The sequence below is a fragment of the Coregonus clupeaformis genome, unplaced genomic scaffold, assembly GCF_020615455.1.
Source record: "Coregonus clupeaformis isolate EN_2021a unplaced genomic scaffold, ASM2061545v1 scaf0006, whole genome shotgun sequence".
Lineage (NCBI taxonomy): Eukaryota > Metazoa > Chordata > Actinopteri > Salmoniformes > Salmonidae > Coregonus > Coregonus clupeaformis.
Genome location: NW_025533461.1, coordinates 470,408 through 542,496, shown reverse-complemented (window position 1 = coordinate 542,496; position 72,089 = coordinate 470,408). Strand labels below are relative to the sequence as shown.

Below are 72,089 nucleotides of genomic sequence, written 5' to 3'. Positions count from 1 at the left end.
TAACCCAGACCTGTAACAGCTCTCCATATGTGGCGTTAACCCAGACCTGTAACAGCTCTCCATATGTGGCGTTAACCCAGACCTGTAACAGCTCTCCATATGTGGCGTTAACCCAGACCTGTAACAGCTCCCAGACACCATATGTGGCGTTAACCCAGACCTGTAACAGCTCCCAGACACCATATGTGGTGTTAACCCAGACCTGTAACAGCTCTCCATATGTGGCGTTAACCCAGACCTGTAACAGCTCCCAGACACCATATGTGGCGTTAACCCAGACCTGTAACAGCTCCCAGACACCATATGTTGCGTTAACCCAGACCTGTAACAGCTCCCATACACCATATGTGGCGTTAACCCAGACCTGTAACAGCTCTCCATATGTGGCGTTAACCCAGACCTGTAACAGCTCCCAGACACCATATGTGGCGTTAACCCAGACCTGTAACAGCTCTCCATATGTGGCGTTAACCCAGACCTGTAACAGCTCTCCTTATGTGGCGTTAACCCAGACCTGTAACAGCTCCCAGACACCATATGTGGCGTTAACCCAGACCTGTAACAGCTCTCCATATGTGGCGTCAACCCAGACCTGTAACAGCTCCCAGCTCTCCATATGTGGCGTTAACCCAGACCTGTAACAGCTCTCCATATGTGGCGTTAACCCAGACCTGTAACAGCTCCCAGACACCATATGTGGCGTTAACCCAGACCTGTAACAGCTCTCCATATGTGGCGTTAACCCAGACCTGTAACAGCTCTCCTTATGTGGCGTTAACCCAGACCTGTAACAGCTCCCAGACACCATATGTGGCGTTAACCCAGACCTGTAACAGCTCTCCATATGTGGCGTTAACCCAGACCTGTAACAGCTCCCAGCTCTCCATATGTGGCGTTAACCCAGACCTGTAACAGCTCTCCATATGTGGCGTTAACCCAGACCTGTAACAGCTCTCCATATGTGCCGTTAACCAAGACCTGTAACAGCTCTCTATATGTGGCGTTAACCCAGACCTGTAACAGCTCTCCATATGTGCCGTTAACAAAGACCTGTAACAGCTCAACATATGTGCCGTTAACCAAGACCTGTAACAGCTCTCCATATGTGCCGTTAACCAAGACCTGTAACAGCTCTCCATATGTGGCGTTAACCCAGACCTGTAACAGCTCTCCTTATGTGGCGTTAACCCAGACCTGTAACAGCTCCCAGCTCTCCATATGTGGCGTTAACCCAGACCTGTAACAGCTCTCCATATGTGGCGTTAACCCAGACCTGTAACAGCTCTCCATATGTGGCGTTAACCCAGACCTGTAACAGCTCTCCATATGTGGCGTTAACCCAGACCTGTAACAGCTCTCCATATGTGGCGTTAACCAAGGCCTGTAACAGCTCCCAGACACCATATGTGGCGTTAACCCAGACCTGTAACAGCTCCCAGACACCATATGTGGCGTTAACCCAGACCTGTAACAGCTCTCCATATGTGGCGTTAACCCAGACCTGTAACAGCTCCCAGACACCATATGTGGCGTTAACCCAGACCTGTAACAGCTCCCAGACACCATATGTGGCGTTAACCCAGACCTGTAACAGTTCCCATACACCATATGTGGCGTTAACCCAGACCTGTAACAGCTCTCCATATGTGGCGTTAACCCAGACCTGTAACAGCTCCCAGACACCATATGTGGCGTTAACCCAGACCTGTAACAGCTCTCCATATGTGGCGTTAACCCAGACCTGTAACAGCTCTCCTTATGTGGCGTTAACCCAGACCTGTAACAGCTCCCAGACACCATATGTGGCGTTAACCCAGACCTGTAACAGCTCTCCATATGTGGTGTCAACCCAGACCTGTAACAGCTCCCAGCTCTCCATATGTGGCGTTAACCCAGACCTGTAACAGCTCTCCATATGTGGCGTTAACCCAGACCTGTAACAGCTCTCCATATGTGCCGTTAACCAAGACCTGTAACAGTTCTCTATATGTGGCGTTAACCCAGACCTGTAACAGCTCTCCATATGTGCCGTTAACAAAGACCTGTAACAGCTCTCCATATGTGCCGTTAACCAAGACCTGTAACAGCTCTCCATATGTGGCGTTAACCCAGACCTGTAACAGCTCTCCTTATGTGGCGTTAACCCAGACCTGTAACAGCTCCCAGCTCTCCATATGTGGCGTTAACCCAGACCTGTAACAGCTCTCCATATGTGGCGTTAACCCAGACCTGTAACAGCTCTCCATATGTGGCGTTAACCCAGACCTGTAACAGCTCTCCATATGTGGCGTTAACCCAGACCTGTAACAGCTCTCCATATGTGGCGTTAACCCAGACCTGTAATAGCTCCCAGACACCATATGTGGCGTTAACCCAGACCTGTAACAGCTCCCAGACACCATATGTGGCGTTAACCCAGACCTGTAACAGCTCTCCATATGTGGCGTTAACCCAGACCTGTAACAGCTCCCAGACACCATATGTGGCGTTAACCCAGACCTGTAACAGCTCCCAGACACCATATGTGGCGTTAACCCAGACCTGTAACAGCTCCCATACACCATATGTGGCGTTAACCCAGACCTGTAACAGCTCTCCATATGTGGTGTTAACCCAGACCTGTAACAGCTCCCAGACACCATATGTGGCGTTAACCCAGACCTGTAACAGCTCTCCATATGTGGCGTTAACCCAGACCTGTAACAGCTCTCCATATGTGGCGTTAACCCAGACCTGTAACAGCTCTCCATATGTGGCGTTAACCAAGACCTGTAACAGCTCTCCATATGTGGCGTTAACCCAGACCTGTAACAGCTCTCCATATGTGGCGTTAACCCAGACCTGTAACAGCTCTCCATATGTGGCGTTAACCAAGACCTGTAACAGCTCTCCATATGTGGCGTTAACCCAGACCTGTAACAGCTTTCCATATGTGGCGTTAACCCAGACCTGTAACAGCTCCCAGACACCATATGTGGCGTTAACCCAGACCTGTAACAGCTCTCCATATGTGGCGTTAACCCAGACCTGTAACAGCTCTCCATATGTGGCGTTAACCCAGACCTGTAACAGCTCCCAGACACCATATGTGGCGTTAACCAAGACCTGTAACAGCTCTCAGACACCATATGTGGCGTTAACCAAGACCTGTAACAGCTCTCAGACACCATATGTGGCGTTAACCAAGACCTGTAACAGCTCTCCATATGTGGCATTAACCAAGACCTTTAACAGCTCTCAGACACCATATGTGGCGTTAACCAAGACCTGTAACAGCTCTCAGACACCATATGTGACGTTAACCAAGACCTGTAACAGCTCTCCATATGTGGCGTTAACCCAGACCTCTAACAGCTCTCCATATGTGGCGTTAACCCAGACCTGTAACAGCTCCCAGACACCATATGTGGCGTTAACCCAGACCTGTAACAGCTCTCCATATGTGGCGTTAACCCAGACCTGTAACAGCTCTCCATATGTGGCATTAACCCAGACCTGTAACAGCTCTCCATACGTGGCGTTAACCCAGACCTGTAACAGCTCTCCATATGTGGCGTTAACCAAGACCTGTAACAGCTCTCAGACACCATATGTGGCGTTAACCCAGACCTGTAACAGCTCTCAGACACCATATGTGGCATTAACCCAGACCTGTAACAGCTCTCCATATGTGGCGTTAACCCAGACCTGTAACAGCTCTCCATATGTGGCGTTAACCCAGACCTGTAACAGCTCTCCATATGTGGCGTTAACCAAGACCTGTAACAGCTCTCCATATGTGGCGTTAACCCAGACCTGTAACAGCTCCCAGACACCATATGTGGCGTTAACCCAGACCTGTAACAGCTCTCCATATGTGGCGTTAACCCAGACCTGTAACAGCTCTCCATATGTGGCGTTAACCCAGACCTGTAACAGCTCTCCATATGTGGCGTTAACCCAGACCTGTAACAGCTCCCAGACACCATATGTGGCGTTAACCCAGACCTGTAACAGCTCCCAGACACCATATGTGGCGTTAACCCAGACCTGTAACAGCTCTCCATATGTGGCGTTAACCAAGACCTGTAACAGCTCTCCATATGTGGCGTTAACCCAGACCTGTAACAGCTCCCAGACACCATATGTGGCGTTAACCAAGACCTGTAACAGCTCCCAGACACCATATATGGCGTTAACCAAGACCTGTAACAGCTCTCCATATGTGGCGTTAACCAAGACCTGTAACAGCTCTCCATATGTGGCGTTAACCCAGACCTGTAACAGCTCTCCATATGTGGCGTTAACCCAGACCTGTAACAGCTCTCCATATGTGGCGTTAACTCAGACCTGTAACAGCTCTCCATATGTGGCGTTAACCTAGACCTGTAACAGCTCTCCATATGTGGCGTTAACCTAGACCTGTAACAGCTCCCAGACACCATATGTGGCATTAACCAAGACCTGTAACAGCTCCCAGACACCATATGTGGCGTTAACCCAAACCTGTAACAGCTCCCAGACACCATATGTGGCGTTAACCAAGACCTGTAACAGCTCCCAGACACCATATGTGGCGTTAACCCAGACCTGTAACAGCTCCCAGACACCATATATGGCGTTAACCAAGACCTGTAACAGCTCTCCATATGTGGCGTTAACCCAGACCTGTAACAGCTCTCCATATGTGGCGTTAACCCAGACCTGTAACAGCTCTCCATATGTGGCGTTAACCCAGACCTGTAACAGCTCTCCATATGTGGCGTTAACCAAGACCTGTAACAGCTCTCCATATGTGGCGTTAACCCAGACCTGTAACAGCTCTCCATATGTGGCGTTAACCCAGACCTGTAACAGCTCTCCATATGTGGCGTTAACCCAGACCTGTAACAGCTCCCCTTATGTGGCGTTAACCCAGACCTGTAACAGCTCACCATATGTGGCGTTAACCCAGACCTGTAACAGCTCTCCATATGTGGCATTAACCAAGACCTGTAACAGCTCTCCATATGTGGCGTTAACCCAGACCTGTAACAGCTCTTCATATGTGGCGTTAACCCCGACCTGTAACAGCTCTCCATATGTGGCGTTAACCAAGACCTGTAACAGCTCTCCATATGTGGCGTTAACCCAGACCTGTAACAGCTCTCCATATGTGGCGTTAACCCAGACCTGTAACAGCTCCCAGACACCATATGTGGCGTTAACCCAGACCTGTAACAGCTCTCCATATGTGGCGTTAACCCAGACCTGTAACAGCTCTCCATATGTGGCGTTAACCTAGACCTGTAACAGCTCCCAGACACCATATGTGGCGTTAACCAAGACCTGTAACAGCTCCCAGACACCATATGTGGCGTTAACCCAAACCTGTAACAGCTCCCAGACACCATATGTGGCGTTAACCAAGACCTGTAACAGCTCCCAGACACCATATGTGGCGTTAACCCAGACCTGTAACAGCTCCCAGACACCATATATGGCGTTAACCAAGACCTGTAACAGCTCTCCATATGTGGCGTTAACCCAGACCTGTAACAGCTCTCCATATGTGGTGTTAACCCAGACCTGTAACAGCTCTCCATATGTGGCGTTAATCCAGACCTGTAACAGCTCTCCATATGTGGCGTTAACCAAGACCTGTAACAGCTCTCCATATGTGGCGTTAACCCAGACCTGTAACAGCTCTCCATATGTGGCGTTAACCCAGACCTGTAACAGCTCTCCATATGTGGCGTTAACCCAGACCTGTAACAGCTCCCCATATGTGGCGTTAACCCAGACCTGTAACAGCTCTCCATATGTGGCGTTAACCCAGACCTGTAACAGCTCTCCATATGTGGCGTTAACCCAGACCTGTAACAGCTCCCCATATGTGGCGTTAACCCAGACCTGTAACAGCTCTCCATATGTGGCGTTAACCAAGACCTGTAACAGCTCTCCATATGTGGCGTTAACCCAGACCTGTAACAGCTCTCCTTATGTGGCGTTAACCCAGACCTGTAACAGCTCCCAGACACCATATGTGGCGTTAACCCAGACCTGTAACAGCTCTCCATATGTGGCGTTAACCAAGACCTGTAACAGCTCTCCATATGTGGCGTTAACCCAGACCTGTAACAGCTCTCCATATGTGGCGTTAACACAGACCTGTAACAGCTCTTCATATGTGGCGTTAACCCAGACCTGTAACAGCTCTCCATATGTGGCGTTAACCCAGACCTGTAACAGCTCCCAGACACCATATGTGGCGTTAACCCAGACCTGTAACAGCTCTCCATATGTGGCGTTAACCCAGACCTGTAACAGCTCTCCATATGTGGCGTTAACCAAGACCTGTAACAGCTCTCCATATGTGGCGTTAACCAAGACCTGTAACAGCTCTCCATATGTGGCGTTAACCCAGACCTGTAACAGCTCTCCATATGTGGCGTTAACCCAGACCTGTAACAGCTCCCAGACACCATATGTGGCGTTAACCCAGACCTGTAACAGCTCTCCATATGTGGCGTTTTAATAACAGGCTCTCAGTTATCCCGTAATAGCCGGCTTTTGGCTGTAATAAATTTTTTTGAAAAGACGAGAAATAAAAATTGCACTTCCTGGAGAAGAAGAAAAAAATCCTGTTGTGAAATAAAGCTTTTTAGCCTATTCATTGATGGAAATATTAATTGATGGAAATACCAGTTGATGGAACTACATTTGACCGGTCGTGCTTATCATGCTTTTTATTTATCACAATTTTCTTTAACCAATTTTGGTCTTTAATGCAGGGGCAAAAGACAAGTTCTTTACTTTCTCTCTTTCCACTTGCCTCTTCCATTTTTGTGGTAATGCTGCAATTAGTTGGTTGTAATTTTGGATATAGAAGACGTTTCCGTATATTTCTGTTAGCTGCATGTGTGACATAACTCCACCAGTTGTATTTATGATATAATTTACAAATATTATACTGTTTGTAAAAATAAATAAAAATTCCCAAATAATGTATTTTTTAAAATCAATTAATATTTGCATGTATTTTTACATTTAAGTCATTTAGCAGATGCTCTTATCCAGAGCGACTTACAAATTGGTGCATTCAACTTAGGATAGCCAGTGGACAACCACCCTTTTTTTATGGGGGGTGGGGGAGGGGGGGGTAGAAGGATTACTGTTATACTATTCCAGGTATTCCTTAAAGAGGTGGGGTTTCAAGTGTCTCCGGAAGGTGGTCAGTGACTCCACTGTCCTGGCGTCGTAGGGGAGCTTGTTCCACCATTTCGGTGCCAGAGCAGCGAATAGCTTTGACTGGGCTGAGCGGGAACTGTACTTCCGTAGAGGTAGGGGGACTAGCAGGCCAGAGGTGGATGAACGTAGTGCCCTCGTTTGGGTGTAGGGTCTGATCAGAGCCTGAAGGTAAGGAGGTGCCGTTCCCCTCACAGCTCCGTAGGCAAGCACCATGGTTTTGTAGTAGATGCGAGCCTCAACTGGAAGCCAGTGGAGTGTGCGGAGGAGCAGGGTGACATGAGAGAACTTGGGAAGGTTGAACACCAGACGGGCTGCAGCGTTCTGGATAAGTTGAAGGGGTTTAATGGCACAGGCAGGGAGCCCAGCCAACAGCGAGTTGCAGTAATCCATCCGGTAAATAACCATACTATTTGCTATAATTTTTGTTTTGTCTTTTCTGGTGGATTAAACAAAAATTGCAACAAACTTTCTATGGCTTGTTTTACAAATAACGATATTTTAGAGATTATTTCATTTTCAAATAACCGAAAGTGAGAGGTTGTAATCTGAATAAAGGGGAAAAGGCCATTCTTGAACACGGGGTGACCATTCTTACTAATCTGCTAAAGAACCAGTCTTGGACTAAAAATTTACTTTCAATGGAGAATCTAGTGAACCATTGAACATCATTCTTAGTCCAGGTCAGGAATAGGGTTAATCTGTGTCCAGGAAACGGGCCCTTGCAGTTGAGAGTAAATCTGCAGGGTTCAGATCAACGTATTCCTCAGCTGTTACAGCAGGAGAACAGTGTAAAGTATTCCTCAGCTGTTACAGCAGGAGAACAGTGTAAAGTATTCCTCAGCTGTTACAGCAGGAGAACAGTGTAAAGTATTCCTCAGCTGTTACAGCAGGAGAACAGTGTAAAGTATTCCTTAGCTGTTACATCAGGAGAACAGTGTAAAGTATTCCTTAGCTGTTACATCAGGAGAACAGTGTAAAGTATTCCTTAGCTGTTACAGCAGGAGAACAGTGTAAAGTATTCTGGTCCTCTGTAGCTCAGCTGGTAGAGCACGGCGCTTGTAACGCCAAGGTAGTGGGATCGATCCCCGGGACCACCCATACACAAAAATGTATGCACGCATGACTGTAAGTCGCTTTGGATAAAAGCGTCTGCTAAATGGCATATTATTATTATTATTATTATCATTCCTTAGCTGTTACCTGGCTGGGACGGTATTCCTCCTGTTGTCCACTGTTACTTGACCGTGATGGTCCCACTTTAAATGACGTTCAGTTTATAAAGGCTTCATAAAGCCTTCATAATGCTTTCATAAGCACTACATACATTTGTTACAAAGCATCTATAACCGTATGTCATGCTCTATAAAGGGTTCATAAATGTGGAATAAAAATCCAATCAAATTTTATTTGTCACATACACGTGTTTAGCAGATGTTATAGCGGGTGTAGTGAAATGCTTGTGCTTCTAGCTCCGACAGTGCAGTAATATCTAACAAGTAATATCTAACAATTTCACAACATATACCCAATACACACAAATCTAAGTAAGGAATGAATTAACTATGTACATATATGTATATATTCTTATGTAACTATGTACATAACCAACAATGTCAAATGTAACATAACCCACTATGTCAAATATGACACAAACTGTCTTTATAAAGGGTGACATGTTGTGCTGCAGGATTACATTATACCAAGAAACACTTACCTTCATGCTCTTAAGGAAATCGTGAATGTCATGGATACATTAGAACTAGTAGATATATGGAGGCTTAAATATGCTGATCTAGTGAGATATACATGGCGGCGACTCAATCAAGCTAGTCGTCTTGACTTCATTCTTATGTCATTCTCGTTGGCACCAAAAGTTTAAAAAGTGTTGATAGGGGACAGAATGTGGTCGGACCATCATATAATTGGCATATACATTACTCTTACTGAATTTCCACGTGGGCGAGGATATTGGAAATGTAATCAAAGCCTATTGGATGATAACTTGTTTTTAACTAGGACAGATGAATTTATAACATAGATACAGCAAATCCCCTTATTGTATGGGATACCTTTAAATGTGCCTTTAGAGGCCATGCAATTCAGTACTCATCTCGAAAACAAAAGCAATTTAGGTCAAAAGAGTCCATACTAACAAAGGAAATAGAAGGTCTAACAGAACAGATAGATAGCAATAAAAACTGTAACATAGAGGCTGTCACGCCCTGGCCTTGAGAGCCCTGTTTTCTCTAGTTGGTTTGGTCAGGGTGTGAATTCTAGATGTTGTATTTCTATGTTGGCCGGGTGTGGTTCCCAGTCAGAGGCAGCTGTCACTCGTTGTCTCTGATTGGGGATCATACTTAGGTAGCCTGGTTGCCTACCTATGTTGTGGGATGTTGTGTGTTTGTGTTTGTTTGTGTGTGTTAGTGTGTGTGTGTGTGTGTTTGTGTGTGTGTGTGTGTGTGTGTGTTTGTGTGTGTTTGTGTGTGTTTGTGTGTGTGTGTGTTTGTGTGTTTGTGTTTGTGTGTGTTTGTGTGTGTGTGTGTGTGTGTGTGTGTGTGTGTGTGTTTGTGTGTGTGTTTGTGTGTGTGTGTGTGTTTGTGTGTGTTTGGTAGCCATGTTGCCTACCTGTTGTGGGATCTTGTTTCTGTGTGTTTGGCTTGTTTGATGTTAGCCTTTAGAACTTCACGTTACGTTGCTTTTGTTCTGTGTTTATTTAATAAACGAACATGTACGCATACCACGCTGCACCTTGGTCCAATCCTGTACTCAACTAACGTGACAGAGGCTCAGAATAAATTAGAGGAAAAACAAAAAGAAATGGAGAAACTTATTCAAGAAAGATCAAGTGTAATATATTATAAAAATAGACACACTGGATGGAATATGGGGAAAAATGCACCAAATTATTTTTTAATCTTCAACATAGGAATGCTACCAAAAATAATTTATTGAAACTGGTTACAAATGACGGAGTCACCCATGATTCACCAAATTATATTTTGAAGGAGGAAACAAAGTACTTTAAGCATATGTTTCGTTTCAGTCGCCTCAATCTCCTCTAACTGAAGCAAATTATAGATATTTTTTCTTATATTGATAATTTAAAATTAACAGCCATGCAGAAAGACTCATGTGAAGGTGAAATTACAGAGGAGGAACTTCTGGATGCAATTAAAGACTAAGTCCAGGAAAACTCCAGGGTTGGATGGCATACCAGTCGAGGTATACCAAACCTTTTTGATATACTCAGAGGACCGTTATTAGCATGTTTTAACCACTCCTATGTAAATGGTAGTTATCAGACACTCAAGAAGAAGGTCTGATTTCATTATTACTGAAACAGGATACAAGTGGAAAATATAAAGATCCAGTCCATTTAAAAAATTGGAGGCCCCTTACACTTCAGTGTTGTGATGCAAAAATTCCAGCAAAATGTATAGCGCATAGAATTAAAAAGGTACTGTCGGACATTATTCATTCTAATCAGACAGGTTTTTTACATGGACGATACATTGGAGATAATATAAGGCAAGTATTGGAAACAATAGAACACTATGGAAAATCTGGGAAACCAGGCCTGCTATTCATAGCAGACTTCGAAAAGGCATTTGATAAAGTACGACTGGGGTTTATATATAAATGCCTGGAGCATTTCAATTTTGGACAATCTCTTATAAATTGGGTTAAAATCATGTATAGTAACCCTAGGTGTAAAATAGTAAATAATGGCTATTTCTCAGAAAGTTTTAAACTGTCAAGAGGAGTGAAACAAGGTTGTCCACTATCGGCATATCTATTTATTATTGCCATCGAGATGTTAGCTATTAAAATCAGATCCAACAATAATATCAAGGGATTAGAAATCCAGGGCTTAAAAACAAAGGTGTCATTGTACGCTGATGATTCATGTTTACTTTTAAATCCACAACTTGAATCCCTCCACAGCCTCATAGAGGATCTAGATACATTTTCTAACCTCTCTGGATTACAACCAAATTATGACAAATGTACTATATTACGTATTGGATCACTAAAAAATAAAAATGTTACATTACCATGTAGTTTACCAATAAAATGGTCTGATGGTGATGTGGATATACTCGGAATACATATCCCAAATGAAATAAATGATCTCACTCCAATAAATGTTAATAGAAAGTTAGCAAAAAATTGATCAGATCTTGCTACCATGGAAAGGTAAATACCTGTCAATTTGTAGAAAAATCACCCTGATTAACTCTTTAGTATTATCCCAGTTTATCTATTTGCTTCTGGTCTTGACTACGCCTAGTGAACAGTTTTTTACATTATATGAGAAAAAAATATTCCATTTTATTTGAAACGGCAAGCCAGACAAAATTAAACGGGCCTATTTATATAATGAATATGAATTCGGAGGACAGAAATTATTAAATATTAAAGCATTAGACCTATCACTAAAAGCTTCAGTCATACAAAAGTTATACTTAAATCCGAACTGGTTCTCTAGCAAATTAGTAAGATCGTTTCACCAAATGTTCAAGAATGGCCTTTTTCCCTTTATTCAGATTACAACCTCTCATTTTAAGTTATTTGAAAAGGAAATAATCTCCCAAATATCACTATTTCTAAAACAAGGCATAGAATGTTGGCTGCAATTTCAATTTAATCCTCCAGAAACGACAGAACAAATAATGCAACAAATATTGTGGTTAAACTCAAATATACTGATTCATAAAACCCCTTTTTTTTTGGACAACATAAAAGAAAAAGGTATAATCTTCGTAAATGATATTATCGGTAGGACTGGTGGAGTTATGTCGCACATGCAGCTAACAAGAACATATGGAAAAGTCTGCTCTACCCAAAATTACAACCGAATAATTGCAGCATTACCGCAAAAATGGAAAAGGAACGTGGAAGGGGGGAAAAGTAAGGAACTTGTCTGTTGGCCCTGCATTAAAGAATATAATTGGTTAAAGAAAATTGTGATAAATAAAAAAGTATACCAGTTTCATTTAAGGACCAAAGGATTGACAGCCGTCCCATACAGATTGCAAAATAGTTGGGAAGAGATTTTTGACGTACCGATTCCATGGCATAGTGTTTATGAATCGATACGCAAAACGACGCCGGATTCAAAACTTATAATTTTTCAATTTAAATTATTATATTAAATTCTTGCTACCACTAGAATGTTATTTATATGGGGATACAATCTTCCCAGCTCTGCAGATTTTGCCTGCGAAGAGACAGAATCATTAGATCATTTGTTTTGGTACTGTCCATTTGTAGCTTGTTTTTGGACACAGGTCCAGGAATGGCTAAAGGATTGCAATATTTACCTGGAGCGAACTGTCACGCCCTGACTCAGGGGACGCTTATATGTTGAGTCAGGGTGTGTATAGTTCTTGTTGTGCCTTTTCTATGTATAGGATCTAGTATGTCTAGTTCTATGTTGGCCAGTGTGGTTCCCAATCAGAGGCAGCTGTCGCTCGTTGTCTCTGATTGGGGACCATACTTAGGCAGCCTATTGGCACTGTCTTGTTGTGGGATCTTGTTCCGTGTAAGGTTTGTTTTCTGTACTACCTTGGACTTCATGTTTCGTTTAATGTTTTGTCGTGGTGTTTATTCAGTTAAAATAAACATGTATGCATATCACGCTGCGCCTTGGTCTGACCCGTCATTAAACGAACGTGACACTAACCCTGCAGATAGCATTACAGGGTGATCTGAAAAGTCATAGTCAATCAGTCCATAATATAATAATACTTTCAGCAAAAATGTTTATATTCAATTTACGATCTGTAGAAACAATGAGAATAGAAAGGTTCAGAACTTTTGTAAAACATCACAATACAGTTGAAAAATATAGATGGGTGGTGTTGAATGGAGTTGAAGGATGGTACTAATAACAACTAATAACAACAAGATATATATATAATGTAAAGCATACTCTGTCCATTATAAGTATAATAAGTATATAAGTTATAGGTTGAGAGCTTTTGTGAAAGAGCACAGTTAGAAAAATATGGTATATAGAAGCAAACCAGATGGACATCATGAAACGAGATGGACATCATGAAATGATCGGAGGAAGTTCAAGAGTAAAAACAAACAAAATATAATTATTGTAGAATTTGACTGTGTCCATAAAATGTATATAGTATGTATGGGCTGGAAGTAGAGGCCTAAGCGTTGTTGTTCACTAGTTTACTCCAATTGGGGAAGGGATGGCGGGGTTGGAAAGTAATGAAGGGAAATATAATTTAAAAAACGATGTGTGTGTGTGTGTATGTGTGTATGTATATATATATATATTTGCGAGAGAAAAAACATATGGGGGATTGGAAGTGATGCAGACAATTACATTGATGGAAGTTACAATTTATCTGCAATATTAAAGCTGATCTACCCCCAAACCCCCTAAAAGATAATAAAAATAAAAAAAAGAAACAAAAAGAAACACTTACCTTGTCCCCCAACATTTAAAGTGTATTTCTCCTAGAATCAAGTTACATGTTCATCACAGACACAACAATATAACAAGCCATTCCGCGCGGTGCTGGGCCCAGTCAGGTCTTTGACCCATTCCTCCTATCTCCCGATGAAAGATCAGCCACGAAATGTTGGCAACCTTGTAACAGGTTGTAATCAAGCTTTAATCCAGGTAGGTCTAGAACTACTCCAAATCATATTGTCTCTGACACACACACACACACACACACACACACACACACACACACACACACACACACACACACACACACAGACACAGACACAGACACAGACACAGACACAGACACAGACACAGACACACAGACACACAGACACACAGACAGACACAGACACACAGACAGACACAGACACAGACACAGACACAGACACAGACACAGACACAGACACACAGACACACACACACACAGACACACACACACACAGACACACAGACACACAGACACACAGACACACAGACACACACACACATACACATACACATACACATACACATACACACACAGACACATACACACACACACAGACACACACACAGACACACACACAGACACAGACACAGACACACACACACACACACACACACACACACTCACACGCAAGCTTTGCATGTCCATCAATCCATCTAAATACCTCTCACACCCTACAGTAACCTGTGGATCATAAGACAACCTTCATAAATCAGCAAAAAGTTTACAACCTATTTATTGACACTTTCTGTAGTATCCTGTAATACTTTGTTTGCAGTGAGACACCTTCAGTCATTCATAACACATCCATCAAGACTCTATATCGCATGGTGCTGTACTTAATTTAAAGTCAGACCCCTTTGGTCTTTCATAACACATACATACAGTTATAGATTGCTTTGTATCACATTTATGTAGTGCTTATGAAGGCATTTAAAGGGGGACCGAATTGATTAACACAGCTGATCACAAAGGTTCATTTGGAATGGATGTAAATACAACACTAATTTCACTTTTATTTTAAAAAAAGTAAGGTCGCCACCCAGTGCTCGTCCCCATCTTTGATAAACACAGATATTAAACTATTTTCCTAAATTCCGTCGTCACCTCTCGAACCTTACTTACCCAAATTTGTACATCCGGACCAAAGTTAGTTAAAAAAGGATTCTCCTCAGATAACCTCCGTCGTCTATTACAAATCTTACATGCTTCATCAGAAACTAAAGCTCCTTGGGCAGTTCTCTCTCTCAACGCAGAAAAAGCTTTTGATAGACTAGTATGGTCATATCTTTGGTCGGTTTTGGAACATATGGGACTTGGCTCCAATTTCATTAATATGATTCAAATACTATATGCCAATCCCTCAGCCATCATAATAACAGGCAATACCTGCTCTGTTCAGAATAACTAGAAGTAGCAGGCAAGGTGATCCCATCTCACCTCTGCTTTTTTTTATTATCTATGGAGCCCCTGGCCCAGGCATTTTGGCAATCTAATGAAATGACACCAGTATCTCTCATTTCTATGGATCTCATTATATGCCGACACCATCTATTTTTTTTTTTTTAGGGGGTAGATCTTATTTTATCTGGACAACGTATCTCAATTCCTCCAAAAAGCTTTGATGATCATAGACAAATTCAGCTCCATCTCAAGTTATAAAATAAATCTAAAACAAATCTGTCCTACTGCTTCTCAAGACCCTGATGGAGGACTCCATCTCTACTTATGGAATCCCAATCGTTTCCCATTTTAAATATTTGGGAGTAGATATATTTCCTTCCTTAGATAATAAAACCATTGCCAGAAACTTTAACAGAACTCTCAAATCAATTAAATTCAACCTTAGTAGATGGACTAATATCCCAGCTGCTTTAACCAGCAGAATATATTTTGTCAAAATGAATATATTGTCACGGCTGAATTTCTGTAGTTCAATGATTCCCTTGTCTCACTCTTCTGGCTATTGGGATAAAATCCATAGTGCGGTTTCAAAATATATATGGCAAGGTAAGCGATCCCGGATAAAATTAACAAACTTACTAAGAGGGAAAGACGTAGGAGGCTTTTTGGATCTGGGCTCGACCTTTTGGAGCTGCTCTCTGCCTGCTCTCACCGTCGGGCAGGGTGGCACGTCTGTAATTCAAGCATCCGGGAGACTTAGGGTTATTGTCTGAACCAGTACATATGCCTCCTACCTACACAAATTACTAATCATACAAAATACATTTGGAAGACTTGCCACCTCCTCTAATTACCTGGCTCCATCTGCACCTTTTGCTTAAGAAACTCAATATCTTGTCTATTTATGACATTAATGTACGCCAATTATGCACTTTCATCTACAAATACTCATACCTCCCAGACAGTTTACCTAAACCCTTCAATGGATTCATCCAGGTTAATTCTGAAATCCATCTATATAACACAAGACACTGCAATAACCTTCACCCTCCCCACTGGTATGGTACCTCTACATTCTCTATGAGATATAGGAGGTACCATACTCTGGAATTATTATCTTCACATAGCCATAACAACACCATCCATCAATAAACTTCAAGCGATCAATTGAATTTATCACAGGTGGACTCCAATCAAGTTGTAGAAACATCTCAAGGATGATCAATGGAAACAGGATGCACCTGAGCTCAATTTCGAGTCTCATAGCAAAGGGTCTGAATTCTTATGTAAATAAGGTATTTCTGTTTTTTATTTTTAATACATTTGCAAACATTTCTAAAAACCTGTTTTTGCTTTGTCATTGTGGGGTAGTGTGTGTAGACTGATGAGGACATTTATAAAAAAAAAATATTTTAGAATAAGGCTGTAATGTAACAAAACGTGGAAAAAGTCAAGGGGTCTGAATACTTTCCGAATGCACTGTATATCAGTATGTCTAGAACATGAACTAGATGGGGTATATCAGCATGTCTAGAACATGAACTAGATGGGGTATATCAGCATGTCTAGAACATGAACTAGATGGGGTATATCAGCATGTCTAGAACATGAACTAGATGGGGTATATCAGCATGTCTAGAACATTAACTAGTAGCATCATCACATGACTCTGAATCAATGTGACCCTGTGAAATAGGAACCACAGTCCTGATGTGGTCTCACCTACAGTAACCCTGTTGCAACACAGAAGCACACACACTATCACCATACATTAACCCACATAAGAGCAGATTACACATGTTAAAGAAAAAAAATATTCAATATTTATTTGCTGTATAAACATGTATTGTGTTGGTTTCCATTTAACAATACAATACATAGGGTCAAACATCCTTCAACATCAGGAAGTATCAACTGCCCTGTTGACAGTTTTTATCCACCTCATATATAGGTGGCATCTTTAAAGAAATGTATGCACACATATAAAACAGCTATTGAACGGGTATGAAGATGCATTGTCCAAAAAAATCCCTGAAGATTCCCTCAGTGAGGTAAAGATGATGTCACTTTCCTTTTCTTTCTCCATCTCACAGATCTGTGTCCCAAATGGCCTATTTACCCTATTTCCTATGTAGTGCACTACTTTTGACCAGAACCGGTAGGGCACTACATAGGAAATAGGGTGCCATTTTGGACGCATTCTCAGTTACCAGGATGTAGCTACAATAACATTTTACAGAAAACATTGCTCCGGTGTTCTGCTAAATATTCAAACAGAGAAAAAAAACACAAGGTTTCTCGTTCATCGTTACAAAGAGACGGAAAACACATGAAGCAGCTTGAAATCAATGATTTTATCTTAATAAAATAATAAAAAGCTCTGCAATTAAATACATTTCAACCCTGGGGTGTCCCAAATGGCACCCTATTCTCCCCATAGGGCCCTGGTCTAAAGTAGTGCACTATAAAGGGAATAGGGTACCATTTGGGACACAATATTGGCAAGATAACACAGAGATGTGGGACCCAGGCTAGAAAAACCAAACCAAGCCCTGTACTTTGGACACCCCAGGTGAAGGAAAGGTAGTTTCAGTCCCAAAGCGGAGGTGAAGTTTCCCCTAGGTACATATCTAGGATCAGTTTCATCTCCCCCAATCCTAACCTTAAACCATTAGTGAGGGAAATGCAAACTGACCCAAGATTAGCGTTTAGAGCAGAGCAGTCAGAGCTGTAGCTGTATTCTGTATTGATGTCTAGAATTCTATAGCTGTATTCTGTATTGATGTCTAGAATTCTATAGCTGTATTCTGTATTGATGTCTAGAATTCTATAGCTGTATTCTGTATTGATGTCTAGAATTCTATAGCTGTATTCTGTATTGATGTCTAGAATTCTATAGCTGTATTCTGTATTGATGTCTAGAATTCTATAGCTGTATTCTGTATTGATGTCTAGAATTCTATAGCTGTATTCTGTATTGATGTCTAGAATTCTATAGCTGTATTCTGTATTGATGTCTAGAATTCTATAGCTGTATTCTGTATTGATGTCTAGAATTCTATAGCTGTATTCTGTATTGATGTCTAGAATTCTATAGCTGTATTCTGTATTGATGTCTAGAATTCTATAGCTGTATTCTGTATTGATGTCTAGAATTCTATAGCTGTATTCTGTATTGATGTCTAGAATTCTATAGCTGTATTCTGTATTAATGTCTAGAATTCTATAGCTGTATTCTGTATTGATGTCTAGAATTCTATAGCTGTATTCTGTATTGATGTCTAGAATTCTATAGCTGTATTCTGTATTGATGTCTAGAATGTCTAGAGTACCACAAAGGAGAGACCTTGAACAGATGAGCAATAGGACATGATAGATAGATGTAAAAAAAAAACACTGCAAAAGGTGTGTTGATATATTGCAGAGTAAGAAAAACAACCTAGTCTGAAGACCCGTTAAAAGACAATAACATTCATCCCGAATGGTACCCAGATTCCCCTCTATAGTGCGCTATTTCTGACCACAGTAGAGCGCTAAAGTACCGGTACTACACTTTATAGGGAACAGAGTGCTATTTCAGCCAATTAGATGTTCGTCATTACCATGTTTGTTTTGATTTATATTATTATTAAAGGGATACTTCAGCATTTTGGCAATGAGGCCCTTTCTCTACTTCCCCAGAGTCAGATGAACTCCTGGATAGCGTTTTAATGTCTCTGTGTCCAGTGTGAAGGAAGTTAAAGAGGTAGTTTCGTGAGCCAATGCTAACTAGCGCTAGCATAACGACTGGAAGTCTATGGTATCTGCTAGCATGCTACCTGTTCTTCTTCCTTTGGACCAGTCTCATGTCTCTGTGTCGAGCCTGATGTAGACCATACAAAATAACGCCATAATATATATGCAAAATGGCTGTTCTGTGTACTTGCATAGCAAAAATACGCAAATGTGCGCAGCTCCGGAGTTTGTAACTCGACGCAACTATGCAGGATCGCGATTTTGAGTAACTAATTGTGTTCTTGCGTCGTGTTCTTGTGTACGGTATAAATTAGGCTTTAGAAACCGCCCGGGCCACATACTGTATACCGCTGTATGTGATCAGCTACAGCTTATAAACTCTTATGCCAGCTATAGCTTATAACCTGTTATAACAGCTATAGATATAGCTTATAACAGCTATAGCTTATAACCTCTTATAACAGCTAATGCTAACAACTTTCCTCTCCTCTATATGACCCCACGCTCGAGTCGTACAACTGGTGTACAACACATTTGGTACAACGGGTTTGTGATTACAACAGAGAATTTTTTCAGCATGAAGTATTAGAAGAAATATCAATTGTATCACAACCACATGTGTGTCAAATGCGTTGTACATCCGTTGTGCAACCTAAAGGTCTGGATTCAATCTGTATTGCTGAAAGTTCAGCGTGACAGCGTGGTTGAAATGTAAAGGCAGGTAGACAGGCAGGCAGACTGCAGTTATAGCAGTAACAAAACAAAACAAACTGATCTCATCGTCCGTCTTCCAACTGGTAAATAAACATCCAGCAACCTCCCAACTAGGGTTGCAAAATTCCAGTAATTTTCAAAAGATTTACAGGTTTTCCAGATTCCCGGATTTCCTGCTTGTTCCCTCAATCTGGAAATCTCTAAACCAGGATTTTGGGAAAACCTGGAAATGAGAAAAATGTCCAGCCCTATTCCCAACCCTTTCCCTGGGTAGTCACCCACCACCCCACTGTTAGAAAGCACACAGTCCCAAATGGCACCCTATTCCCCAAGTATTGCTCTATGTAGGGCCCTCAACCTCAACTCTGGACCTGGAAGCCAGTTCCACTGTGTCTTTTCATTGTTCCCCTCTAATCAGGGAATGATTTAGTCCTGGGACACCAGGTGTGCAATTCATTATCAGGTAGAACAGAAAACTAGTAAGTTCCAGACCTCGCAGGGTAAGATTTGAATACCCCTGATGTATAGGGTGACATTTGGGATGCATGCCATCTTTCATATACAATTAAGGAAAAATAAGCTTTAAGTTAAGTGCTTCACCCAGCTCTCTCTCTAAATGTTCCATTCTTCTTCTCTCTCTCCCTCCCTCTCTCTCTCTTTCGCTCACATTCAATCTCTCACACTCACTCTCTCTCTCTCACACACACTCTCTCTCACACTCTCTCTCTCTCACACTCACTCTCTCTCACACTCACTCTCTCTCACACTCACTCTCTCTCACACTCACTCTCTCTCACACTCACTCTCTCTCACACTCACTCTCTCTCACACTCACTCTCTCTCACACTCACTCTCTCTCACACTCACTCTCTCTCACACTCACTCTCTCTCACACTCACTCTCTCTCACACTCACTCTCTCTCACACTCTCTCGCTCACTCACTCTCTCTCACACTCTCTCTCTCACCCTTTCTTACACTCTCTCTCTCACCCTTTCTTACACTTCCTCTCACACTCACTTGTTTAAATGCCAAGAAGTGATAGGCTTCACCACTGTGCAAACTGCATTAGGTCATCGTTACAAACATATATATTTTTTTACAAAAACAACCAGAATATTATCAAAAAGTTATTTTCTGTTGGTCTGTTTTCTCTTTAGTTATTCAGTCTCCTTCAGCCGTTATTGTGTTTGTTTGTATTTTTGTACAGAGTATAGTAGTAGTAGACATACGTTTGTGTGTAAATGTATTCAAATATACAAATGCATACATACATACATACTGATAAGTACTTGTAATTACATTGTTATATGCATCACTTGAACAGACTTGTGTTTTGTGTTAATAATTTCTTTTAAAAAATCAAACCATACATTCAATAGAGAGAGACCAGCTCCACAAGGGTGAATCCAACACATTGGCACCGTCATCAAGACGTTGTCCGAGAGGACAACAATGAATCAACGAATGACTGCAGCAGAAACATCTATCTGTGTTACCCATCTTTGTATGAATCTCTGTACGGTTCTGTTCTGTACTGCAGCACGAATCAGTCTACATCTAGGACTTCCTCCTTCCTTAGACAGAAGATAACAGGCTGGTCCAAAAGATGACAAGATAAGGCGCTTCCCAAACCACTGAGGAGATGAGACAGCAGAACAGGCTTCCTCCTCTCCCTCTTCCTCTCTGAGAGACCAATGACTCTACAAGCCAAAACAGACTTCCATTTGGCGTCCGTTCTGCCCCTGTCCTCTTCCCTTGTCCATCCACATCCCAGACTATCCGCTGTCAAAGCCAGCCAGCTTCTGATGATCAGAAGATAAACATTCACATCCAAGATGGCCGCTCAAGTCCAGACCTTAGTCCCGCCCCTCCTCCCTTTCATGTAGATTCCAGCGTGTCGAGCTGGAACACTTTGTGATTGGTTGGCGTGGTGAAGAACAGCTGATCATTGGTGGAGGCGTGGTTGTCACATGGGCTATTGAGCCCTAACGTTCTCTCAAAGTCCAGAAGCTGACCCATGAAGTTGAAGTTGGGCGAGATGTTGGACTTCTTGCGTTTGACGAAGTCGTAGGCGTCGTTGAGCGACAGGTTAAGCTTCTGCATCAGGTAGGCCACGGTGACCGTTACTGAGCGACTGATCCCTGCCAGGCAGTGCACTAGGATACCACACTTTTTGGAACGAGCTTCATCTGGAAAGAGAGAAGGTAAAGATTAGTTTGAGGTGTTTTTTAAATGCAACACAACTGAGTTTTACTGACTTTTTTCAAACTTGTGTTAATATTTAAAACAGAACAGCTATACCAACCACATCTCTGGTTTATGGATTTTATAAAGATATATAGTGTATCTACTAGTGCTGAGCGATTAAAAGACATTTAAGTTATTTTTCTGTTTTTAAACAACTAAAATTGGCCGATGTCGGTTCAATTATTTGAATTCCATTTAGTTCTGTTTTTTTTCTGTGAGCTCGATGCTCAGTTTCTGTAGAGATAAATCAGATCAAGCCCGATCTGTGTGATGTTGTAGTTTCCAACTGGCCAAAATTCGACATAGTGTAGCACAGAAAACGTGTTAATTAACTACAATGACCATAATCCATTGCGCGCCAGCTTGTCCGGTCTGTGTGGAGCAGGCACGGAGAAATACAGTACCAGTCAAAAGTTTGGACACACCTACTCATTCAAGAGTGTGCAAAGCTGTCATCAAAGCAAAGGGAGGCTACTTTGAAGAATCTTAAATATAAAATATGTTTTGATTTGTGTAACACTTTTTTGGTTACTACATGATTCCATATGTGTTATTTCACAGTTTTGATGTCTTCACTATTATTCTACAATGTAGAAAAACCCGTGAATGAGTAGTTGTGTCCAAACCTTTGACTGGTAGTGTAGTTGACAGAGAGAACAGAAAACACATGAGAGGGACAGAAAGCAGTGGCTGTGGGAGGTAACTCTACCTGAAAATACATTATCTAAGTCAGGGGTGTCAAACTCATTTTGGTTCAGGGGCCACATTCAGCGCAATCTGATCTCAAGTGGGCCGGGCCAGTAAAATAATATCAAAATAACCTATAAATAACGTCCAAATCTTTACCTTTGTTTTTCAATATTATGCCTTTATTTATCATTTAGCCTACATATGTGCATTATAACTCACAGATCACAGTGGATCTACAAAGGCACAAAACATTTATTCACGGATAGGCCTATGGAACTGAAAAAATGGCATTTCACTATGATTAAAACAACTTGTTTTATTAACTTATTTTAATGGACAGTATACATTCGGACCACATGAACTGACTCACCACACTATGCACAAACTAAAGTGGGAGCTATGAAGAACGTTATCACAATGTTCATGGTCTTTAAATATTACATTACCACAGTAAATGTTATTTTTTCACAGAACTGTATTCTTCAGAGTGCAAAACGTCTCTTAAAGAGCATTACAAGTCTTACAATTAGACTTGACCTACTCGCTGTTTAACCCCCTCCCCTCTCTTTCTCTCACTGCGGCCTACCGGCTGCTCCTGAAACTTGGCATCTTTTAGCCTTCACGATTGCATCAATATCAGGTGTCAAATCCTGAGTAGCAGCCAATTTCATAATGTCATTTAAGTGCTTGTGTGTTAGCCTTGAGCGCAGCTTTGTTTTATTGATGTTCATTACAGAGAAAACCTGTTCACAAAGATAGGTAGTCCCAAACATGCATAAAACCTTTGCAGCCAGGGCTGTTAATTTGGGGCACCCTGGCAGGAGATACTGATAAAATGTGTCCAAGCCCACAGAGGCAAATTTGTCCTTCATACCTGAATCACACTGCAAGTCAATTATTTCGAGTTGGATGTCAGCGGGCAGATCAGAAGCCTTGACTGTGAATGGCGAGCAAAAACGGCAAATTCTGTCTCAAGTTCACCGAAGACCTGAAACCGTCGCTCAAACTCCCGCAGCAATCCTGTAATCTTGTCTTTGTATTGAGCCATGTCAGCATTAAGTCCGGTCGCACGCACATCTCTTAGACAAGGGAAATGAGCGGTGTCACCGCTAGATAGTTGTGTCTCCCAGAGTGACAGTTTCAACTTGAATGCGCGTATGCTGTCATAATACTGAGTGACAAAATTTTTGCGGCCCCTGCAACATTTTGTTAAGATTATTCAGGTGCTCTGTAATATCCACCAGAAAGGCAAGATCCTGCACCCATTCTGGGCATTTAAGTTCCTTCACTGGTTTGCCTTTCTCCATGAACTGTTCAATTTGCTCTCGTAGCTCAAAGAAACGCTTCAGCACGGCACCTCGGCTTAACCACCGTACTTCAGTGTGGTATGGCAAGCCATGCGTAATGTCTTTATCACTGAGAAGACTGTCAAACTGACGGTGATTCAAACCTCTTGCTCGGATGAAATTAACAGTGCGGACAACCACCTCCATGACATGATCCATTTTTAATGATTTGCAACACAATGCTTCCTGGTGCAAAATACAGTGAAATGTCCAAAACTCTTGTCCTCCATTTGCGGCCTGTACTTTATCTCTGAATTTTGTCACAACGCCTGCTTTTCTCCCAATCATTGATGGCGCACCATCTGTAGCCAGGCTGACGGCACGGGACCAGTCCACTCCGACTCTGTCCAGCGCTCCAACGAGAGAGCTCATAATGTCATCCGCTGTTGTAGTATCCGTCATAGGTACCAACCCAAGGAACTCCTCGGTGACTGTCAAAGTCGCATCAACACCACGAATGAATATGGCCAGTTGAGCAGCATCTGTAATATCAGTGCTCTCATCAATTGCAACCGAAAATGCAACAAATGACTTGACTTTGTGATTCATTTGGCTCTCCAAGTCTGCCGAGAGATCTGAAATTCTATCTGCGACAGTGTTTCTCGTTAGGCTAATGTTGGCAAAGGCCTGTCGCTTTTCAGGGCACACGATTTCTGCAGCCTTTAGCATGCATGTTTTCACGAACTCAGAAAATGGCTTGGATCCTAACGCTATCTCATTAGCAATAAGGTAGCTAGCTTTCACCGCTGCATCACTGACCTCTCGGCTACGGGTAAAAACAGACTGCTGTTTCTTCAGACCCACTAACAATTCATTTATCTTCTCTATTCTCAGTTGTCCTCGCAAATGGTTGTATTTTTCACCATGATGAGTCTCATAGTGGCGCCGAATATTGTACTCCTTGAGCACTGAAACTTGCTGATTACACACCAAGCACACATATTTCCCATTCACTTCTGTGAATAAATATGAATCAGTCCATTTTTCTTGGAAAACTCTGCACTCTGTGTCAAATGTTCTCCTTTTTGACAAAGACATTTTGGTAATGTGGGTAATTTTGACAACAAGACCTTAATAACGATAAGGCAGGATCGGCATTCTGGGCACGTTGCTGTCACGTGCTGTTTATTTCAGGATCTCTCGTTATTTCAGTGCGACCTCTGCTGGACAAATTTGGAATATCTGTTCCTTTAAAAAAAAAAAGTGACATCCCTGATCTAAGTGATTGATAGTATTCAGCAGTCATAAAAATACAGTGAGGGAAAAAAGTATTTGATCCCCTGCTGATTTTGTATGTTTGCCCAATAACAAAGAAATGATCAGTCTATAATTTTAATGGTAGGTTTATTTGAACAGTGAGAGACAGAATAACCACAACAAAATCCAGAAAAACGCATGTCAAAAATGTTATAAATTGATTTGCATTTTAATGAGGGAAATAAGTATTTGACCCCTCTGCAAAACATGACTTAGTACTTGGTGGCAAAACCCTTGTTGGCAATCACAGAGGTCAGACGTTTCTTGTAGTTGGCCAGCAGGTTTGCACACATCTCAGGAGGGATTTTGTTCCACTCCTCTTTGCAGATCTTCTCCAAGTCATTAAGGTTTCGAGGCTGACGTTTGGCAACTCGAACCTTCAGCTCCCTCCACAGATTTTCTATGGGATTAAGGTCTGGAGACTGGCTAGGTCACTCCAGGACCTTAATGTGCTTCTTCTTGAGCCACTCCTTTGCCTTGGCCGTGTTTTTTGGGTCATTGTCATGCTGGAATACAAATCCATGACCCATTTTCAATGCCCTGGCTGAGGGAAGGAGGTTCTCACCCAAGATTTGACGGTACATGGCCCCGTCCATCGTCCCTTTGATGCGGTGAAGTTGTCCTGTCCCCTTAGCAGAAAAACACCCCCAAAGCATAATGTTTCCACCTCCATGTTTGACGGTGGGGATGGTGTTCTTGGGGTCATAGGCAGCATTCCTCCTCCTCCAAACACGGCGAGTTGAGTTGATGCCAAAGAGCTCCATTTTGGTCTCATCTGACCACAACACTTTCACCCAGTTCTCCTCTGAATCATTCAGATGTTCATTGGCAAACTTCAGACGGCCCTGAATATGTGCTTTCTTGAGCAGGGGGACATTGCGGGCGTTGCAGGATTTCAGTCCTTCACGGCGTAGTGTGTTACCAATTGTTTTCTTGGTGACTATGGCCCCATCTGTCTTGAGATTATTGAAAAGATCCTCCTGTGTAGTTCTGGGCTGATTCCTCACCGTTCTCATGATCATTGCAACTCCACGAGGTGAGATCTTGCATGGAGCCCCAGGCCGAGGGAGATTGACAGTTATTTTGTGTTTCTTCCATTTGTGAATAATCGCACCAACTGTTGTCACCTTCTCACCAAGCTGCTTGGCGATGGTCTTGTAGCCCATTCCAGCCTTGTGTAGGTCTACAATCTTGTCCCTGACATCCTTGGAGAGCTCTTTGGTCTTGGCCATGGTGGAGAGTTTGGAATCTGATTGATTGATTGCTTCTGTGGACAGGTGTCTTTTATACAGGTAACAAACTGAGATTAGGAGCACTCCCTTTAAGAGTGTGCTCCTAATCTCAGCTCGTTACCTGTATAAAAAACACCTGGGAGCCAGAAATCTTTCTGATTGAGAGGGGGTCAAATACTTATTTCCCTCATTAAAATGCAAATCAATTTATGCGTTTTTCTGGATTTTGTTGTTGTTATTCTGTCTCTCACTGTTCAAATAAACCTACCATTAAAATTATAGACTGATCATTTCTTTGTCAGTGGGCAAACGTACAAAATCAGCAGGGGATCAAATACTTTTTTCCCTCACTGTATAGTGTATCAACAGTTAACAGATATATAGTGTATCTACAGTTAACAGATATATAGTATATCTACAGTTAACATAGTATATCTACAGTTAACAGATATATAGTATATCAACAGTTAACAGATATATAGTATATCTACAGTTAACATAGTATATCAACAGTTAACAGATATATAGTATATCTACAGTTAACAGATATATAGTATATCTACAGTTAACAGATATATAGTATATCTACAGTTAACAGATATATAGTATATCTACAGTTAACAGATATATAGTACATCTACAGTTAACAGATATATAGTACATCTACAGTTAACAGTGCTGCATACCTCATAACATGAACTTAAGCAGCACACGATTCCATCAGAGTATTCAGAACAAAATGACCTACAGTGTCTTCAGAAAGTATTCATACCCCTTGACTTATTCCACATGTTGTTGTGTTACGGCCTGGATTCAAAATGGATGACATTGTGTCTTTATCTCACTCATCTAAACACAATACCCCATAATGACAGCTTTGGGGTGGCAGGTGGCTTAGTGGTTAAGAGCGTTGTGCCAGTAACCGAAAGGTCACTGGTTCTAATCCCCGAGCCGACTAGGTGAAAAATCTGTCGATGTGCCCTTGAGCAAGGCACTTAACCCTAATTGCTCCTGTAAGTCGCTCTGGATAAGAGCGTCTGCTAAATGACTCAAATGTAAATGTAAAACATGTTTTTAGATTTTTTTTTGTCAAATTGATTGAAAATGAAATAAAAGAAATATCCAATTTAAATACACTACTGGTCAAAAGTTTGGACACACCTACTCATTCAAGGGTTTTTCTTTATTTTTACTATTTTCTACATTGTAGAATAATAGTGAAGACATCAAAACTATGAAATAAAACCTATGGAATCATGTAGTAACCAAAAAAGTGTTAAACAAATCAAAATATATTTTATATTTGAGATTCTTCAAAGTAGCCACCCTTTGCCTTGATGACAGCTTTGCAAACTATTGGCATTCTCTCAACCAGCTTCACCTGGAATGCTTTTCCAACAGTCTTGAAGGAGTTCCCACATATGCTGAGCACTTGTTGGCTGCTTTTCCTTCACTCTGCCGTCCGACTCATCCCAAACCATCTCAATTGGGTTGAGGTCAGGGGATTGTGGAGACCAGGTCATCTGATGCAGCACTCCATCACTCTCCTTCTTGGTAAAATAGCCCTTAGCCTGGAGGTGTGTTGGGTCATTGTCCTGTTGAAAAACAAATGATAGTCCCACAAACCAAAACCAGATGGGATGGCGTATCGCTGCAGAATGCTTTGGTAGCCATGCTGGTTAAATAAATCACAGAGTGTCACCAGCAAAGCACCCCCACACCATAACACCACCTCCTCCATGCTTTACGGTGGGAAATACACATGCGGAGATCATCCGTTCACCCACACCACGTCTCACAAAGACACAGCGGTTGGAACCAAAGTACAAATTTCCACCGGTCTAATGTCCATTGCTCGTGTTTCTTGGCCCAAGCAAGTCTCTTCTTCTTATTGGTGTCCTTTAGCTGTGGTTTCTTTGCAACAATTCGACCATGAAGGCCTGATTCACACAGTCCCTGCATGTATATATATATCAGCATGTATATATCAGCATGTATATATATATATAAACATGAGTTTTTCCTAGCAACAAAGTGGTTGAATACTTATTGACACAAGACATTTCACCTTTTAATTTTTTATTAATTTGTAAACATTTCAAAAAACATAATTCCACTTTGACATTATGGGGTGTTGTGTTTTCTCCAGTGACACAAAAAATATATTTAATCCAGGCTGGAACACATCAAAATGTGGAAAAAGTCAAGGGGTTTGAATACCTTCTGAAGGAACTAAATGACCCATGTTCGGAACTAAATGACCCATGTTCGGAACTAAATGACCCATGTTCGGAACTAAATGACCCATGTTCGGAACTAAATGACCGATGTTCGGAACTAAATGACCCATGTTCGGAACTAAATGACCCATGTTCGGAACTAAATGACCCATGTTCAGAACTAAATGACCCATGTTCAGAACTAAATGACCCATGTTCAGAACTAAATGACCTAGCTATATTTCCACAACTGAGAAAACAATACTTTTTAAACAGACCAGTTTTTTTTTTCTCAGTTTCTTCATCAAACAATATATTCCATAGAGAAATATGAATAGCTTTGTCGTGAATAGAGATAGGATGCATTCCACACACAGAGACGAGTACAGGAAGCACCAGTGACTCGGTCAATAAAAAAGTGGTCAGATGAAGCAGGTGCTAAGCTACAGGGCTGTTTTGCTAGCACAGACTGGAATATGTTCCGGGATTCTTCCGATGGCATTGAGGAGTACACCACATCAGTCACTGGCTTCATCAATAAGTGCATCGATGACATCGTCCCCACAGTGACCGTACGTACATATCCCAACCAGAAGCCATGGATTACAGGTAACATCCGCAGTGAGCTAAAGGCTGGAGCTGCCGCTTTCAAGGAGCGGGGATCTAACCCGGAAGCTTATAAGAAATCCCGCTATGCCCTCCAACGAACCATCAAACAGGCAAAGAGTCAATACAGGACTAAGATTGAATCGTACTACACCGGCTCCGACGCTCGTCGGATGTGGCAGGGCTTGCAAACTATTACAGACTACAAAGGGAAGCACAGCCGCGAGCTGCCCAGTGACACGAGCTTACCAGAGAAGCTAAATTACTTCTATGCTCGCTTCGAGGCAAGTAACACTGAAACATGCATGAGAGCATCAGCTGTTCCGGATGACTGTGTGATCACGCTCTCCGTAGCCGATGTGAGTAAGGTCTTTAAACAGGTCAACATTCACAAGGCCACAGGGCCAGACGGATTACCAGGACGTGTACTCCGAGCATGCACTGACCAACTGACAAGTGTCTTCACTGACAAACCCTTCTACCACACATTCCAGTGACCGACCAAGACCCTCAAACTATGACTTGACCCTTTCACATGTCATCATAGTGTATTTCTTAACTGTGGCACTTTCAAAACAAACATGGCAGTGGATATTCCAGAGCCAAACAGAAACTCCACATTCCCATGAAGCTGATGTGAGGAAAGCCCTGGGTATTCGTCTAGTAGTAGACTGATTCATGAAATACTGAAACTAACTACAAATGGTCTGATCTAAAATACTGAAACTATCGTCAAATAGTCAGGTCTGAAATACTGAAACAATCGTCAAACAGTGAACTGAAATACTGAAACTAACAAGAAATAGTCTGATCTGAAATACTGAAACTATCGTCAAATAGTCTGGTCTAAAATACTGAAACTATCATCAAATAGTCCGGTCTGAAATACTGAAACTAATGTCAAATAATCTGATCTAAAATGTTGAAACAAGGTATAAAGAATGTTCATACAAACAACTTTAAGAAAAAGCTCTGTTATAAATCCTATCAACTGTCGTGACTAACCAGTAGTCGTGACTAACCAGTAGTCCTAGACTGTATTGTGTGATTCTCAACAGTCAAAACATCTTTCTTGATTTTCTATTGCTACTGCAGATCCAAGGTGAAAATGGGTCTATATTGGTAGACGTGGGAGTTTGTGTTGTGCAGAGGGAATAACTCAAGAGAAACTCTCTGAAAGGATTGCTGCTATCACAGGACTGCGTCCCAAATGGAACCCTATTCCCTATATAGTGCACTACTTTTTTAGGGAATAGGGTGCCATTTAGGATTCAAACCAGGTGTGACCATGAACAGAGAAGGACTTCGGAGACTAATAATAGACCTGCGTTATTGTGATGCAGCTTCAAAAGGCTTCTCTCCTTATTTCACTGTCTGATAAACTGTACACATTGGTTTTAACCCAGTTGCTCGTCACGAAGAGAACACACAGCTGTTATCACAAGAAGATAAACTTTTCAACGTCAATTTTGATGTCAAGTCAATTCAAATGCTGCTATAACTGATGCTGATGATAATGTATTTCAAGTAATGGATGAGGTTAAACTGCACACTGTCTTTCCCTGAGGTTTTTATCTTACATTACGCTCTTATCCAGAGTGACTTACAGGAGCAAATAGGGCTAAGTGCCTTGCTCAAGGGCACAGACAGATTTTTCACCTAGTCAACTTGGGGATTCGAACCAGCGACCTTTCGGTTACTGGCCCAACACTCTTAACCACTAGGCTACCTTTGCGCCCCAGCTGAAGGCTAGTAGTCATGTAATACAATCCCATTCATGTCATGTAACAAAGGTAATGTAATAGGTATGTATTAGATTGAACTAGCAAGAGGTCTTTAGCATCACTGTTCTACAGTAGATGAAGGAGCTGGCATCAGCCAAACAACCCTAACCATCATCAATCATTCATTCATTACAAACTAACATGCTGACCACACCGCTCGTGCGTCTGCCATCACGCGCATGTTGATTTTATCCACCCACACCAGACGCGATCAGGACACGCAGGTTGAAATATCAAAATGAATTCTGAACCAACTATATTAATTTGGGGACAGGTCGAAAAGCATCACACATTTATGGCAATTTACCTAGCTAGCTTGCTGTTGCTAGCTAATTTGTCCTGGGATATAAACATTGGGTTGTTATTTTACCTGAAATGCACAAGGTCCTCTACTCCGACAATTAATCCACAGATAAAAGGTTAAACTGAGTTTGTTTCTAGTAATCCCTCTGCCTTCAGGCTTCTTCTTCTTCTTCAGACTTATATGGAGGTTGGCAACCAACTTTACGGTGCATTACCACCACCAACTGGACTGGAGTGTGGACCTCAGTTCATCTTTCAATCACCCACGTGGGTAGATGATCCTAAAAACCAATGAGGAGATGGGAGAGGCGGGACTTGCAGCGTGTCAAGCATCAAAAATAGAACCAAGTTCTATTTTAGCACCTGGCTACGCAGACGCTCGTTGACGCGTGCGAGTAGTGTGGGTGCAATGATTTGTATTTATTATGGATCGCCATTCATTATGAATCCCCATTAGTTCCTGCCAAGGCAGCAGCTACTCTTCCTGGGGTCCAGCAAAATTACGGCAGTTATACATTTTAAAAACATTACAATACATTCACAACAGATTTCACAAAATCCATGTGTACAGTGCCTTGCAAAAGTATTCATCCCCCTTGCCGTTTTTCCTATTTTGTTGCATTACAACCTGTAATTTAAAAAGATTTTTATTTGGATTTCATGTAATGGACATACACAAAATAGTCCAAATTGGTGAAGTGAAATGAAAAAAATAACTTGCATCAGCATCAGCTGTTCCGGACAACTGTGTGATCACGCTCTCCGTAGCCGATGTGAGTAAGACCTTTAAACAGGTCAACATTCACAAGGCCGCAGGGCCAGATGGATTACCAGGACATGTACTCCGAGCATGCGCTGACCAACTGGCAAGTGTCTTCACTGACATTTTCAACCTCTCCCTGACTGAGTCTGTAATACCAACATGTTTCAAGCAGACCACCATAGTCCCCGTGCCCAAGAACACTAAGGTAACCTGCCTAAATGACTACCGACCCGTAGCACTCACGTCTGTAGCCATGAAGTGCTTTGAAAGGCTGGTCATGGCTCACATCAACACCATTATCCCAGAAACCCTAGACCCACTCCAATTTGCGTACCGCCCCAACAGATCCACAGATGATGCAACCTCTATTGCGCTCCACACTGCCATTTCCCACCTGGACAAAAGGAACATCTATGTGAGAATGCTATTCATTGACTACAGCTCAGCATTCAACACCATAGTGCCCTCAAAGCTCATCACTAAGCTAAGAACCCTGGGACTAAACACCTCCCTCTGCAACTGGATCCTGGACTTCCTGACGGGCCGCCCCCAGGTGGTAAGGGTAGGTAACAACATATCTGCCACGCTGATCCTCAACACGGGGGCCCTTTCAGGGGTGCGTGCTCAATCCCCTCCTGTACTCCCTGTTCACCCATGACTGCATGGCCAAGCACGACTCCAACACCATCATTAGGTTTGCCGACGACACAACAGTGGTAGGCCTGATCACCGACAATGATGAGACAGCCTATAGGGAGGAGGTCAGAGACCTGGCCGTGTGGTGCCAGGATAACAACCTCTCCCTCAACGTGACCAAGACAAAGGAGATGATTGTGGACAACAGGAAAAGGAGGACCGAGCACGCACCCATTCTCATCGACGGGGCTGTAGTGGAGTAGGTTGAGAGCTTCAAGTTCCTTGGTGTCCACATCACCAACAAACTATCATGGTCCAAACACACCAAGACAGTCGTGAAGAGGGCACGACAAAGCCTATTCCCCCTCAGGAGACTGAAAAGATTTGGAATGGGTCCTCATCCTCAAAAGGTTCTACAGCTGCACCATCGAGAGCATCCTGACTGGTTGCATCACCGCCTGGTATGGCAACTGCACGGCCTCCGACTGCAAGGTACTACAGAGGGTAGTGCATACGGCCCAGTACATCACTGGGGCCAAGCTTCCTGCCATCCAGGACCTCTATACCAGGCGGTGTCAGAGGAAGTCCCTACAAATTGCCAAAGACTCCAGCCACCCTAGTCATAGACTGTTCTCTCTGCTACCGCACGGCAAGCGGTACCGGAGCGCCAAGTCTAGGTCCAAAAGGCTTCTTAACAGCTTCTACCCCCAAGCCATAAGACTATCCTGAACAGCTAATCATGGATACCCGGACTATTTGCACTGCCCCCCCACCCCATCCTTTTTACGCTGCTGCTACTCTGTTAATTATTTATGCATAGTCACTTTAACTCTACCCACATGTACATATTACTTCAACTACCTCAACTAGCCGGTGCCCCCGCACATTGACTCTGTACCGGTACCCCCTGTATATAGCCTCACTACTGTTATTTTACTGCTGCTCTTAAATTACTTGTTATTTATCTATTTTTTACTTAACACTTATTTTCCTTAAAAACTGTATTGTTGGTTAAGGGCTTGTAAGTAAGCATTTCACTGTAAGGTCTACCTGTTGTATTCGGCACATGTGACAAATAACATTTGATGATTTGATGAGGAATGCTTTTCCAACAGTCTTGAAGGAGTTCCGACATATGCTGAGCACTTGTTGGCTGCTTTTCCTTCACTCTGCGGTCCAACTCATCCCAAACCATCTCAATTGGGTTGAGGTCGGGTGATTGTGGAGGCCAGGTCATCTGATGCAGCACTCCATCACTCTCCTTCTTGGTCAAATAGCCCTTTACACAACCTGGAGGTGTGTTTTGGGTCATTGTCCTGTTGAAAAACAAATGGATAGTCCCACTAAGCGCAAACAAGATGGGATGGCATATCGCTGCAGAATGCTGTGGTAGCCATGCTGGTTAAGTGTGCCTTGAATTCTAAATAAATCACTGTCAGTGTCACCAGCAAAGCACCCGCACACCATCACACCTCCTCCTCCATGCTTCACGGTGGGACTCACACATGCGGAGATCATCCGTTCACCTACTCTGCGTCTCATAAAGACACAGCGTTTGGTCAAAAATCTCACATTTGGACTCATCAGACCAAAGGACAGATTTCCACCGGTCTAATGTCCATTGCTCGTGTTTCTTGCACAAGCAAGTCTCTTTTTCTTATTGGTGTCCTTTAGAAGTGGTTTCTTTGCAGCAATTCGACCATGAAGGCCTGATTCACACAGTCTGCTCTGAACAGCTGATGTTGAGATGTGTCTGTTACTTGAACTCTGTGAAGCATTTATTTGGTAACTCTAATGAATTTATCCTCTGCAGCAGAGGTAACACTGGGTCTTCCTTTCCTGTGACGGTCCTCATGAGAGCCAGTTTCATCATTGCACTTGATGGTTTTTTCGACTGCACTTGAAGAAACTTCCAATGTTCTTGAAATGTTCCAATTTGACTGACCTTCATGTCTTCAAGTAATGATGGACTGTCGTTTCTCTTTGCTTATTTGAGCTGTTCTTGCCATAATATGGACTTGGTCTTTTACCAAATAGGGCTACCTTCTGTATACCCCCTCTACCTTGTCACAACACAACTGATTGGCTCAAACGCATTAAGAACGAAAGGAATTCCACAAATTAACTTTTAACAAGGCACACCTGTTAATTGAAATGCATTCCAGGTGACTACCTCATGAAGCTGGTTGAGAGAATGCCAAGAGTGTGCAAAGCTGTCATCAAGGCAAAGGGTGGCTACTTTGAAGAATCTCAAATATAAAATATATTTTGATTTGTTTAACACTTTTTGGGTTACTACATGATTCCATAGGTGTTATTTCATAGTTTTGATGTCTTCATTATTATTCTACAATGTAGAAAATAGTTTTAAAATAAAGAAAAACCCTGGAATTGTAGGTGTGTCCAAACATTTGACTGGTATGTGTACATTTATTTTGCAATGCTCACGCGATGCGGGCGGTGTGGTCAGCATATACAGGGAGGGAAAAAAGTATTTGATCCCCTGCTGATTTTGTATGTCTGCCCACTGACAAAGAAATTATCAGTCTATCATTTTAATGGTAGGTTTATTTGAACAGTGAGAGACAGAATAACAACAAAAAAATCCAGAAAACAAAAATGTTATAAATTGATTTGCATTTTAATGAGGGAAATAAGTATTTGACCCCCTCTCAATCAGAAAGATTTCTGGCTCCCAGGTGTCTTTTATACAGGTAATGAGCTGATATTAGGAGCACACTCTTAAAGGGAGTGCTCCTAATCTCAGTTTGTTATCTGTATAAAATACACCTGTCCACAGAAGCAATCAATCAATCAGATTCCAAACTCTCCACCATGGCCAAGACCAAAGAGCTCTCCAAGGATGTCAGGGACAAGATTGTAGACCTACACAAGGCTGGAATGGGCTACAAGACCATCGCCAAACAGCTTGGTGAGAAGGTGACAACAGTTGGTGCGATTATTCGCAAATGGAAGAAACACAAAATAACTGTCAGTCTCCCCCCTGCCTGGGGCTCCATGCAAGATCTCACCTCGTGGAGTTGCAATGATCATGAGAACGGTGAGGAATCAGCCCAGAACTACACGGGAGGATCTCGTCAATGATCTCAAGGCAGCTGGGACCATAGTCACCAAGAAAACAATTGGTAACACACTACGCCGTGAAGGACTGAAATCCTGCAGTGCCCGCAAGGTCCCCCTGCTCAAGAAAGCACATATACAGGCCCGTCTGAAGTTTGCCAATGAACATCTGAATGATTCATAGGAGAACTGGGTGAAAGTGTTGTGGTCAGATGAGACCAAAATGGAGCTCTTTGGCATCAACTCAACTCGCCGTGATTGGAGGAGGAGGAATGCTGCCTATGACCCCAAGAACACCATCCCCACCGTCAAACATGGAGGTGGAAACATCATGCTTTGGGGGTGTTTTTCTGCTAAGGGGACAGGACAACTTCACCGCATCAAAGGGACGATGGACGGGCCATGTACCGTCAAATCTTGGGTCAGAACCTCCTTCCCTCAGCCAGGGCATTGAAAATGGATCGTGGATGGGTATTCCAGCATGACAATGACCCAAAACACACGGCCAAGGCAACAAAGGAGTGGCTCAAGAAGAAGCACATTAAGGTCCTGGAGTGGCCTAGCCAGTCTCCAGACCTTAATCACATAGAAAATCTGTGGAGGGAGCTGAAGTTGAGTTGCCAAACGTCAGCCTCGAAACCTTAATGACTTGGAGAAGATCTGCAAAGAGGAGTGGGACAAAATCCCTCCTGAGATGTGTGCAAGAACTACAAGAAACGTCTGACCTCTGTGATTGCCAACAAGGGTTTTGCCACCAAGTACTAAGTCATGTTTTGCAGAGGGGTCAAATACTTAGTGGGGGAAAAAAGTATTTAGTCAGCCACCAATTGTGCAAGTTCTCCCACTTAAAAACATGAGAGAGGCCTGTAATTTTCATCATAGGTACACGTCAACTATGACAGACAAATTGAGGAGAAAAAATCCAGAAAATCACATTGTAGGATTTTTAATGAATTTATTTGCAAATTATGGTGGAAAATAAGTATTTGGTCACCTACAAACAAGCAAGATGTCTGGCTCTCACAGACCTGTAACTTATTCTTTAAGAGGCTCCTCTGTCCTCCACTCGTTACCTGTATTAATGGCACCTGTTTGAACTTGTTATCAGTATAAAAGACACCTGTCCACAACCTCAAACAGTCACACTCCAAACTCCACTATGGCCAAGACCAAAGAGCTGTGAAAGGACACCAGAAACAAAATTGTAGACCTGCACCAGGCTGGGAAGACTGAATCTGCAATAGGTAAGCAGCTTGGTTTGAAGAAATCAACTGTGGGAGCAATTATTAGGAAATGGAAGACATACAAGACCACTGATAATCTCCCTCGATCTGGGGCTCCACGCAAGATCTCACCCCGTGGGGTCAAAATGACCACAAGAACGGTGAGCAAAAATCCCAGAACCACACAGGGGGACCTAGTGAATGACCTGCAGAGAGCTGGGACCAAAGTAACAAAGCCTACCATCAGTATCACACTACGCCGCCAGGGACTCAAATCCTGCAGTGCCAGACGTGTACCCCTGCTTAAGCCAGTACATGTCCAGGCCCGTCTGAAGTTTGCTAGAGTGCATTTGGATGATCCAGAAGAGGATTGGGAGAATGTCATATGGTCAGATGAAACCAAAATATAACTTTTTGGTAAAAACTCAACTCGTCGTGTTTGGAGGACAAAGAATGCTGAGTTGCATCCAAAGAACACCATACCTACTGTGAAGCATGGGGGTGGAAACATCATGCTTTGGGGCTGTTTTTCTGCAAAGGGACCAGGACGACTGATCCGTGTAAAGGAAAGAATGAATGGGGCCATGTATTGTGAGATTTTGAGTGAAAACCTCCTTCCATCAGCAAGGGCATTGAAGATGAAACGTGGCTGGGTCTTTCAGCATGACAATGATCCCAAACACACCGCCCGGGCAACGAAGGAGTGGCTTCGTAAGAAGCATTTCAAGGTCCTGGAGTGGCCTAGCCAGTCTCCAAATCTCAACCCCATAGAAAATCTATGGAGGGAGTTGAAAGTCCGTGTTACCCAGCGACAGCCCCAAAACATCACTGCTCTAGAGGAGATCTGCATGGAGGAATGGGCCAAAATACCAACAACAGTGTGTGAAAACCTTGTGAAGTCTTACAGAAAACGTTTGACCTGTGTCATTGCCAACAAAGGGTATATAACAAAGTATTGAGAAACGTTTGTTATTGACCAAATACTTATTTTCCACCATAATTTGCAAATAAATTCATTACAAATCCTACAATGTGATTTTCTGGAGAAAAAAATTCTCAGTTTGTCTGTCATAGTTGACGTGTACCTATGATGAAAATTACAGGCCTCTCTCATCTTTTTAAGTGGGAGAACTTGCACAATTGGTGGCTGACTAAATACTTTTTTCCCCCACTGTATTTCCCTCATTAAAATGCAAATCAATTTATAACATTTTTTACATGCGTTTTTCTGGATTATTTTTTTGTTATTCTGTCTCTCACTGTTCAAATAAACCTACCATTAAAATTATAGACTGATCATTTCTTTGTCAGTGGGCAAATTTACAAAATCAGCAGGGGATCAAATACTTTTTTTCCCCTCACTGTAAGTCTATCCTTCATTCATCAGTCTTCACAATGGTTCTCAAGATGACCTACTTCATTCACAGATTCCCTTCCGTAGTATAATGAGCTAGAATCCTGTAGCCCAACTTTTGATGAGTTAATTAAAAAAGGCCCACTCTGTGATTTGATGATATAATCCCTCCAACGCCAGAGCGACTCAGATCAAGTCATGACTCATAGCGTTCATGGTGTGAAATGAGACGTGTAGCAGGAAATACCACAAACCGCTCAGAAGATATAAATCAACTCGGAGTTCAATGGTGTTTCTTGGAGTGTGAAGCATTCGAGGTAGGGCTTGTTAGCTTAAGTTGCTGACTAACACGTCTATACTATTGTCCTTATAAATCTGTTTTAAGCAATAAGACAGCTTGTTTGACTCATCCACCGACTTTTAATTAATCTATTGATGCCAAATTAATTTTTATAGTTATATAACCTGAATGTTGGTGGGATGAGCTGAGGACACATAGTTTTCTGATGAATAACATATGACCTGGGTTCATGAAACATTACGAAAACGAAACAAGACATTAATTAAAAAGACTTTGAACTCCAAACTGATCTGTGATTGAACATCATCCAAAATGAGAAGGCCACTGCCACAACTCACCAATGAAAGAAATGGCCTCTGGGAAAAACTGGGAGAGGTTTTGGCTCCAGTGATCGGAAATGGGGATCTGTTTGTACTTGAAGTCTCCGTCATGTTCAAACATGTTGGGCAGGTTGGGTGTGACGTTGAGGATGTACTTGATGTTGTACTTCCCCAGGACGTCCAGGTTGGCTGAGTCTTTGGCACAGCCCAGGTAGAGGTAGGGTAAGATCTGGACCGGGAAGGCAGGCTGGTTGTTGGGGAGAGGGCTGCCCTCGGACTCGGTGGCGCTGCCCGGTTCCCTGTCCGATGACTCCCCATCAGAACAGTCCGAGCTGATCCTCAGCCCACCCAGACCCAGGACGGAGGCAGGCGGGGAGCTGCTGGGGCAGGAACAATCCAGGTTGGTCTCACAGTGCTCAGGGTACTCCGTCTGGAACTTGTTGAAACCACCTGAAAACAACAAATGGAGCCGAATTAGAATAGAATCAAATAGAATAGAATCAAATAAAAACAGAAGAGAAGAGAACTGCTGGAAAGAACAGGAATACAGAGATGGGTCAGAATCACAATATGATTGAGGTTGTGTGACAAGGTGTCATTCCAGCTATTCAGTAAAGCACAATACAAAGACATTCGAATAGAATATAGCTTTATTGTCCAATGTGTAAATTGGAATATCGTCTCTGTGGGTGATGAAACCCCACCTCTTTAACGAATACTTGGAATAGTAAAAAAGTCATCCTTCTACCCCCCCCCCCCCTACTGCAAATGTTTGTCTATGGAGATTGCATGGCTGTGTGCTGGATTTTATAGACCTGTCAGCAACGGGTGTGGCTCATCATAATGCTTTAAGTTAGGCCTGCATCCCAAATGGGAAACGAGGCCCTGTTCATTCATGAAATGAAAGTATTTTTCCTGAAGGAGCATTGGACAACATGGCAGAACCATTTTAGAACATTCATTGAAAACATATTTGGTTCGTTCCACATTCTTTCAAAACCGTTAATTCATATAACATGTTTACTCGAATAGATTAGTCTAACAGTCGAAAGTGGGGTTGAAACATTGTGAGTCTTCCTACTGTCAGGGAGTAAGAAATAAGCCACTATTAGACAACAGAAGAAGAATTGATCATTTTCACAACTACCTACAGATTGAGTCCAATGAAGGGAAATGAAAATCGAAAAAATATATAATTGGTTTAACTTGAAGCACATGAGAAAATAAAGAGCTTTATTTTTTATATAATGTTTTAATACTGTATATTATGGCATAGAAACAAAACCGTGGCTGCCCTCGATTGACTTTTCATTCAGACAACAATTATTTAACATTTACATTTTAGTCATTTAGCAGACGCTCTTATCCAGAGCGACTTACAACTTTAATATGATACAGACTACAATGGAAAATAATAGTGTAACTTGTAGAAAGGGAAACAAATGGATACATAGTATCATACTGCTGCCTTGATTTAGCTACAATGTAACTTTGGGCTGTAATCCAGTGGCAACTGTTGTTATTTAGGAATGGCTGCAACATGGTCTCACGGCATTTCAAATGATTCTGTATATAAATCCGTGACACTCCGTTTAGTACGATATGTTATGTTTGTGAGGTATGTATTAATTTGTGGATGTCCATCATCCAATCCCTATGATATGTTACCAATTACAATTAATATGATACAGTATGTTACAAATTGCAATTCGTACAATATGTTACGAATTTGCCAAACGTATGATTTGTTGCGAATTCCAATGTATTGTTGCTAACGTTAGCTTGGTTAGAGTTTGGGTTAGGAGTTAGGTTAAAGGCTTACGGTTAGGGTTAACTAAAAGGGTTAGGGTTAGAGTTAGGTGAAAGGTTAGCTAACATGCTAAGTTTGGGTTAGGGTTAGGAGTTAGGTTAAAGGCTTACGGTTAGGGTTAACTAAAAGGGTTAGGGTTAGAGTTAGGTGAAAGGTTAGCTAACATGCTAAGAAGTTGCAAAGTTGCTAAGAAGTAGTAAGAAGTTGCAAAGTTCCTAAAATTGTATGTGATGAGATTCGAACACACTACCTTCGGGTTGCTAGACGTTCGTGTTATACGCCCGACCAACCACCCTCCTTTCATAAGTAACCTTCTGTCTTATGTAACCAGACCAAAACATAACATCTCATGCTAATTTCAGTGTCCCGGATTTATATTTATTATGTTACGTGTAGTCTATGAGATCAGGCTGAGGAACAGAATAGAGTTTGGGCTATAGTGGATTCGTAGGCTAACAGGTAGTCTAGAACAGAATAGAATATACACTCCTAGAAAAAAAAAAAAAAAAAGGGTTATTTGGCTGTCCCCATAGGAGAACCCTTTTAGGTTCCATGTAGAACCCTTTTAGGTTCCATGTAGAACCCTCTTTGGAAAGGGTTCAACATGGAACCCAAAAGGGTTTTATCTGGAACCAAAAGGATTATCTAAAGGGTTATCCTATGGGATAGCCGAAAAATTATTTTAGGTTCTAGATTGCACCTTTTTTTTTCCCAAGAGTGTAGAATAGAATAAGGAAATATCACAAATGAAAAGATCAAAGAAGCTAACTCTCACCTTCCAGGTAAAAAGCCTTGCAACCGTCATCCCGGAGCTTCTGCAGCAGCAAGCCGAGGACAGAGCTCCCCAGCCCGGTCTCTTGCCAGTCCGTAGTGGCCTCGTCGTAGAGAAGGACCATGTCTGTCTTGCACCGCTTCACGAATTTCTCCTTATCCTCGTTGTTGGGGATGATGGACCGGATCGGTAGATTCCCCTTCTTTAGTCTCCGCAGCATCAAACCGGGGATCGCCAGATTGATTGCCGACTCGATGTGTGATGATTCGTAGAGCTCGTGCGATCGGCAGTCCAGCAGCAGGAGCGAGCTCACCCCGAGCCCGGACTCAAGTTCCTCTTGAAGCCATTCCACACTTTTACTCGACATCATCTCTGTCACGTCCCGGGAACCCTTCCAAAGAGTAATTTTCATTAGGGAAATATGGAGGCGGCTCTTTGCACAAACATAGGGGTAAAATAAAATCACGGCGCTGAACTTCTACAGGTGTGGATAGGGACAGAACCGCGTCCCGTCCGCTCTAATCACGGTCGTCCACGACACCGCCAGGGCTGGTAGACGGGATGAACACACCACTAGGCTTGAACACATTAACGATATTTTCTCTCAGTCCGTAGAAATTACGCTGGACTCATTCAATACCGTCGACGACGTCCATTTGATACTGCGGTCTTTTAGCGGCCCATTACTGAAAAGGACCTATAGGCTGAGTATTGCCTGGTTTTATAAATCGGATCAAAATGTGGCTTCCAGATGAATCATAGCTACAGCACATTATTTTTGGACGTTTGCCGTTCGACCGCCTCCCGTGTATCATTTCCAGTAACCGCTGTGAATGGCAGACGGAGCTGAAAGGGGTACGCAGACAGGAGGTATGTCACTGGAGGAGGAGGAGTTGGGGAACAGTTAAAGACGCAGCGCACAGCGGAGAGGAGTGGAAAGAGATTCGGACATCATGTTCCCTCTATGTCTCTCGCCACTTGAATAGCACACAAAATGACCTAAAAAAAATATATGACTGATAATTAATTCGACCTGTTCGGATTCCGGGGCATTGTCTCTTGGGATCTCCATAATTTGCATAATTGCTTCAAGACACATTTTGGGCAACCTCTGGCACAGAGGCTATTATGCCATGCCAATTTACCATCAATGATGGGATAGGATAGCCATTGCACCATAACAATACAATTAGCGAAGACTGTCCCTTCTAAACATTCACATACATGCTTTTCAGATTGCAATAGGCCTATAATAGTGAGATTAGAAACAAAGGACAATGGGCAGTGGACACAGACAACGCATTGACGCGGCTGGTTCCTCTTTAACAGATCTGCCCCTTTCTCTCTCTCTCCCCCTCCCGCCTCTCTCTCACCCCCTCCCGACCTGAGAAGACCAGTCATTATGAATGGACCACCCCGATTGAAAAAAATCTAATGGTTCATAAAATCCTATGGTGAAATCTAACTGATATTAACTTGTTGTTGGCCACAACATCCTACTACATTCTGTTCAATTCTATTCTAAAACCATGTATTTACAAATAAGTTACATAATTGACAAGTACAGTGTTATGACTGTCCTACACATTTGGACAGCTAGCAGTTGTACAGCTGTAGCCTACATCCAGCGGTGGAGAGAGAAACTGAAGGTTTGTTTTCACACTCACAGCTGCAGGACAGAAGGTGTAGAGAGCCACTGGCAGTAAGACAATGCCTCTTTATCCCTCAGTCCCAATGACTTACAGTTACTCCAGACTCTGACAGCTAGCTCTTGTGTTTCCATCCCTCTCATCACAAACCCCCCATGAACAATACGTTACAGACCTACCCACTGAGCGCTAACGCTACTAGCTACTGTTAGCCTCTCAACAGTAAGTTACAGACCTACCCACTGAGCGCTAACGCTACTAGCCACTGTTAGCCTCTCAACCTTAAGTTACAGACCTGACCGCTGAGCGCTAACACTACTAGTTACTGTTAGCTTCTCAACAGTAAGTTACAGACCTACCCACTGAGCGCTAATGCTACTAGCTACTGTTAGCTTCTCAACAGTAAGTTACAGACCTACCCACTGAGCGCTAACGCTACTAGTTGCTGTTAGCTTCTCAACAGTAAGTTACAGACCTACCCACTGAGCGCTAACGCTACTAGTTACTGTTAGCTTCTTAACAGTAAGTTACAGACCTACCCACTGAGCGCTAACGCTACTAGTTGCTGTTAGCTTCTCAACAGTAAGTTACAGACCTACCCACTGAGCGCTAACGCTACTAGTTACTGTTAGCTTCTCAACAGTAAGTTACAGACCTACCCACTGAGCGCTCACGCTACTAGTTACTGTTAGCTTCTCAACAGTATGTTACAGACCTACCCACTGAGCGCTCACGCTACTAGTTACTGTTAGCTTCTCAACAGTAAGTTACAGACCTACCCACTGAGCGCTCATGCTACTAGTTACTGTTAGCTTCTCAACAGTAAGTTACAGACCTACCCACTGAGCGCTCATGCTACTAGTTACTGTTAGCTTCTCAACAGTAAGTTACAGACCTACCCACTGAGCGCTAACGCTACTAGTTACTGTTAGCTTCTCAACAGTAAGTTACAGACCTACCCACTGAGCGCTCATGCTACTAGTTACTGTTAGCTTCTCAACAGTACCCACTGAGCGCTCATGCTACTAGGCTAGCTACTGTACCACAGTGAGCTGTGACTGTTAGCCTCGCAACACTGGGCCCTGGTTAAATGTACACACCAAGAAGAATTGTACAGAATCTTGTTCAATTACCGATGAGTTGTTGGGAAATGATTTGAATCTGTTTGTCCTGTCATAGGGCAAGGAGTTTGTCCTTTGATAGGGCCAGGAGTTTGTCCTGACCATGTGATCGGACCAGGAAAAAAATAAAACAGGTCCTAGTTATACACTAGAAGGGCCCAGAGTTTAAACCTCCAGGTCCTAGTTATACACTAGAAGGGCCCAGAGTTTAAACCTCCAGGTCCTAGTTATACACTAGAAGGGCCCAGAGTTTAAACCTCCAGGTCCTAGTTATACACCAGAGGGCCCAGTTGAAGAAGGATTACTTTATACTATTCCAGGTATTCCTTAAAGAGGTAGGGTTTTAAGTGTCTCCGGAAGGTGGTCAGTGACTCCGCTGTCCTGGCATCGTGGGGGAGCTTGTTCCACCATTGGGGTGCCAGAGCAGCGAATAGCTTTGACTGGGCTGAGCGGGAACTGTGCTTCTGTAGAGGTAAGGGTGCTAGCAGGCCAGAGGTGGATGAACGTAGTGCCCTCGTTTGAGTGTAGGGTCTGATCAGAGCCTGAAGGTAAGGAGGTGCCGTTCCCCTCACAGCTCCGTAGCCAAGCACTATGGTCTTGTAGTAGATGCGAGCCTCAACTGGAAGCCAGTGGAGTGTGCGGAGGAGCGGGGTGACATGAGAGAACTTGGGAAGGTTGAACACCAGACGAGCTGCGGCGTTCTGGATAAGTTGAAGGGGTTTAATGGCACAGGCAGGGAGCCCAGCCAACAGCGAGTTGCAGTAATCCGGACGGGAGATGACAAGTGCCTGGATTAGGACCTGTGCCGCTTTCTGTGTAAGGCAGGGTCGTACTCTCCGAATGTTGTAGAGCATGAACCTACAGGATCGGGTCACCGCCTTGATGTTAGCGGAGAACGACAGGGTGTTTTCCAGGGTCATGCAAAGGTTCTTTGCACTCTGGGAGGAGGACACAATGGAGTTGTCAACCGTGATGGTGAGATCGTGGAGCGGGCAGTCCTTCCCCGGGAGGAAGAGCAGCTCCGTCTCGCCGAGGTTCAGCTTGAGGTGGTGATCCGACATCCACACTGATATGTCTGCCAGACATGCAGAGATGCGATTTGCCACCTGGTTATCAGACCTGACCAGACTCCATTAGTTCTACTGTCAGTATTTGTCCAGACACAGTAGAGTTGATGAATATAAGCTATATATACAAAAGTATGTGGACACCCCTTCAAATTAGTGGATTTGGCTATTTCAGCCACACCCGTTGCTGACAGGTGTATAAAATCGAGCACACAGCCATGCAATCTCCATAGACAGACATTGGCAGTAGAAAGGCCTTACTGAAGAGCTCAGTGACATTCAACGTGGCACCGTCATAGGATGACACCTTTCCAACAAGTCAGTTCGTCAAATTTCTGCCCTGCTAGAGCTGCCCCGGTCAACTGTAATTGCTGTTATTCTAAAGTGGAAACGTCTAGGAGCAACAACGGCTCAGTCGCGAAGTGGTCGGCCACACAAGCTCACAGAACGGGACGTAAAAATAGTCTGTCCTCAGTTGCAACACTCACTACCGAGTTCCAAACTGCCTCTGGAAGCATCTTCAGCACAATAACTGTTTGTCGGGAGCTTCATCAAATGGGTTTCCATGGATTGAGCAGCCGCACACAAGCCTAAGATCACCATGCGCAATGCCAAGCGTCGGCTGGAGTGGTGTAAAGCTCGCTGCCATTGGACTCTGGAGCAGTGGAAATGCATTCCTGGAGTGATGAATCACGCTTCACCATCTGGCAGTCCGATGGACTAATCTGGGTTTGGCGGATGCCAGGAGAACGCTACCTGCCCCAGTGCATAGTGCCACCTGTAAAGTTTGGTGGAGGAGGAATAATGGTCTGGGGCTGTTTTTCATGGTTCGGGCTAGGCCCCTTAGTTCCAGTGAAGGGAAATCTTAATGCTACAGCATTCAATGACATTCTAGATGATTCTATAATAATAATAATAATAATAATAATAATATGCCATTTAGCAGACGCTTTTATCCAAAGCGACTTACAGTCATGCGTGCATACATTTTTTTTTTTTTTGTGTATGTGCTTCCAACTTTGTGGCAACAGTTTGGTGAAGGCCCTTTCCTGTTTCAGCATGACAATGCCCATGATTATGGAATGAGATGTTTGACGAGCAGGTGTCCACATACTTTTGGACATGTAGTGTATAAACTATACTGCTACTGTAAATTACACAGATATACAACCATGACTTATGAACTGCTCCAACTGAAAACGATTTTCACAGATATACAACCATGTATATATGAACTGTACTCCAACAGAAAACCAAACACAGATCCCACAACCAGCCTATATAGTCCATGAGGCAGGCTGTCTGTAATCTGTGTAGGTGAGAGATAGAGCAGTAAAACCTACAGCACTCTGGGATGAAAAGTCCCGTGTAGCCCAGTTGGTAGAGCGTGGCGTTTGCAACGCCAGGGTTGTGGGTTCGTTTTCCCACGGGGGTGGGGGGCAGTATGGAAAAGAAAAATGAATGCGCTCACTAACTGTAAGTCGCTCTGGATAAGATCGTCTGCTAAATGACTGAAAAAAAAAAACTATTTCGTAACTCAGCCAATTACATAAAGTGCTGTAGTCTGACAGTAGTTTCTAGGGCCCTGGTCAAAAGTAATGCACTATATAGGGAATAGGGTTCCATTCTCTGGTCTAAAGTAGTGCACTATATAGGGAATAGGGTGCCATTCTCTGGTCTAAAGTAGTGCACTATATAGGGAATAGGGTTCCATTCTCTGGTCTAAAGTAGTGCACTATATAGGGAATAGGGTGCCATTCTCTGAGTCTAAAGTAGTGCACTATATAGGGAATAGGGTGCCATTCTCTGGTCTAAAGTAGTGCACTATATAGGGAATAGGGTGCCATTCTCTGGTCTAAAGTAGTGCACTATATAGGGAATAGGTGCCATTCTCTGGTCTAAAGTAGTGCACTATATAGGGAATAGGGTGCCATTCTCTGGTCTAAAGTAGTGCACTATATAGGGAATAGGGTGCCATTCTCTGGTCAAAAGTAGTGCACTATATAGGGAATAGGGTGCCATTCTCTGGTCTAAAGTAGTGCACTATATAGGGAATAGGGTGCCATTCTCTGGTCTAAAGTAGTGCACTATATAGGGAATAGGGTGCCATTCTCTGGTCTAAAGTAGTGCACTATATAGGAATAGGTGCCATTCTCTGGTCTAAAGTAGTGCACTATATAGGGAATAGGGTGCCATTCTCTGGCCTAAAGTAGTGCACTACATAGGGAATAGGGTGCCATTCTCTGGTCTAAAGTAGTGCACTATATAGGGAATAGGGTGCCATTTGGGACGTACACACTGACTCCCACGCCTTCACTGGAATTTATTCTGCCTGCAGTTGGACTGGCTAGCCCCTTTAACACCAAAGTCCCTAAATCATAAAATACTGTAAGGCCGGCTGCATGGAAAACCCATTAATTCTGTCTGTCTGTCTGTCTGTCTGTCTGTCTGTCTGTCTGTCTGTCTGTCTGTCTGTCTGTCTGTCTGTCTGTCTGTCTCTGCCGTTCTGTCTTGTCTGTCTCATCTGTCTGCCTGTCTGTCTGCCTGTCTCATCTGTATGTCTGTCTGCCTGTCTCTGTCCGTCTGTCTCTGCCGTTCTGTCTTGTCTGTCTGTCTGTCTGCCTGTCTCTGTCCGTCTGTCTCTGCCGTTCTGTCTTGTCTGTCTGTCTGTCTGCCTGTCTCTGTCCGTCTGTCTCTGCCGTTCTGTCTTGTCTGTCTCATCTGTCTGTCTGTCTGTCTGTCTGTCTGTCTCGTCTGTCTGTCTGTCTGTCTGTCTGTCTGTCTGTCTGTCTCGTCTGTATGTCTGTCTGCCTGTCTGTCTGCCTATCTGTCTCGTCTGTCTGTCTCTGCCTGTCTGTCTGTCTGTCTGTCTGTCTGTCTGTCTGTCTGTCTGTCTGTCTGTCTGTCTGTCTGTCTGTCTCTCTCTGCCTGTCTGTCTCTGCCTGTCTGTCTGTCTGTCTGTCTGTCTGTCTGTCTGCCTGTCTGTCTGTCTGTCTGTCTGTCTGTCTGTCTGTCTGTCTGCCTGCCTGTCTGTCTGTCTGTCTGTCTGTCTGTCTGGTCTGTCTGTCCGTCCACGTGTCATTGTTCCCTGTGACTTTTAAAAAGAGAACAGTCCTTTCATTCTTCTTCATACTTCAAACAGATTGTGAATCAGGATGACTGTAGTATGGTCATAACCAGCAGCGTTACGTCATAGTGTGTTACAATGTTTGCATTACTTTATTACGTTTATTTGACAGAGATAGGTTTACCATAGAGACCAGGAGGAAGTGTCATATGATTCATTATAATGAAGAACGTGTGTGTGTGTACGTGTGTTAGAATGTGTGTGTGTGTACGTGTGTTAGAACGTGTGTGTGTACGTGTGTTAGAACGTGTATTCGTCGTCGTCGGGTGAGGTTGTGTCTCTCTCTGGCGGGAGGTAAGCTTGGCTTATATGGCTTATATACATAGTTTTAAGCTTTGTCGAGTAAAGCTTGAACTATGTACTTAGATTGTAGTTAGGTATTGTAGGTAGTTATCGTGGGTTGTTGTATGTAATTATTGTAGGTTAGTATTGTATTCGGCTGAGCCCGGTGAAGCACGAAGCTAGCTAACCCACTACCTGGACTAGCTAGCGGGTAGCTACTGGTAACTATTAGCAACTGTGGATAGTTGTTTCACGGCTGAGAGTGCCTGTAATTACGCCAGCTAGCTGCCTACAATAATTACATACAATAATGCCTACCATTCAGCTGTTTTCTAACCTCATTGTCTGAAGCGTTAACGTTAGGTAGTAAGTGGCTACTGTGCTCGAAATGTAGCTAGCTTGTTGCTACCTGGATAGCTACTAAACAATAGCTGTAACGACCTAGCGAACAGACGCGAACTGGCTGAGTCAATTCAGTGGCTAGCTTTGCACTTGGCTAGCTAACAGTAGCTGCTAGGGGTAAGTTATAACCTACATTTGTGTTTTGTTTTTACATACTGGTAGCCAGAGTCGTTCAAGGGAATTTGAGACATGGGTGACTAGTTAACGTTAGCTTGGCTCTCTCTGTGTGTTCGTGCCGTGGGAGGAGGTGTTTATTCGTTGGCAGATAGCAATGGCTAGCTAGTATGCTAACTATTCTAGCTAACTAACTGGCTGAATAAGTTGACGACGGACTTGCTCAAGCTGTCGGGACTAACCCACAACGTTAGACATAGACACGAATGATCTGCTTGGCGTGTTGACACACTGGTGGTTTGTTGTGGCCGATTATTGGTGCTAGACCGTGTTGTTGGAGTCCGGCATGCTAGTTGGCTGTGGCGTCATATGACTAGGTGCCCTGGACGGTTTTCACAGAAGAATACTGTACCAAGTTAGCTAGCTGAATAAACTAAGTTAGTCTATTCCTGTTATGATTTACCAGTATTAGAACCCAAATGCAGACAAGTACACCAAACCAGAGAAGGTTTAACAGGTTTATTTAAAATGTTCAATAGTCCAGGTTTCCAATAATAGGGGAAGAGCAAGTCCAGGTTACAGGGAGGGTAACAGATCCAGGTCAGGGCAGGTGTGGTACCGTAATGTCCTAGTGTCCGTGGTGAGTCCAAAAGAGAGGTCCGGTAGTGGAGAGCAGGATGGTGGTGGCAGGAGTGAAGCGGAGGCAGGAGTCAGGTTCCAAATATATGGTCGTCTTGACTATGATCTGACGATGAGTGGTAAGTTTGACCGGGTCTTAAAGGCTGAGGTGATTATGGTGAATGAGCTGCAGCTGGAACCCTGACTCCCGCACACCAGACTTCACTCCTGCAATCAAGGACAGACAGAGGGGAGGGAGAGAGCAGAGAGAGAGCTACCTAGCAGCAGTAGGCCTAACAGTACCCCCCTCTACGGACGCCACCTGGCGGCCGACGGGGTTTATCGGGATGTAACCTATGAAACTCTCGGACCAGAGCAGGATCCACAATGAAGCTCCTGGGCACCCAGGAACGTTCCTCAGGACCATAACCCTCCCAATCCACCAGGTACTGGAAACCACGACCCCGGCGGCGAACATCCAGAAGTCGCCGGACAGTGTAGACCGGACCCCCACCCACGATCCTGGGCGGAGGAGGGGGACGAGAGGGCGGGCACAGAGGGCTAACCGACACAGGCTTAATCTGGGAAACATGAAAGGTGGAATGAACCCGTAGGGAGGCAGGAAGCTGTAGCTTAACCGCGCAGGGGTTAACAATAGACAGTATCTTGAACGGTCCTATAAAACGAGGCGCCATCTTCTTAGACTCCACCTTCAATGGAAGGTCCCGTGACTTCAGCCATACCTCTTGACCAGGAGAGTAACCGGGAGCCTGGGACCGGTGACGGTTGGCTTGCCTCTGCATGTACGCGAAGCTCGGGACAGAGCTACCCTGGCCTTCCTCCAGACCTTGAAGCAGCGGCGCATGTGGGACTGCACCGAGGGTACCGCCAGTTCCCTCTCTTGAGAAGGGAACAGGGGAGGTTGATAACCCAGAGCACACAGAAAAGGAGACAAACCAGAGGAAGCGTTAGTCAAGGTGTTATGAGCATATTCCACCCAGGGGAGCATGGAGCTCCATGACCCAGGGTTAGACCCTGTGACACAGCGAAGAGCGGTCTCCATCTCCTGGTTCGCTCTCTCGGCTTGCCCGTTGGTCTGGGGGTGATATCCAGAGGACAGGCTGGATGTAATGCCCAAAGCTTTACAGAAAGCTTTCCACACCTGGGAGACAAACTGGGGACCCCTGTCAGAGACAATATCCGTGGGTAGACCATGAGAGCGGAACACATGTTCAACCAAAATATCAGCCGTCTCTCTGGCAGTGGGCAGTTTAGGTAGGGCCAAAAAATGAGCGAACTTAGAAAAACGATCAATCACCGTAAGAATTACAGTCTTTCCAGACGAGGGGGAAGTCCAGTGACAAAATCCATAGCGATATGCGACCAGGGCCGGCTGGGTATAGGTAGAGGTCGTAGATGACCAGCGCTGGCCTGGGTGGAGTTCTTACTTCGTGCACATACCGTACAAGCAGCAATGAAGGCTCGAGTGTCCGCCTCCATCGTGGCCCACCAGAACTTCCGTCGCACAAAGTCAAGGGTCCGCGAAACTCCAGGGTGACAGGTAAGGGTAGACGAAATGAGCCCACTGAAGTACCTGGGAGCGAGCAGACTCAGGGACAAACATCCGGTTAGGAGGACCCCTCCCAGGGTCAGCTTGATGATGTTGAGCCTGTCTAACAATCCCCTCGATGTCACATGTGACGACCGCAATACTGCAGGTAGGAGGCAAAATGGGTTCAGGGTTACTACCAGTATCAACAGCCGAATGAACACGAGACAGGGCGTCAGGCTTGACGTTGCGTGACCCAGGACGGTAAGACAGAGAAAAATTGAATCTCCCAAAAAATAGTGCCCACCTGGCTTGACGGGGGGTTGAGCTGCTTCGCTGACTGGAGGTAAGCCAGATTCTTATGATCCGTCCAAACGATGAAGGGTTGTTCCGCCTCCAACCAATGTCGCCACTCCTCGAGAGCCAGCTTAACGGCGAGCAGTTCACGATTGCCAACATCATAATTCCTCTCTGCCTGAGAAAGTTTCCCTTGAGAGAAAAGCACAGGGATGCAGTTTGTTATCTTCAGGAGAACGCTGTGACAACACCGCACCTACCCCAGTGTCGGATGCATCCACCTCCACGACAAACTGGCGGTCGGGGTCCGGCTGCATCAGAATGGGAGCCGAGGCGAAGCGATGTTTCAGTTCTTCGAACGCTGATTCGGCCCCTTCATTCCAAGCGAACGGTCGTGAGATGGAGGTGAGAGCGGTGAGTGGCGCCGCAATGCGGCTGTAGTCCTTGATGAACCTCTATAGAAGTTCGCAAACCCCAGAAATCGTTGAAGTTGTTTGCGGGTAGAGGGGCTGGCCAGTCCGTGACAGCAGAGATCTTAGCTGGGTCCATCCGCAACTCCCCCTGAGCGATGATGTAACCCAAAAAGAGGTCTCAGACACATGAAATTCACATTTCTCCATCTTCACAAACAGTTTGTTCTCCAACAACCTTTGCAACACCTGGCGCACATGCAGTTCATGTTCCTGGGAGGACTCTGAGAAAATCAAGATATCATCCAGATAGACAAAAACAAACCGATTCAACATGTCCCGAAGGACATCATTGACTAGTGCCTGAAAAACAGCAGGGGCATTAGACAACCCAAAAGGCATAACCAGATACTCAAAATGTCCCAAGGGTGTGTTGAAGGCAGTCTTCCATTCATCACCTTTACGAATGCGCACCAGGTGATACGCATTTCGTAGATCCAGTTTCGTAAAGATGGTAGCACCATGAAGGAGGGGAAAAAGCAGAATTAATCAAAGGCAGAGAATACTTGTTCTTAATGGTGATGTTGTTAAGTCCACGGTAATCAATACAGGGTCTGAGGGTCTTATCCTTCTTAGCAACAAAAAGAATCCCGCTCCTACAGGTGACGAGGAAGGACGCATAATCACCTGCCGCCAAGGAGTCCCGAATGTGAGTTCTCCATAGCCTCCGTCTCCGGCCGGGAGAGATTGTACAGGCGACTGCTGGGGAGCGGGGCTCCTGGCTGGAGGTCAATGGCACAGTCGTAAGGCCGGTGAGGAGGAAGAGAAGTAGCTCTGTGTTTGCAGAAAACGGATGCCAGGTCATGATACACGTCAGGAACATTAGAAAGATCCATGGACTCCAGTGGAGGTCGAGGCCCAGTACTGGCAGGAGTCAGAGCAGAACACAAACAATTCACATGACAAAATGTGCTCCATGAAACAATTCTACCTGTCACCCAATCAATGTGTGGATTGTGTCTTATGAGCCAGGGGATACCAAGGACCAGAGGGGTCTGTGGGCAGTCGATAATATGGAATTGAATGTTCTCCTGATGATTTCCGACACTCTAAGACAAACAGGAACAGTCTGATGGGTAATATGGGTCAACAATTGTCCATTCAGACCCTTAGCCTGCAGCGGACAGTCCATAGGAACAGTCTCCAAATCCATTTGTTGAGCCCACTCTCTATCCAAAAGCTTTCGTCTGCACCAGAGTCAATCAGCGCACTAACAGAGAGAGATTCTGGAACTGCCACTGGAGGGATGCCTGGAGCAGAATGCGGGGAGAAGAGGAAGAATCCGCTGCTCGGCTCACCAAAACTTCTCCCATTAATGATGAGCCGGCCCTTTTCCCGGACGAACTGGGCAGGAAGGAACGAAATGACCAGCTTCTCCACAATACAGGCAGACCCGAGCCTGAATGCGACACGTGCACGCTCCTCTGAGGACAACCGTGCACGACCCACCTCCATGGCTCGGGTTCAGTGCTCCTCGTATCGACTCGGGAAGACACGGCTTTCTCCGTAGGGGAAGATGCGGGGAGGAGTTTGTTGATGACAGACAGGTTGCTTGGAACTAACACTCCCTCTCCCGGCGGCGCTCCCGAATCCGATTATCCAACCTGATGGTGAGTGAAATAAGATTATCCAGCGTAGGCGATTCATCATATGACACCAATTCATCTTTTAAAGTCTCAGACAAAGCATTGATGAACACTCCTTGTAATGCCTCGTCATTCCAACCACTCACTGCTGCTAAAGTCCGAAACTCCACTGCCATCTCCGCCACACTGCGAGCCCCATGCCGAAGAGAAAACAACCGTTCGCAGCCTCCTTGCCTCGTACGGGGTGGTCAAAAACCTTCCTCATCTCAGTGGTGAAGGCAACGTAAGCGTTGCAAATGTCCGACTGACTCTCCCAGACCGCGGATCCCCAGGCACGAGCGGAACCGCTAGTAGAGTTGATAAGGTAGGCAATACGGGCTCTTTCTGAGGCGTAGGTGAGGGGCTGTTGTTCAAACACTAACGAGCATTGAGTCAAAAAATCGCCACAGGTTCCCATGTTCCCGTCATAGCGCTCTGGAGCAGGAACAAAAGGCTCTCTGATCTGGGCTGAAGGGGTAGTAAGGGCAGACACTTGATTGGTGAGTAATTGAACCTGATTAAGCAGCACCTGACTGTCCTCAGCAATCGTCTTAAACAGGGTATCATGTTGGCCAAGTAAAATGCCCTGATTGGCTATGGCAGTCCAAATTTGAGTGCACTCTGGGGTGGTATCCAAGCTACTGTCTGCTGGGTTCATGATGGTCAGATCATACTGTTATGATTTACCAGTATTAGAACCCAAATGCAGACAAGTACACCAAGCCAGAGAAGGTTTAACAGGTTTATTTAAAATGTTCAATAGTCCAGGTTTCCAATAATAGGGGAAGAGCAAGTCCAGGTTACAGGAGGGTAACAGATCCAGGTCAGGGCAGGTGTGGTACCGTAATGTCCTAGTGTCCGTGGTGAGTCCAAAAGAGAGGTCCGGTAGTGGAGAGCAGGATGGTGGTGGCAGGAGTGAAGCGGAGGCAGGAGTCAGGTTCCAAATATATGGTCGTCTTGACTATGATCTGACGATGAGTGGTAAGTTTGACCGGGTCTTAAAGGCTGAGGTGATTATGGTGAATGAGCTGCAGCTGGAACCCTGACTCCCGCACACCAGACTTCACTCCTGCAATCAAGGACAGACAGAGGGGAGGGAGAGAGCAGAGAGAGAGCTACCTAGCAGCAGTAGGCCTAACAATTCCTAGAAAACATTGAACCGCTGTAGTTTACAACAATTATAGTTTCTGAGGTGGAAGTTGGGAGAGTTATATATGCGTGTTTCAGTGAAACATAAGTGAGGGAGGCCCCGCTCTCTCGCTTTCCCAGATGTTTAGTTCATTTCATTCCGATCTCCTTTGCATTATTGTAGCCATTTTCTGTAGCCTGTCAACTATGCCTCTGCCTATCCCTGTTCTCTCCTCTCCGCACAGGCTATACAAACGCCTCACACCGCGTGGCTGCTGCCTCTCTAACCTGGTGGTCCCTGCACGCACGACCCACGTGGAGTTCCAGGTCTCCGGCAGCCTCTGGAACTGCCATTCCGCAGCCAACAAGGCAGAGTTCATCTCAGCCTATGCTACCCTCCAGTCCCTCGACTTCTTGGCGCTGACGGAAACATGGATTACCACTGAAAACACTGCTACTCATACTGCTCTCTCCTCGTCTGACCATGTATTCTCGCATACCCCGAGAGCATCTGGTCAGCGGGGTGGTGGCACAGGAATCCTCATCTCTCCCAAGTGGACATTCTCTCTTTTTCCCCTGACCCATCTGTCTATCTCCTCATTTGAATTCCATGCTGTCACAGTCACTAGCCCATTCAAGCTTAACATCCTTGTCATTTATCGCCCTCCAGGTTCCCTTGGAGAGTTCATCAATGAGCTTTATGCCTTGATAAGTTCCTTTCCTGAGGATGGCTCACCCCTCACAGTTCTGGGTGACTTCAACCTCCCTACGTCTACCTTTGACTAATTTCTCTCTGCCTCCTTCTTTCCACTCCTCTCCTCTTTTGACCTCACCCTCTCACCATCCCCCCCCTACTCACAAGGCTTGACCTCATCTTTACTAGATGCTGTTCTTCTACTAATCTCACTGCAACACCCCTCCATGTCTCCGACCACTACTTTGTATCCTTTTCTCTCTCGCTCTCCTCCAACACTACTCACTCTGCCCCTACTCAGATGGTAATGCGCCGTCGCAACCTTCGCTCTCTCTCTCCCGCTACTCTCTCCTCTTCCATCCTATCATCTCTTCCCTCTGCTCAATCCTTCTCCCTCCAATCTCCTGATTCTGCCTCCTCAACCCTCCTCTCCTCCATTTCTGCATCCTTTGACTCTCTATGTCCCCTATCCTCCCGGCCGGCTCGGTCCTCCCCTTCTGCTCCGTGGCTTGACGACTCATTGCGAGCTCACAGAACAGGGATCCGGGCAGCCGAGCGGAAATGGAGGAAAACTAGACTCCCTGCGGACCTGGCATCTTTTCACTCCCTCCTCTCTATATTTTCTTAATCTGTTTCTGCTGCTAAAGCCACTTTCTACCACTCTAAATTCCAAGCATCTGCCTCTAACCCTAGGAAGCTCTTTGCCACCTTCTCCTCCCTGCTGAATCCTCCTCCCCCTCCCCCCCTCCTCCCTCTCTGTGGATGACTTCGTCAACCATTTTGAAAAGAAGGTTGACGACATCCGATTCTCATTTGTTAAGTCAAATGACACTGCTGGTCCTGCTCACACTGCCCTACCCTATGCTTTGACTTCTTTCTCCCCTCTCTCCTAGATGAAATCTTGCGACTTGTGACGGCCGGCCGCCCAACAACCTGCCCGCTTGACCCTATCCCCTCCTCTCTTTCTTGGATTGCGTCCTACCTGACCGGTCGCTCCTACCAAGTGGCGTGGCGAGAATCTGTCTCCGCACCACGTGCTCTCACCACTGGTGTCCCCCAGGGCTCAGTTCTAGGCCCTCTCCTATTCTCGCTATACACCAAGTCACTTGGCTCTGTCATATCCTCACATGGCCTCTCCTATCATTGCTATGCAGACGACACACAGCTAATCTTCTCCTTTCCCCCTTCTGATAACCAGGTGGCGAATCGCATCTCTGCATGTCTGGCAGACATATCAGTGTGGATGACGGATCACCACCTCAAGCTGAACCTCGGCAAGACGGAGCTGCTCTTCCTCCCGGGGAAGGACTGCCCGTTCCATGATCTCGCCATCACGGTTGACAACTCCGTTGTGTCCTCCTCCCAGAGTGCGAAGAGCCTTGGCGTGACCCTGGACAACACCCTGTCGTTCTCCGCTAACACGGCGGTGACCCGATCCTGTAGGTTCATGCTCTACAACATTCGGAGAGTACGACCCTGCCCTACACAGGAAGCGGCACAGGTCCTAATCCAGGCACTTGTCATCTCCCATCTGGATTACTGCAACTCGCTGTTGGCTTCAGGCTCTGATCAGTCCCTACACCCAAACGAGGGCATTGCGTTCATCCACCTCTGGCCTGCTGGCTCCCCTTCCTCTGCGGAAGCATAGTTCCCGCTCAGCCCAGTCAAAACTGTTCGCTGCTCTGGCAACCCAATAGTGGAACAAGCTCCCTCACGACGCCAGGACAACGGAGTCACTCACCACCTTCCGGAGACACTTGAAACCCCACCTCTTTAAGGAATACCTGGGATAGGATAAAGTAATCCTTCTACCCCACCCCCAAAGAAAGAAAAAAAAAACATATTGTAAAGTGGTTATCCCACTGGCTATAAGGTGAATGCACCAATTTGTAAGTCGCTCTGGATAAGAGCGTCTGCTAAATGACGTAAATGTAAATGTGTGTGTGTACAAGTTGTGAAACATGGCTCATGGTGGTGGGAACTCTTAACACTCCCTGAGAAAAGCCTCTCAGATATATTATTTTAGACTACCTGGAAGACAGCGAGGGAGAGTGGTGTGTGTTTGCTTACAGTATGCGTGTGTGTGTGTTTGTGTGTGTGTGTGTTTGTGTGTGTGTGTAGGACTGTATGTGCGTTCGTGCGTTGATGTGATGGAGAGTGTCTAGGACTGTGTGTGTGTGTGTGTGTGTGTGTGTCTGTGTGTGTCTGTGTGTGTCTGTGTGTGTGTGTGTGTGTGTGTGTGTGTGTGTGTGTGTGTGTGTGTGTGTGTGTGTGTGTGTGTGTGTGTGTGTGTAATGCATCAGTAGTACAGTGGCTGCCACTACGGTAAAAAGTAGTGCACTATGTAGGGAATGAGGTGCCATTTGGGACGCAGTTCAGTCTCCTGGCAGTTCGAGGCGTTGAGAAATGGGACGCTATTATGGAGAGTATTTATGTAGTTAGTGCTGTAAGGAAATTAGGTCAAGCACTTTTCAAGCACGTTCTGTTTGGTTTCTGAAGGTAACTGGAGGGTTGATGATTAGTCCAGGGTTTCTGAGGGTATCTGGAGGGTTGATGATTAGTCCAGGGTTTCTGAGGGTATCTGGAGGGTTGATGATTAGTCCAGGGTTTCTGTGGGTATCTGGAGGGTTGATGATTAGTCCAGGGTTTCTGTGGGTATCTGGAGGGTTGATGATTAGTCCAGGGTTTCTGAGGGTATCTGGAGGGTTGATGATTAGTCCAGTCACACCGTTTTGTAGAGAAGTGGGTCAGTTCTCCAACCATACAACACTTCACTGAGTCATTCCAGAGAATTAATATCTCAATATAATACTCAGCTTGACTCATGCGGTGTTGAAACCTTTAAGCCATAATGACTCTGTGACCAAACCAGGGAACTAGGACATGAAAAGACTAATAAAAGGTCAGGATATCACTTTACATAGTTCTGCTTTCCTCATTTAAGCTGCCCTATCTTATAACAGGCAGTTGAGGACCTGATAAGACACTATAGTGGTCAGATGTAGGGACACAGAGAGGGAGGGAGACACAGGGACAGAGAGGGAGGGAGACACAGGGACAGAGAGGGAGGGAGACACAGGGACAGAGAGGGAGGGAGACACAGGGACAGAGAGGGAGGGAGACACAGGGACAGAGAGGGAGGGAGACACAGGGACAGAGAGGGAGACACAGGGACAGAGAGGGAGGGAGACACAGGGACAGAGAGGGAGGGAGACACAGGGACAGAGAGGGAGGGAGACACAGGGACAGAGAGGGAGGGTGACACAGGGACAGAGACGGAGGGTGACACAGGGACAGAGAGGGAGACACAGGGACAGAGAGGGAGACACAGGGACAGAGAGGGAGACACAGGGACAGAGAGGGAGGGTGACACAGGGACAGAGACGGAGGGTGACACAGGGACAGAGAGGGAGACACAGGGACAGAGAGGGAGACACAGGGACAGAGAGGGAGGGAGACACAGGGACAGAGAGGGAGGGAGACACAGGGACAGAGAGGGAGGGAGACACAGGGACAGAGACGGAGGGTGACACAGGGACAGAGAGGGAGACACAGGGACAGAGAGGGAGACACAGGGACAGAGAGGGAGGGACACAGGGACAGAGAGGGAGGGAGACGCAGGGACAGAGAGAGAGGAGACACAGGGACAGAGAGGGAGGGAGACACAGGGACAGAGAGGGAGGGAGACGCAGGGACAGAGAGGGAGGGAGACACAGGGACAGAGAGGGAGGGAGACACAGGGACAGAGAGGGAGGGAGACACAGGGACAGAGACGGAGGGTGACACAGGAACAGAGAGGGAGACGCAGGGAGTGAGCCAGGGAGGGAGACACAGGGAGGGAGACACAGGGAGGGAGACACAGTGGGGGAGACACAGGGGGAGACACAGGGAGGGAGACACAGGGAGGGAGACACAGGGAGGGAGACACAGGGAGGGAGACACAGGGAGGGAGACACAGGGAGGGAGACACAGGGATGGAGACACAGGGAGGGAGACACAGAGAGGGAGACACAGGGAGGGAGACACAGGGTCAGAGATGGAGGGTGACACAGGGACAGAGAGGGAGGGAGACACAGGGTCAGAGATGGAGGGTGACACAGGGACAGAGACGGAGGGTGACACAGGAACAGAGAGGGAGACGCAGGGAGTGAGCCAGGGAGGGAGACACAGGGAGGGAGACACAGGGAGGGAGACACAGTGGGGGAGACACAGGGGGGAGACACAGGGAGGGAGACACAGGAGGGAGACACAGGGAGGGAGACACAGGGAGGGAGACACAGGGAGGGAGACACAGAGAGGGAGACACAGGGAGGGAGACACAGGGATGGAGACACAGGGAGGGAGACACAGGGAGGGAGACACAGAGAGGGAGACACAGAGAGGGAGACACAGGGAGGGAGACACAGGGAGGGAGACACAGGGAGGGAGACACAGAGAGGGAGACACAGGGAGGGAGACACAGGGAGGGAGACTCAGAGAGGGAGACACAGAGAGGGAGACACAGGGATGGAGACACAGAGAGGGAGACACAGGGAAGGAGACACAGAGAGGGAGACACAGGGAAGGAGACACAGGGAGGGGGACACAGGGAGGGAGACACAGAGAGGGAGACACAGGGAGGGAGACACAGAGAGGGAGACACAGGGAAGGAGACACAGGGAGGGAGACACAGGGAGGGGGACACAGGGAGGGAGACACAGAGAGGGAGACACAGGGAGGGAGACACAGAGAGGGAGACACAGGGAAGGAGACACAGGGAGGGAGACACAGGGAGGGAGACACAGGGAGGGAGACACAGGGAGGGAGACACAGGGAGGGGGACACAGGGAGGGAGACACAGGGAGGGGGACACAGGGAGGGAGACACAGAGAGGGAGACACAGGGAAGGAGACACAGAGAGGGAGACACAGGGAAGGAGACACAGAGAGGGGGACACAGGGAAGGAGACACAGGGAGGGAGACACAGGGAGGGAGACACAGGGAGGGGGACACAGGGAGGGAGACACAGAGAGGGAGACACAGGGAGGGAGACAGGGAGGGAGACACAGGGAGGGAGACACAGGGAGGGAGACACAGGGAGGGAGACACAGGGAGGGAGACACAGGGAGGGAGACAGGGAAGGAGACACAGGAGGGAGACACAGGGAGGGAGACACAGGGAGGGAGACACAGGGAGGGAGACACAGGGAGGGAGACACATGGAGGGAGACTCAGAGAGGGAGACACAGAGAGGGAGACACAGGGATGGAGACACAGAGAGGGAGACACAGGGAGGGAGACACAGGGAGGGAGACTCAGAGAGGGAGACACAGAGAGGGAGACACAGGGATGGAGACACAGAGAGGGAGACACAGGGAAGGAGACACAGAGAGGGAGACACAGGGAGGGAGACACAGGGAGGGAGACACAGGGAGGGAGACAGGGAAGGAGACACAGGGAGGGAGACACAGAAAGGGAGACACAGAGAGGGAGACACAGGGAGGGAGACACAGGGAGGGAGACACAGGGAGGGAGACACAGGGAGGGAGACACAGAGAGGGAGACACAGGGAGGGAGACACTGGGAGGGAGACACAGGGAGGGAGACAGGGAGGGAGACACAGGGAGGGAGACACAGAGAGGGAGACACAGGGAGGGAGACACAGAGAGGGAGACACAGGGAGGGAGACACTGGGAGGGAGACACAGAAATGGAGACACAGGGAGGGAGACACAGAGAGGGAGACACAGAGAGGGAGATACAGAGAGGGAGACACAGGGAGGGAGACACAGAGAGGGAGACACAGAGAGGGAGACACAGGGAGAGAGACACAGGGAGGGAGACACAGGGAGGGAGACACAGGGAGGGAGACACAGAGAGGGGGACACAGGGAGGGGGACACAGGGAGGGAGACACAGGGAGGGAGACACAGGGAGGGAGACACAGAGAGGGAGACACTGGGAGGGAGACACAGGGAGGGAGACACAGGGAGGGAGACACAGAGAGGGAGACACAGGGAGGGAGACACAGGGAGGGAGACACAGAAATGGAGACACAGGGAGGGAGACACAGAGAGGGAGACACAGGGAGGGAGACACAGGGAGGGAGACACAGGGAGGGAGACACAGGGAGGGAGACACAGAGAGGGAGACGCAGGGAGTGAGACACAGAGAGGGAGATACAGAGAGGGAGATACAGAGAGGGAGACACAGGGAGTGGGTGTGTGTGTGTGTGTGTGTGTGTGTGTTTGTGTGTGTGTGTGTTTGTGTGGGTGTGTTTGAGAGAACCAGAGCTGAGTGGAAACATAGTGTAGCAGCAGGACCATCAGTCACACACACACACACACACACACACACACACACACACACACACACACACACACACACACACACACATATACGCACACACACACACACACACACAGGTTAGTGTATCCGTAGAGGAGGAGATGTACAGAGGTTAAATAAGGACAGGATCAGGAGGAGGAGGAGGAGGAGGAGGAGGAGGAGGAGGAGGAGGAGGAGGAGGAGGAGGAGGAGGAGGATGCCTTGAAAGGGATCAGAGTGTAGAAAATCAGGAGTAATTAGGTATTGGTTTGATGATGTCAATGTTGTCAATGATGTATGAATGAACAGATGATTATATCAGAAGAACAGGAATTTCCGATTCATCAGGAACGATGTTTGGGTCTGGAGTAGCAGAGAAGTCATCTGAGACTGGGGTTAGGTCAGGACAGGGCATGGCCATGCTCTGAGAAGAACACATTCAGTTCATGGTGTGTGTGTTTACTGCATTCCTCATAGTCAAACTCACTGTTATATCACATGATGGGTTACATGGTGCAAATGTCAGTGAGCGGGTCAGAATGGACCTGTTTTTGTAGCACAGAGAGAGCGAGAGAGAGAGAGAGAGAGAGAGAGAGAGAGAGAGAGAGAGAGAGAGAGAGAGAGAGAGAGAGAGAGAGAGAGAGAGAGAGAGAGAGAGAGAGAGAGAGAGAGAGAGACAGAGACAGACAGAGCGAGAGAGAGAGAGAGAGAGAGAGAGAGAGAGAGAGAGAGAGAGAGAGAGAGAGAGAGAGACAGAGACAGAGAGAGAGAGAGAGAGCAGAGAGAGAGAGAGAGACAGAGAGAGACAGAGACAGAGAGAGAGAGAGAGAGAGAGAGAGAGAGAGAGAGAGAGAGAGAGAGAGAGAGAGAGAGAGAGAGAGAGAGACAGAGATAGAGAGAGAGAGAGAGAGAGAGAGAGAGAGAGACACAGACAGAGAGAGAGAGAGAGAGAGAGAGAGAGAGAGAGAGAGAGAGAGAGACAGAGATAGAGAGAGAGACAGAGACAGAGAGAGAGAGAGACAGAGAGAGAGAGAGACAGAGAGAGATAGAGAGAGAGAGAGAGAGAGAGAGAGAGAGAGAGAGAGAGAGAGAGAGAGAGAGACAGAGACAGAGAGAGAGAGAGACAGAGAGAGAGAGAGACAGAGAGAGATAGAGAGAGAGAGAGAGAGAGATTTGAAGCAGCAAGCACAGCAGATTCCAGTATTCAGTGTTCATATGTGAATTATTCAACAGTGGCTGTGAGCTTCTGGCTAGTTAAGGCTCCATCCCTTAGGGTGCCGTTTGGGATCCATACACCCTGAGGTTATTTTAATGAGCTTTAATACCAGGCAGGGAATTCATTTCTCAGAGTTTCTGTTTTGGTCATTATCTGGTCATTATTAATCATTATCCATGTTTTTCATTATTAATCATTATCCATTATCCATGTTTTGTCCAAAAAAAAGCAGCATTTAGTCGCTGTGATCACAGAGTATGGAATTATTCCTTTTAATTAATATGTTACCATGATCTTCCTTGTGGCACATGAATTCTCTCCATGACCCAGACCACTCGTACAACATGAGATTGCTTGATTTAGTGAATGTTATCTCTCTGGAATACTAGGTGTTAAATCTGGGAATTTTGGATTTAGGAGGTCCTACTAATCAATGGCTACTAGATACTCCAGCAGCAACCATGGTATAACTCCTGTCTGATTCCTCCTGTCTGATTCCTCCTGTCTGATTCCTCCTGTTTGATTCCTCCTGTCTGATTCCTCCTGTCTGATTCCTCCTGTCTGATTCCTCTTGTCTGATTCCTCCTGTCTGATTCCTCCTGTCTGATTCCTCCTGTCTGATTCCTCTTGTCTGATTGAGAAAGTGAATTACGCTAGCCCTTCCTTCTCTCAACGCAGTGTACTGTATGTTTTCCCACCATATTTTCAGTCATTACCTCTTTGAATACGTGAAGCTGTTTAGGTGTTTAGCTGGTTTTTTTACCCAAATGCCACCCTATTCTCTGCTGTAAAGAATCGATACAGTTACATATCACAACATTATTTTGGATGATATTATAACAATACTTTAAATCAAATCAAAACATCTCACATTTTATTGGTCACATACACATATTTAGCAGATGTTATTGCGGGTGTAGCAAAATGCTTGTGTTCCTAGCTCCAACAGTGTAGTAGTATCTAACAATTCACAAGTGCCTTGTAAACCCCCCCTTGGCGTTTTTCCTATTTTGTTGCATTACAACCTGTAATTTAAATTGACTTTTATTTGGATGTCATGTAATGGACATACACAAAATAGTCCAAATTGGTGAAGTGAAATGAAAAATATAACGTGTTTCAAAAAATTCTAAAAAAGAATAATGGAAAAGTGATGCGTGCATATATATTCACCCCCTTTACTATGAAGACCCTAAATAAGATCTGGTGCAACCAATTACCTTCAGAAGTCACATAATTACAGTTGAAGTCAGAAGTTTACATACACCTTAGCCAAATACATTTAAACTCAGTTTTTCACAATTCCTGACATTTAATCCTAGTAAAAATGCCCTGTTTTAGGTCAGTTAGGATCACCACTTTATTTTAAGAATGTGAAATGTCAGAATAGTAGTAGAGAGAATTATTTATTTCAGGTTTTATTTCTTTCATCACATTCCCAGTGGGTCAGAAGTTTACATACACTCAATTAGTATTTGGTAGCATTGCCTTTAAATTGTTTAACTTGGGTCAAACGTTTCGGGTAGCCTTCCACAAGCTTTCCACAATAAGTTGGGTGAATTTTGGCCCATTCCTCCTGACAGAGCTGGTGTAACTGAGTCAGGTTTGTAGGCCTCCTTGCTCGCACACGCTTTTTCAGTTCTGCCCACAAATGTTCTATAGGATTGAGGTCAGGGCTTTGTGATGGCCACTCCAATACCTTGACTTTGTTGTCCTTAAGCCATTTTGCCACAACTTTGGAAGTATGCTTGAGGTCATTGTCCATTTGGAAGAACCATTTGCGACCAAGCTTTAACTTCCTGACCGATGTCTTGAGATGTTGCTTCAATATATCCACATAATTTGCCTTCAACATGATGCCATCTATTTTGTGAGGTGCACCAGTCCCTCCTGCAGCAAAGCACCCCCACAGCATGATGCTGCCACCCCCGGTTGGGATGGTGTTCTTTGGCTTGCAAGCATCCCCTTTTTCCTCCAAACATAACGATGGTCATTATAGCCAAACAGTTCTATTATTGTTTCATCAGACCAGAGGACATTTCTCCAAAAAGTACGATCTTTGTCCCCATGTGCAGTTGCAAACCATAGTCTGGCTTTTTTTATGGTGTTTTGTATTGCACTTTTCGCACCAAAGTACATTCATCTCTAGGAGACAGAACGTGTCTCCTTCCTGAGCGGTATGACGGCTGCGTGGTCCCATGGTGTTTATACTTGCGCACTATTGTTTGTACAGATGAACGTATTACCTTTAGGCGTTTGGAAATTGCTCCCAAGAATGAACCAGACTTGTGGAGGTCTACAATGTTTTTTTTGAGGTCTTGGGCTGATTTCTTTTGATTTTCCCATGATGTCAAGCAAAGAGGCACTGAGTTTGAAGGTAGGCCTTGAAATACATCCACAGGTACACCTCCAATTGACTCAAATTATGTCAATTAGCCTATCAGAAGCTTCTAATGCCATGACATCATTTTCTGGAATTTTGCAAGCTGTTTAAAGACACAGTCAACTTAGTGTATGTAAACTTCTGACCCACTGGAATTGTGATACATTGAATTATAAGTGAAATAATCTGTCTGTAAACAATTTTTGGGAAAATGACTTGTGTCATGCACAAAGTAGATGTCCTAACCGACTTGCCAAAACTATAGTTTGTTAACAAGAAATTTGTGGAGTGGTTGAAAAACGAGTTTTAATGACTCCAACCTAAGTGTATGTAAACTTCCGACTTCAACTGTAGTTAAATAAAGTCCACCTGTTTGCAATCTAAGTGTCACATGATCTGTCACATGATCTCAGTATATATATATATGTATATATACAGTGAGCTCCATAATTCATTGGACAGTGACAATTTTTTTGTTATTTTGGTTCTGTACTCTAGCACTTTGAGTTTGAAAGGATACAATGACAATGAGGGTGAAGTGCAGACTGTCAGCTTTAATTTGAGGGTATATTCATACATATCGGATGAACCGTTTAGAAATTATAGAAGCTTTTGTACATGGTCCCCCCCTTTTTCGGGCATCAAAAAACATTGGACAGTTTAACATAATGTAGAATAAAGTAATCATTGTTAATATTTGGTCGCATATCCTTTGCATGCAATGACTGCTTGAAGTCTGCGATGCATTGACATCACCAGACGCTGGGTATCTTCCCTGGTGATGCTCTGCCAGGCCTGTACTGCAGCCATCTTCAGTTCCTGCTTATTTTGGGGACTTATTGCCTTCAGTCTCCTCTTCAGCATGTAAAATGCATGTTCAATTGGATTCAGATCCGGTGATTGACTCGGCCAGTCAAGGATTTTCCACTTTTTGGCCATCAAAACCCCTTTGTTGCTCTAGCAGTATGTTTAGGGTCATTGTCTTGTTGCATGATGAAGTGCCGTCCAATGAGTTTGGAGGCATTTGGTTTTATCTGAGCAGATAAAATATTTCTATAGACTTCAGAATTCATTGTTCTACTTCTGTCTGCAGTCACATCATCGATGAAGACAAGTGAGCCTGTTCCACTGGCAGCCATACAGGCCCAAGCCATAACACCCCTCCACCATGTTTCACGGATGAGGTGGTATGCTTTGGATCATGGGCATTTCTTTTTTTTCTCCACACACTTTCCTCTTTCCATCACTCTGGTACATGTTAATCTTTGTCTCATCTGTCCACAATACTTTTTTCCAGAACTCTTGGGGCTCTTTTAGGTGCTTTTTTAGCAAACTGTAATCTCGCCTTTCTGTTCTTCAGGCTAATCAGTGGTTTGCATCTTGTAGTGTACCCTCTGTAGTCCTGCTGGTGTAGTCTTCTACGTATGGTAGACTTTGACACATCTACACCTGCATCCAGGAGAGTGTTTTTGATCTGTTGGGCTGTTGTCAGGGGGGTTTTCTTCACCATAGAGAGTATTCTCCGGTCATCCACTACAGTGGTCTTCCTCTGTCTACCGGGTCTTTTGACATAATTGAGTTCACCGGTTGTTTTTTTCTTGTTAATGATGAACCAAACTGTTGACTTGGGCATGGCCAGGGTTTTTGCAATGTTCCTGATTGATTGATTTTCATTTCTGAGCCTTATGACGGCCAGCTTCATTTGCATCGACACTGCTGTCTTCCTCATGTTGTCACACCACAACAACAACCTCCAAAGGCAATAGCAAAGTCTAGAATCAATGCTATTCATCAACAGCTCTCCTGCATTCACTAACGACACAAATGAATACACCTGCCTAACGACACACATCTGTGAAGCCAATTTAACAAATACTTGTAGTACCTTAAAATGGGGGGACCATGTATAAAAGGTGCTATCATTTCTAAACAGTTCATCCGATATATATGAAAATACCCTCAAATTAAAGCTGACAGTCTGCACTTCACCCTCATTGTCATTGTATCCTTTCAAACTCAAAGTGCTAGAGTACAGAACCAAAATAACAACAAAATTGTCACTGTCCAATGAATTATGGAGCTCACTGTATATATATATATATATATATATATATATATATATATATATATATATATATATATATATATATATATATATATATATATATATATATACACCAGTTCTGAAAGGCCCAGAGTCTGCAACACCACTAAGCAAGGGGCACCACCAAGCATGCGGCACCATGAAGACCAAGGAGCTCTCCAAACAGGTCAGGGACAAAGTTGTGGAGAAGTACAGTTCAGGGTTGGGTTATTTAAAAAATATCCGAAACTTTGAACGTCCCACGGTGCACCATTAAATCCATTATTAAAAAATGGAAAGAATTTGGCACCACAACAAACCTGCCAAGAGAAGGCTGCCCACCAAAACTCACGGACCAGGCAAGGAGGGCATTAATCAGAGAGGCAACAAAGAGACCAAAGATAACCCTGAAGGAGCTGCAAAGCTCCATAGCGGAGATTGGAGTATCTGTCCATAGGACCACTTTAAGCCGTACACGCCACAGAGCTGGGCTTTACGGAAGAGTGGCCAAACAAAAGCCATTGCTTAAAGAACAAAATAAGCAAACACGATTGGTGTTCACCAAAAGGCATGTGGGAGACTCCCCAAACAAATGGGAGAAGGTACTCTGGCCAGATGAGACTAAAATGGAGCTTTTTGGCCATCAAGGAAAACGCTATGTCTAGTGCAAACCCAACACCTCTCATCACCCTGAGAACACCATCATCATGCTGTGGGGATGTTTTTCATCGGCAGGGACTGGGAAACTGGTCAGAATTTAAGGAATGATGGATGGCGCAAAATACAGGGAAATTCTTGAGGGAAACCTGTTTCAGTCTTCCAGAGATTTGAGACTGGGACTGAGGTTCACCTTCCAGCAGGACAATGACCCTAAGCATACTGCTAAAGCAACACTTGAGTGGTTTAAGGGGAAACATTTCAATGTCGTGGAATGGCCTAGTCAAAGCCCAGACCTCAATCCAATTGAGAATCTGTGGTATGACTTCAAGATTGCTGTACACCAGCGGAACCCATCCAACTTGAAGGAGCTGGAGCAGCCTTGAAGAATGGGCAAAAATCCCAGTAGCTCGATGTGCCAAGCTTATAGAGACATACCCCAAGAGACTTGCAGCTGTAATTGCTTTGGGGGGGGGAATAGTTATGCACACTCAAGTTTTCTGTTTTTTTGTCTTAATTCTTGTTTGTTTCACAATAAAAAATATTTTGCATCTTCAAAGTGGTAAGCATGTTGTGTAAATCAAATGAAACAAAACCCCCCAAAAATCTAATTTAATTCCAGGTTGTAAGGCAACAAAATAGGAAAAATGCCAAGGGGGGTGAATACTTTCGCAAGCCACTGTAAGCATGCACCACTTTTCTGTTATTTATTTTTTTGAATTTTTTTTAACAAGTTATTCTTTTAATTTCACTTCACCAATTTGGACTATTTTGTGTATGTCCATTACATGAAATCCAAATAAAAATCCATTTAAATTACAGGTTGTAATGCAACAAAATAGGAAAAAACGCCAAGAGGGATGAATACTTTTGCAAGGCACTGTACATAAGTAATCAGACCCAGTGCTTTGAGACTCGAAATTGAGCTCAGGTGCATCCTGTTTCCATTGATCATCATTGAGATGTTTGTACATCTTGATTGGAGTCCAGCTGTAGTAAATCCAATTGATTGGACATGATTTGGAAAGGCACACACCTGTCTATATAAGGCCCCACAGTTGACAGTGCATATCAGAGCAAAAACCAAGCCATGAGGTCGAAGGAATTGTCTGTAGAGCTCCGAGACAGGATTGTGTCGAGGCACAGATCTGGGGAAGGGTACCAAAACATGTCTGCAGTATTGAAGGTCCCCAAGAACACAGTTGCCTCCTCATTCTGAAATGGAAGAAGTTTGGAAGCTCCAAGACTCTTCCTAGAGCTGGCCGCCCGGCCAAACTAAGCAATTAGGGGAGAAGGGCCTTGGTCAGGCAGGTTACCAAGAACCCGATGGTCACTCTGACAGAGCTCCAGAGTTCCTCTGTGGAGATGGGAGAACCTTCCAGAAGGACAACCATCTCTGCAGCACCAATCATGCCTTTATGGTGGAGTGGCCAGACGGAAGCCACTCCTCAGTAAAAGGCACATTTGCCACAATACTAAATGACTCTCAGACCATGAGAAACAAGATTATCTGGTCTGATGAAGCCAAGATTGAACTCTTTGGCCTGAATACCAAGCATCATGTCTGGAGGAAACCTGGCACCATCCCTACGGTGAAGTATGGTGGTGGCAGCATCATGCTGTGGGGATGTTTTTCAGCGGCAGGGACTGGGAGACTATTCAGGATCAAGGGAAAGATGAAAGGAGCAAAGTACAGAGAGATCCTTGATGAAAACCTGCTCCAGAGCGCTCAGAACCTCAGACTGGGGCGAAGGTTCACCTTCCAACAGGACAACGACCCTAAGCACACAGCCAAAACAACGCAGGAGTGGCTTCGGGACAGGTCTCTGATTGTCCTTGAGTGGCCCAGCCAGAGCCAGGACTTGAATCCGATCAAACATCTCTGGAGAGACCTGAAAATAGCTGTGCAGCAACGCTCCTCATCCAACCTGACAGAGCTTGAGAGGATCTGCAGAGAAGAATGGGAGAAACTCCCCAAATACAGGCGTGCCAAGCTTGTAGCGTCATACCCAAGAAGACTCGAGGCTGTAATTGCTGCCAAAGGTCCTTCAACAAAGTACTGAGTAAAGGGTCTGAATACTTATGTAAATGTGATATTAAAGTTGTTTATTTTTAATAAATTTGGAAACAAAAAATAACATCTGTTTTTGATTTGTCATTATGGGGTATTAGAATAAGGCTGTAACGTAACAAAATGTTGAAAAAGTAAAGGTCTGAATACTTTCCGAATGCACTGTAAGTCTGGCTGCACAACCGATTGGCAAACATACTGCAAATTGAGAAATCATGTGACTAAACTGAAGAAAAAGAAACTATACTATGAAACAAAGATAAGTGACATAAAGAATGATAGTAAAAAGCTTTGGAGCACCTTAAAGGAAACTTTGGGCAAAAAGGCAAACTCGGCTCCATCATTCACTGAATCAGATGGCTCATTCATCACAAAACCCACTGATATTGCCAACTACTTTAATGATTTTCTAGTTGGCAAGATTAGCAAATTTAGGCATGACATGCCAGCAACAAATGCTGACACTACACATCCAAGTATATCTGACCAAATTAAGTGCCTTAATGTGTTTTGGACCCCAGGAAGAGTAGCTGCTGCATTGACAGCAGCTAATGGGGATCCATAATAAATACAAATACAAAGTACCTCAGTCGAGCAGTGAATTTCAAACACAGATTCAGGCACAAAGACCAGGGAGGTTTTCCAATGCCTCGCAAAGAAGGGCACCCATTGGTACATGGGTAAAAATAAAAAAGCAGACATTGAATATCCCTTTGAGTATGGTGAAGTTATTAATTACACTTAGGATGGTGTATCAATACACCCAGTCACTACACAGATACAGGCGTCCCTTCCTAACTTAGTTGCCGTAGAGGAAGGAAACTGCTCAGGGATTTTACCACCAAGCCAATGGTGACTTTAAAACAGTTCGAGTTGAATGGCCGTGATAGGAGAAAAACGGAAGATGGATCAACAACATTGTAGTTACTCCACAATACTAACCTAATTGGTCTGACTAACTGTAATAACTGGCCTAGACAACTCAGTGACCTTGTAGTTAGAGCCAACCTTTTCTGAGTCAAGATCACTTTTGTCACGATCGTCAGGGAGAGACCAAGGCGCAGCGTGATGAACGAACATGTTAGACTTTATTATCTTTAGTGATAATAGAAACAATAAACAAAACAAGAAACAACTCGTGAAGTCCACGGTAACAATGACCGAACACGGAACAAAAACCCACAAACACAAAGGGAAAACAGACAGTTTAAATATGGCTCCCAATCAGAGACAACCAGCCAACAGCTGACACTCGTTGCCTCTGATTGGGAGTCACTCAGGCAAACATAGAAATAAACACAACAGAATTACCAACATAGAAATACACACATAGAATGAACACACCCTGGCTCAACATAAAGAGTCCCAGAGCCAGGGTGTGACAGTACCCCCCCCTAAAGGCGCGGACTGCGACCGCGCCTCAACTAAACAAAACAGGGGAGGGCTGGGCGGGCATACCTCCTCGGCGGCGGTTCTGGCTCCGGCCTTGACCACCACCCTCCAATACACCCCCCATAGCGCCCCTGGTCCAGTCTGGCCCCGCCGGCTGGAGCCGAACTGGACTTAGCAGGAGCGGTTAGCTTCAGCTCCATCGTGGAGCAGTTGACCGGTACCTTACCAGGCACCGGTGACCCAGGCAGGGTTGTGCTGGACTGACGACGCGCACCCCTGGCTTGGTGCATGGAGGAGGAACGGGCCTTACCAGGCTGACGACGCGCACCCCTGGCTTGGTGCGTGGAGGAGGGACGGGCCTTACCAGGC

At 44.8% G+C, this 72,089-nt stretch overlaps 1 protein-coding gene across 1 annotated transcript; it reads right to left on the bottom strand.

The window, feature by feature from the left end:
• Positions 1-20,470: 20,470 nt before the first annotated feature.
• On the bottom strand, positions 20,471-42,318 carry LOC121556599 (dual specificity protein phosphatase 7). The gene is made up of 3 exons (XM_041870481.2): positions 41,476-42,318; positions 38,909-39,340; positions 20,471-21,717 (listed from the first exon to the last, which is right to left on the bottom strand). Exons 1-3 carry the CDS (start codon positions 41,882-41,884, stop codon positions 21,407-21,409), a joined length of 1,152 nt encoding a protein of 383 aa, XP_041726415.2. The 5' UTR covers positions 41,885-42,318; the 3' UTR covers positions 20,471-21,406.
• Between the last annotated feature and the right edge of the window lie 29,771 nt (positions 42,319-72,089).

Coding starts and splice junctions, on each gene's coding strand:
- LOC121556599 (XM_041870481.2), bottom strand. CDS start 41,884: ATGAAAATTACTCTTTGGAAGGGTTCCCGGGACGTGACAGAGATGATG. Junction 39,341..41,475: donor CAAGGCTTTTTACCTGGAAG/GTGAGAGTTAGC, acceptor TGTTGTTTTCAG/GTGGTTTCAACAAGTTCCAG. Junction 21,718..38,908: donor AGAGGCCATTTCTTTCATTG/GTGAGTTGTGGC, acceptor CTCTCTTTCCAG/ATGAAGCTCGTTCCAAAAAG.